The sequence below is a fragment of the Zootoca vivipara genome, chromosome 5 (genome assembly GCF_965207765.1).
Source record: "Zootoca vivipara chromosome 5, rZooViv2.hap1.1, whole genome shotgun sequence".
NCBI lineage: Eukaryota > Metazoa > Chordata > Lepidosauria > Squamata > Lacertidae > Zootoca > Zootoca vivipara.
Window position 1 is genome coordinate 46,118,747 of NC_142588.1, and position 72,089 is coordinate 46,190,835.

General features: G+C 42.8%; 2 protein-coding genes across 3 annotated transcripts in view; both read left to right on the top strand.

The window, feature by feature from the left end:
* Window positions 1-6,049: 6,049 nt before the first annotated feature.
* HSPA12A (heat shock protein family A (Hsp70) member 12A) lies at window positions 6,050-59,699 on the top strand. 2 transcript variants are annotated; one of them, XM_035138289.3, is made up of 12 exons: window positions 6,050-6,451; window positions 15,589-15,674; window positions 17,637-17,764; window positions 24,526-24,712; window positions 27,292-27,396; window positions 32,499-32,612; window positions 50,032-50,203; window positions 51,743-51,829; window positions 51,952-52,056; window positions 53,680-53,938; window positions 55,384-55,487; window positions 55,796-59,699. In XM_035138289.3, exons 1-12 carry the CDS (start codon window positions 6,424-6,426, stop codon window positions 56,428-56,430), a joined length of 2,010 nt encoding a protein of 669 aa, XP_034994180.1. In that variant the 5' UTR covers window positions 6,050-6,423; the 3' UTR covers window positions 56,431-59,699. The 2 variants fall into 2 exon arrangements, with proteins under 2 accessions (XP_034994180.1, XP_034994181.1); XM_035138290.3 differs by having other exon boundaries at window positions 6,060-6,451; window positions 17,640-17,764; window positions 55,796-59,295.
* A 6,087-nt stretch (window positions 59,700-65,786) lies between these two features.
* SPMIP5 (sperm microtubule inner protein 5) overlaps window positions 65,787-72,089 on the top strand; it is an 8,973-nt gene continuing 2,670 nt past the window's right edge. Inside the window, exons 1-3 of the mRNA XM_035138542.3 lie at window positions 65,787-65,844; window positions 68,330-68,551; window positions 71,637-71,823. Coding sequence (XP_034994433.1) covers window positions 65,787-65,844; window positions 68,330-68,551; window positions 71,637-71,823 — 467 coding nt within the window. The remainder of the gene's footprint in view (window positions 65,845-68,329; window positions 68,552-71,636; window positions 71,824-72,089) is intronic.

Consider the following 72,089-nt stretch of genomic DNA (forward strand, 5'->3'; position numbering starts at 1 on the left):
AATGGCCAATCCCAACTTCATCTGTAGTAAGCATATAGTGAAAAGTTGAGGGAAATCCACTCTTCTGCTCTTGCTTAAGCAATGCGCTTAATCCACATTAAATGAACCCGAGGATGCATGCAGAAAGTACTTGTTACCTCGTATGCTACAGTGTGCCTATCCCTATACAGTAGCTGAATTTCACCTCATTACATTTATACCCCTTCTCTGCTCCATGAGCTTCTTGTCTGAGTGGTGATTTGAGCCTTATTGGCTGTGAGCACTGGAAGACCTGCTCCCTGCCTTGCAGGCCTTTTCCGCCTTGACTGAGGCTGGGGCTGCTGAGCAGAATTTTGGGCTGGCGTATTGTTCAGGGTCTCTTGTTTAGGGGGGTGTTGCTGCTGCTGCTGCTGTTTTTATTTTTTTGTATCTTTATTATTTATCTTATGATTTATGTGGAAATTGTTCAATTTGGTTGCGGACTTTTTGATGTTTTGTTTATTGTTTACGACTACTTTTGTTATGTTTGTAGTTATGTAATGTTTTCATATGTTGTAAGCCATCTTGAGCATGGTTTTAACTTTGGAAAGGCAGCATACAAATAAAATGATTGATTGAAAATGAGTTTCCCCAGTTCAACAACCTTGCACTGACCTACTCCTGGATCATTAGGTAGAGGGAATATTTTTCAGCAATGCAAATTACAGATCCATATACCCCAATCTGGTTCAGGACCAGAGTAAGAGCAAGGCTTAAAGCCCCACTACCACCCACACTATGGTCACAGTGCAGATCAGGCTTCCAGAAACTGCCATTTGTATTGCCAAAGAAGGCTCCATTAAAGGCTTTCAGAGCAGCTTACAAGAATCATTACTAAGGCTCATAATCATTTTATTTCACCTCTCCTTAAGCCCTACTGAGTCCCACTGATAGCTCCTCCTTGTGCATGTCTGGTGCCATGTAGTCTACATAAGAAGCCAGACTTGGAAAATTAGTATGTTGCTCATATAGTCTGGTGTGACCTGCAACAAAATGTTGCAGTCTGCATTGTTCCAATTCAGGGTTCCAGCCATCCATGCTCTTTTCCAGAATGTTCCATTCAGTTTCATTCCCCCCTTTTCAATTTTCTGTACCCCCTTCCCAATGCTCAGCCAGCACTTTGTAGACATTAAGTATGCTTGATTCTTCTTAAGACATTTTTTTGGGGGGGAAGAGTTCCCCCCCAGAGTCCCCTCTTCCCTAAAGTTTTTATGTACTTTTACCAGCCTTAGGATTTCCTCAAGACTGTGAGATCTCCCTTTTGTGTGTTGTTGGTGCCATTTTGACTACATAAGGATCCACACCCTGAAAATGAGTTCACTTTTGTCATACAAGATGATGATGACATCCACACAAATCAGAAGACTTGAAATATAACCCCCATCATTTCAACAAATCACAAACTGATAATAAGAAACTCTTTGATATCAAGTACCCCTTGTTGAAACAGAAACAAATCGAGATGATGTCTACTATTGATAATTTCTGCTACATGCAAGCACACATGTCTGTATACAGTGGAACCTCGGTTTATTAACACCTCGGTTTATGAATTTTCGGTTTATGAACGCCGCGGACCCATCTGGAACAGATTAATTCACTTTCCATTACTTTTAATGGGAAAGTTCGCTTCAGTTTATGAATGCTTCAGTTTATGAACAGACTTCCGGAACCAATTACACCCATGTTTCAGTTTATGAACGCTTCAGTTTAAGTACTTCGCGGACCCATCTGGAACGGATAAATCCACTTTCCATTACTTTCAATGGAAAAGTTCGCTTCAGTTTATGAACGGTTACTCCGCGGACCGTTTGGAACGGATTAATCCACTTTCCATTACTTTCAATGGGAAAGTTCGCTTCAGTTTATGAACGCTTCAGTTTATGAACAGACTTCTGGAACCAATTGTGTTCATAAACCGAGGTATCACTGTAAAGCCTTTTTAAAAAGCCATTCTTATTTATTTATTTTTAAAAATTAAACTTGTTTGTCAGGCCTCCCTGGTGAGATACACCTTGCTTGTTCCTTTCTGCCCTTGCACACACAATAATTTTAACAAGGGCTTTTGATGCTTTACTTCTATTTAGAAGTGCCTATATATTTGGAGAAGACATATCTCTTTACTTCATTTAAAATTGGACCCTGGTGGCCAGTGTACATTAGCCCAGTGTTTCTCAACCAGTGTGCCTCCAGATGTTTTGGGACTACAACTCCCATCATTCCTGACCACTGGTCTTGCTAGCTAGGGATGATGGGAGTTGTAGTCCCAAAACATCTGGAGGCACACTGGTTGAGAAACACTGCATTAGCCCACACTCCAACATGTGGGGGCTGATTTAAACGGCTGTGTGTGGCAGCTGTCTCCCCCTAATGTATTGTTTCTGTGCCTGTCTTGACAAGCAGTTTGGTTGCTTTTCTCCACTGAGCTGCATGATGAGCCAATGCACACCAGCAGTCAGCACATGGGGGTGGGAATGTCATGGGGAGCAATTTAATGCAGCCTGCATGCTGTGGTCACGTCATCATCCCTTGCATCCTTTTAATTTGCACACTGCCCTGAGTACTGCTGTGGGAGGGTGGCATTAAATACTAGAAATCTCTGTGTAGTTTAAGGATGCTGAACTGAGGTGGTTTAGTTACTTTGTGCCCTGTTCTGACCGCAAGCTATGGGGCCTGATGGACACCTGAGGGAGGCTTACCAGCCAGATAGCATCAGGCTAGAATTGCAGGACCTTGGATAGCTCCAGGCAGAGCACCTGTTCAGATGTTTAGAGCTGAACTACCGTAAGCTCTTCTGGGCTTCTCATGGAACTGACTACCTCTCCTAGGCTCAACTCCATCCCCAAGGAGTGGATGACCTCAAAGTGGTAGGCCTCTGGCTTGGAGTCTATAATTCACACACTACTCCATTCATTCCTACATAGAGCTTTGGCTCTCAGATACTGCTACCAGCGATCCCAGGTCAGGGGTCTATGACTTGGGAGGCTCATCACTAGCAGACTTGGTCTCAGTGTCCTGGCCTATGGCTGGTGTCTCTGCACCTTCCAGAGCAGCAAAGCTCCTCTTCCTCTCTGCCCCTTGAGTCCTGGCTGTCTCTTAAGGTGAGGTTCATGCCTCTACAAATATCATAACTACCTGACAGGTTGAAAACCCACATGATGGGACAGGTGAAGCTGATAGATTTCTGGGGCTCAGAGATCTATCTTGTTGTTTCTGGACACACCAGAACAAAACAGGTAGTACTCCAAGAAAGATTGCTTACAGGGACTGTGCTCAAAACACAGAGGTAGATACAATATATACAATACTACTATATATCTACAAAGTCTGCATAATGTCTTGTCTGAGAGCTTCTCTCAGTCCCTGAAAGGCTATGTCATTAAGCACTGATGCCAGAGGAGAAAATTTCTGGAGCCAACGACTTGTTTGTATTTTCTCCAAAATTTTCAACATAACTTCCTGAATTTTATTTGATCGCCCTTTCCCCATATTTGCTAACTCAACCAAATCCAATCACTGTTAGCTGTTGCTAAGTTGCTAAGTAAGTTGCTAAGCTTCCAAGAAAAATGTTTTATTTCTGCACCCACATGCAACACACATGCAACCATACTCCTCTTGCCTTACTCACAACACCTACAATCAGGCTTGTAACTTAGGAAACCTGACTTGAAACAGATTAATGCTGTCATGTGCTTGACATTCAGAAAGATGGCTCTATCGAACAAATTCCATTTCAATGTGGCTATTTGGGTTGCTTCAATTGGGGGGGGGAGGGGGAAGGATGCCTGTCTCTGTGTTGTACTTCCTATTACATTTATTGTTGGTGTTCTAAAATATCTAATTTTAAAGCCAACAACGTAATATGTATCCAGGGGTCTGTTAATTTTTTATTTTTGCTGTTAGGAAACTCTAACATGAAATGAAAGTTGTCTGGTTTCCTGTTTCCTATGAGTTTGCCATCAGATTCTAAATATATAACTGTGGCAGGCTAAAGGCCAGATGTTATTCCCTGCTGTGTGGTATCGAAGGGGAGGAGAAGGCAACCCAGAGCTCCACAGCCTGCTGTCCTTATCTCCCTGGGAATTTCTCTCATAATGATGAATTGCAGGGGCTCCATTGCCAGAGCAGCTGATGCCTAATTTAAATGCTGAGGCTGAAACCCTTTATGACCACTGACGTTCAACGCATAAATATTTCCAAAGCTTTTTTTTAAAAAAAACAATCTGTGAAGACATTTCACAATTCTGCCTCCTGTCCTATAAATTTGTCTCTTCAGCCTTTTGTGCTATGGTTGTTCCCAGGGCTTAACTTGACCCAAGGCCATGTTTTCAGCAGCAGGGTTCACTGAAGGAGAGGGGGAGATAAGATGTTTTCTGGACTCAAACTCCCATCAGCCTCTGCCAGCATAACCAATTGTGAGGAGCGATGGGAGCTGTAGTCTGGAGGACACAACACTGGCTTCAATGGATTATACTCCCCAAGGTGCTCTGCAACTTTCAGTTTACACCTAGGGATGCTGTGATAATCACCAGTTTTTTGGAAATATAAAACCTAGCAGGTTAACTCAGAGAGAATCTCTTTCTGAGCATTTGTAGATACCCCTTGCCAACAATTGGCCCCCTTTTAAAAAGCTGGTTTTTGTGGATTGTGTGTGTGTGTGTGTGTGTGTGTGTGTGTGTGTGGTGTTGTTGTTGTTGTTGTTGTTGTTGTTGTTTTTAAGGACAGAGCTTTCAGTTTTTCAACAATTTGGTGTGCTCCAGGCAAGCCCTGTGAGCTTCTGTCCCACTGGTTGTCCCCTGATGCTGATTATGAAAAGGACAAGCAGATAAAACAAATGTATCTTTCTTTTGTTATGTAAAGATCATATGCTAGGTCTCTACTAAAGCATTTTATGGCGCTCTGAGAGATTTTTCATTGTCTAAAAAATAAAATAAAATGCCAGTTTGGCACAGTTGGGACTCATTTTCCCGAATGCTGTTTTCAGCAAACTTACAGATTTTTCCCCCCCTGAGATGTAACCTCCAATCCATGAAACCATCTTTTCTGAATACAAACATTTATGACAAATAAACAGCTTTGCTCACCAAGCATGTACTGGATCCTAATATCTCCCCCCCCCCCTCAGTGATTCCTTGTCTACTGTATTTGATAGAGTATACCTTTGTATTTCATAGAGTATACCTTTGTGAAAAGCAGTATTTTTTATATAAAAATAACAACATGATCACAGGACATTGTAAGATGCAAGAACCCTGTCATTTGCTCCTTAACTGTGGGAAGTTCTCCTTCTAAGAGTTGTGTCAAGCTGTTAGCACATCCATCGCTGTTCCACTATGTGCTATGTAAAGTCTTCGTGACATAACTCATAACCAGCAACACTACACCCAAAACCAAGACGGTCACCACTCTGTATCCATTTAAGTTTTATTCTTAATTCTCTCAACCCTGCACACTCCTTCACTGCGTATAGCTGCATAGGAGTGCACATCCAGCCAGTTTCCATTTAATGAATGACAGCAAGCAGATTTTCCGCTGCCTCTCCATCCACATGACAAGCCTATATCTCATCCCTGGTGGGTCAACTGGGACATCTTGCCATGGACACTGCGTCCCCTCTTATGTTAGTTTTCCGCAGTGGCTCCAAGACACTTTCTGATGCACCTTCCATGATCGTGAGGAAACCCACAGACTAGAACCAGTTCACGTCTGGCTTGAGCATGGAGATACATACCAGCGTGTCTGAAAGATGCCTTAAGTGGTCAGATGCATTGGGTATAAGGATCCTAATTGTAGCTGCGATTTAAATAAATAAAAGCCCAAGGCTTTTCCAACACCTTTGGAATTAAGAAGTGTTACTTATTTTTTATTCTTTTAAGACAGCAACAGCATTCTGGTTTGGGCTCGTCCAAGCCTATTCCTTGGAGATCTCCTTTGTCACTTGCTGCCACGACTCCCTCCCGCGCCGGTGCGTGAAGTGGGGTGGCGAAGGGGAGGGGGGGACATGCCGCTCACTTCCAAGGGGAGGGGCTCTGCAGAAATCCGAGCAGCCAGAGCCTTGCAGCAGGGAAGAAAAGGCTCGTGAACACACACACACACGCAGAGAAAGAGACATAGACACAGGGGTCAAACGCTAAGCCCGTCCCTTTGGCTGTCTACACAGCCAGCCGTGGGTGGGGAAGGAGGAGGAGGAGGAGGAGGAAGGAGAAGACGCGAGCAGAAAGAAGCCTTGGCGTCGCCGCTCGCCTGCAGAACTGGGAAGGGAGCGACAGCAGCACAGCCGCCTCGCCCGCGCTCCCAATGGCTCCGGCTGCCGAGTGAAGCGAGCGACGAGCTCGGTCTCTGGCGGCTGAACGCGCCTGGTGAAGCTGAAGGACGGAGTCGAGGGCGCAGTGAACGCCTCCAGCCATGGCGGGGACGGAAGGCGTCACGGCAGGTAATGGGGGCTTGCGGGGAGGGTAGGCAGGCGGGGGCAGCGCGCCTTGCGTGGAGGGGGGCTTGCCTTCGGGAAAAGCGCACCTCTCCAATATGCGCGTCTTAGGCAACGCGCGCGGGGGGGAGGGGAGCCCCAGCTGGGAAGGCGCTGCGGGTCTGGGCTCGTGCGGTGTGAGGGAGCGGGGCCGGCAGGCAGGAGGGGGGCTGAGGGCCGCGATCGACCCCCGGCTACATCGTGGGAGCCGGATACCGGCGTCGCGGTTTTTCTCCGCCCCAGCAGGAAACAAACTATAGCGCTGGATCTTGGGTGGTTCTTGCAGGAGACCGTCTGAAATGAAGCCGAGTCTCTGGGTAATGGATGCGCAGTCCCTCCCAGAGGCAGGTATGGCTTGGACGCCGCTGTGTCAGCAGCCTGAGCTGCATATCTGGAGGGTATGTGCAGAAAACGCAATGCACCCACATACATGCATGCATGAGTTTATGCACACGTGGGATGTGGCAACGTTTTGTGTACGAGCCATATGCCGGCAGGAGGGAGCATACTACAGGGGTCGACGTGTAAAAGTTGCTTTAGGATTTGCTTGTGCGCAAAAGGCATCCTTAAGGCAGGGCTTCCCCTCATTCGTGAATGGACCTTGCACAGTAATCAGCACATCTACCTATGAATTTGCAGCGCGGCGGACGTAAGGCAAAGGAGGGTCGCAAGCAGCCTTTTATATTTGCGCGGCTGCTGCGCGTACGTCTGGAGACGCCTCGATGTGCAAGTCCAGTTAACAGCCCATGACTTGACTCCACTGTCCTGAGCCTCCGGGACCGTCTAGCCAGTAGGAAGTGGGCGGGGGCAAGATCCTTGAGGAGGTGATCTTGGGGGGGGGTGCCCTGAGACTAATACAGTCATGATTTAATGGAGAGGTGCTTTTTCTCCCTACTCCCACGCTTAGTTCCCCCACCCAGCCCCACCTCTCTTCCTTGCAAGTTGCGCTCCCAGAGAGCAGGAGTTACAGTACTTGCAAAGTGCCTCCGCCTCGTTTCTGCAAAAGCCGGCCTGCCGTCACGTGGGGATTCGGGAGGGAACCGACTGCGCCGGATCGGGAGGTGAAGCGACCGGCTATAGGATCCAGGTGAAAAAACAATGCGGAGGAATCCGAGGCGGGCACCTCCCCCGCCTCCGCGGCGTCTCTCTCTCTCACTCCGGCTAGGCTGCGGGGAGGGGGGTGCTCCCCATCTCTCCGCATGTGCTCTGCGGCTGGGCGGGGCACTGGGCCAGAGATCGCCCAGGCTGGCAGTGCAGCGAAAATTTCCCAGAAGCTGCGATGGCCAGCTAGGAGAGGCGAAGCCTTCCCTTTCCTTGCTCCTCTGCCTCTTGCGGATCTTTCCCAGAAAAAAAAAAGCGGGAGGGGCTTCTAATTCTCAGGATTCAGGAAGGATATATGAGGGAGCAGACAGAAGCGACTGAGATCATGGCGAACAGGGATTGGAAGCGGATGGGTGGGAAACCTCATTCTTCCAGCGGTTCCTTTTGCAGGCTTCCTTTCCTCTTTGGGAATCGGACACGAGAGTCGCACCACCCAAATTGCTGACAGCCTCGCTTAGCTGCAGTGGCGGATTCTTTCTCCTTCATTCCAGGGCCCTGCTGCCTTCCCCCTATTCCTCATGGGTTTACTGATAAGAGAGCATGCCATTCAGCACAGTGACTCTGCACTTTGCGCAGCCTCTGTGGGGTTACAAAGAGCTCGTCCGCAAGGGGGCACCCATAGGATGGGTCCATTGGGTGCTCCTCCTTGCATTTCCCCAGTGCAGGTGGGCAGAAGCTGTGACCCACCTGATGTAGATAACTCACTTGGTGGAGCATGAGACTCTTAATCTCAGGGTCATGTTGGGCAAAAGATTCCTGCATTGCAGGGGGTTGAACTAGATGACCACTGGGGTCCCTTCCAACTCTACGATTCTATGATTGCAGCGCCCTTCCCAGCCTGCATAGCCAACGCCCTGCATCTGGAGGGCCACAGGTTTCCCTGATGTAAACCTACCCCAAGTAGAGTATCCATAGCTGCCAAGTTTTCCCTTTTCTCACGAGGAAGCCTATTCAGCATAATGGAATTTCCCTTAAAAAAGGGAGAACTTGGCAGCTATGGAGTATACACCCCCACTTAGTATTATTTCAGTTCCATTTTTTCCCAACACTGGTCCAAATGGCAATTCAGCTGGTATAATTTCTGGGTGAAAATGTCACTGCCCCCACTTTGCAACTTGCATATGGTTGGTGGTATGCATTCCTTTCTCATGGGTTATCCATATTGCGCCCCCTTTCCCTTGCTCTATCTGCCTCCCTGGCCCCTCATGTCCCAGCCCCATCACTGAGGGAGGCTCTGTTAATGGTCCCCCATGGCTCAGATGTGCAGCTTGTAACTGCTTGGAAGCAGGGCATTCAGTGTAGTGGTCCCCAGTTTGTGGAGCTCCCTTAAAATTGAGATTAGACAGACCTCTTTGTTGTCAAATTTCAGGTGCATGACTAAGGCTTTCTTGTTCCAGCAGGCATTTTACAATACATGCTTGTTGTTTTAATTGTCCCATTTCCCATGGGCTGTACACCACTGAGAAGTGCAAATAATTAAGTAGTATATGCATGTATATTATTTAATAGATCAAGGAGAAGGGGCTAAAATGGGGGTGGGCATAATAAGCAATTGGACAACCCTAGGCCTGACCCTGTTTTCCCAAGAGTCTGTGGTGAAGAATTGTGGCCTGCTTGAGGGTTTCTCAGAAGAAACCAGTGCTTCTTGATTTCTGATGTATCTGATGGGCTGGCTGGACTAATAAAACACAAGCAGGTAATAGTGACGCTTTAACCCGTGTAATTTGCTTCGTGGTTGTGAGTTTCATAGAAAATGGGAAATCCTTTGTCTTTGAGTCCTTAAATTTGTACCCGTTTACATTGTGGTGACAGTGCAAGGAGAGACTTAAATATCTGAGAGCCGCTTCGTCTGTATGCAGCCTGCAAGGAAGTGGTGCATAATCAAGTTATTTAAATGCAGGGCACCTGAAGCAGGGAGGAAAGGACATCATTTACGGAAAGTGGAATTGTGGAAAGTAGAGTGGGGGAGACACAATCTTTAAGATAGTTGGTTTTTATTTGCTGATAGTGAAAAGTGCTGGAATCTAATAAGATCTGTTTACTTCCCACAAATGAGTGCTGCTCTTTTAAATGTGTTTTCCAAATATCAATTTGGAAATTGCTCTTTTTTGGCGAACATGTTCAACGTATTAGAGATACAGGCACTGGGGAAATGAGAAAGGTAGAAAAGCTGGTTTACTCAGCTGTCGTATGATGGATGTCACATATTTCCCCCCACATGATTATTGAATCTGGTATAAACTGATGCTAAAAGAACACCAAGTAGGAAGGCTTCTATGGTATTCAAGAATGTGATTCAGTAGAGTACCCATTTGTCATATGTGCAATGCTGACATCTGGTTTATTCACTGATATAGTGAACAACAGTGTTGTTTTTAAAAAATGTAAATAATGATGTTGCATTCTGAAACTGATACATGGCAGAACTAATGGTGATGAAATTTGATTGTCGTAAAAACTTTGCTACGAAGACAAAACTGCCTAAATCAAACTCAAGCAGTAAAAGATTGCAGCAGGCATCTGCTATTAATTATTTTTATGGTTCCAGGTCCTACAGCACTGCGGTCTTTTGAGCATAAGGCTCAGACAGACAGCAGAGTTGATCCCCTGAAGCTTTAGATACCACCAACCCAAAGAAGTGCAATGCATTTGGTTTGAATGGTGTCTGTTTAGCAGATCTTTTAGATGAAACATAGCACTTAGAAATACAGACGTCCAGACTGTTTAAAAAAAAAAAGACAAACAAAAGAAACCTAGGGAAAACACTAGAAAGTGTTGTGCAATGCTTATTGGGTGGTCTTCTGTGGGAGTGAGATTCAAGGACATCAGCTACAGTGGGTCTCTGAAGTCGCAGCACAGAAAAGGAGTTTGCCTTGTACAAATGAAAAAAGCAATTAGTAGCTTGAAGAAACTTTGAATTATTTTTCGTAATGGCAGAGTTGGGGAACTTGTTGCCCAGCAGCTGTTGTTGGATTAAGGTCCCCGTCTTCCCTGATCGTTGTGTCTACTGGCAGGGGCTGATGAGAGTTGGAGTCTAACAACATTCGGAGGGCCACAGTTTCCCCTTTCCTTCTTCCAAGTGCAGGAGCCCTGCTGGGTGATGGGAGAAGACGCTCTCCTGCTAGTAAGCTGTCAGTTCCACTGATATTAACTGTGGTGTCAAAGACTGAAGGGCAGGATCTTATCCACAGATAAAGCTCCCTTCCTATTATTTCCCCAGAGTCTAAATAGAAGCTTGAATTACTGCTTGTGGGCCACTCTTGGGGAACTTCTTTCCACTGGGAACTAGGATAGAAGGCCCTGGTGAGATCCTATCAGAACTCGCAAAAGGCCGGCAGGACTAAGAGCAACCTTTGGCCTTCCTGACATTGCTGAACTACAACTCCCATCAGCCCCAGCAAGTATGGCCAATGGGCAGGGGTGATGGGAACTGGAGTTCAGCAACAGATTAAGGGTTGGAAGTGGCATGATGTATTGGTATTATGAAATAGTAGTGGATGGGTTGGTAGGATGCTGCTGTCATCTGACACCTGGTGGCATTGCTGCTGCTTACTGCCAGGAAGAGGGGATAGGTTGGTGTGGTCCAAATGCACCTGTGGATCCAATCTAGAGCTCCTGCCAGTGAATTAACACTGTGCTCACCTTGCCGCCGCCCCCCCCCCCCCGCCCCCATGGTAAATAGCAGCTGTGAACGATGATGTTGATGGCCCAGCACAATGTCCACCACTGGAAGTAAGTGAGGCACAGCTGGAAGAGATGCTGTTCTAGCATTTGCCCTGGATATGTCAGTAAAACATCCCTGAGCTAGAAAGTAGCATAGAGTTCCTCTATCCTAAGGCTGCATCCTAAGTGTTCCAGTACTCAAGCACAGACCTTGCATTTGCGCATCCAGTCTCATAATGCATATCTGTATGTTCCAAATATGAAATTGGCACTGTAGGAAAGTGAATCATTGTTTATTACATTTAATTAAATGTTTTTACAAAGAAAGGTTTTAAAGGAACCAAAACCTTTTCATTTAAGACCCAGTAGAACTACAGTGCTTTATTAACAAAGCTTTATTCCTTATTTGGTCTGTGTGCATCTAATCAATCCTATTCAAACTTCTCCAGGAATTAAGTACCACATAATTTGGTGGGACTTAACTTCCAGGAGCATGCTAGATAATTATCCATAATTGGTAATAACAATTGATAATAACTGGTGCAATGGGCGGACAGGAAATATGGGGCCACCACTGCTTAGGAGATTCTAAAGGGAGAAATGCCCATGTTCTTGCTGTGAGAGTGTTGCAAGAGAGGCAGAGGCAGCTGTGGCAGCATTGTGCAGGCACATGGCTCTGGAATGGGTTGATGGCATCAATGCACCCCATGCCTGCAATGGGTGCTTTTAGTGCAGGGGTGAGGAACTGGATCTGACTGGTGGGTTGGATCCAGACCCCTCCCAAGCCAGCAGACCACTTTGACAGGTGGTTGAGGTCACCCACTTCTCAATTACTGAAGAGGAAAGACTCCCTGGACTAGGAACTTGATCCACCCACAGTACCTCCATCTTTTCAGAACATTATATGGCACTTGTAAAAGTGCAGGTTCTGCAGATTGAAGCAGTCAGGTAATCCAATTCAGAGAGTAGAGATGCCCATTCTTTATGAAAGGAATCCCCCAAATCACTATGAAGACAGTCCAAAAAAGACTGATTCAAGTTGCATTGGTATGGAAAGCACATTTCACCCCAGGGGCATCTAAATCTAGGGCAGCAGTTACAGCAATTAATTAGGAAGCATTGTAACATTTTTTGCAGGCTGAGCCTTTGCATGCTTACTCAGAAGGAACTCTCCATCTGTTCTGTGGGGCTTATTCCCAGGGAAGTATGCATAGAATTGCATCTGTGTAAAGCCACCATCTCTTCTCTGAAGTTGTAATCCTGTATACACTTACTGGGAGAAAGCCTGATTGAACTCAGTGGGACATATTTCTGAGTAGACATATATATACAGTGGTACCTCAGGTTACAAACACTTTGGGTTACAGACTCTGCTAACCCGGAAGTTGTACCTCGGGTTAAAAACTTTACCTCAGGATGAGAACAGAAATCGCCCATTAGCTAAAGTGGTACCTCAGGTTAAGAACAGTTTCAGGTTAAGAACAGACCTCCAGAACGAATTAAGTTCGTAACCAGAGGTACCACTGTATAGGATTGTGCTGTAAAGTGTCTTTATTGACCTCTGTTTTCAAGTGTGACTATTATTCCAAAGATTTCATCAAATTGGAGTGTGTGGTTTTGAGCTATTTCTCTGGGTAAGATCTGTTCATGCGGTTTTCCCGACAAAGATGGTCTGCTCATAACATTTACTATTCCCAACAGTATGTAGAAGCATTTCCTCCTCTCATTTTGGAATGACACAAGCAAATAGTTCTGCCCTTGTTCATGATGCAGCAGTTCTGATGATACAGGTAGTACTATAAAAATTAGGAGGAAAGAGGGATTAAAGACCGAGAACAAACCCAATGCAAGTTGCTTTAGCCGCAATTTGTGACTTTTAAATCCCTAAAATAAAAAAGCACTGCTGGTGCCAGTGGCTGCAGAAGATCTCCAGCATCTGAGCTTGCATCTGTAAGAAAGGAGGATGGATCATTCATGTCCTGGAGAGCAACATCAGTCTTCACTTCTTGCAGGATGATGGAATAGCCACAAAGAGTGGGTAGTTATTATAGCAGGGATGGGGTGCCAGTGGTCTTTCAGATGTTGCTGGATTACAGCTCCCATCATCCCAGAGCAGTGGCCCATGGTGGCTGGGGCTAATGTGAGTTGGAGTTCAACAACACCAATATTCCCTGTTCTTGTCTTAGAAGATGGTGAAATATCTGAGGAGGCTTTCTACATGACATTCAGCCATGGGCTGAAGTGGTCCTTTCTGCTTTGTGTTCACATTGCTGTGCACCATCATCTTTGCACATAAGGAACAGGAGACTTAACCATGTGAACCTGTACAAGGTTATTCTAACACCCACATTTATTCAGCGGGACTTGCTTTTTTTCAACTGTGCATTGGATCTCCACCCTGGATGACAACAATCCTGAGACTGCTTCTGGGAAGCAAGTTTCAAATCTCTGCAAATGAAGAATGCCATAAAAATAAGTTGAAGAAATATGGTTTTGTTAAGATCAGCCTGGCTGCATTTATGCACTGGAATAATGACCTATAGATTTCACTGTCCAGGCTACTGAGGACTTGATGAGGCAAAAGCAGGGAAAGGGGAAATGCTGTCCTGACAGCTTGTTTCTTGGATGCAAAAGCCTCTTATGGCAGTGCAAGCTTTAAGCAGTACCCCCCACTGTTTTGATTACAGGATTTGTGCTCCACTGTGGTGTCCATGGAAACCCCAGAGAAAAAAGGTGCAATATTAGCTAAATTAAGCTACACTGCAATACATTTTACTCTGATAAGCCCAAATCAACCTCTTCCTCCTTGAGAGGTGTTAAAAATAAAGTAGTAACAGGCACATGGCAAACATCATGTTTTTCACACAGGTTTCAATATTTGTGAAATTGTCATAGTCGGAGCATCAATGCAACAAAGTCCATGAACAGAGTCATGTGCAATTGCATGTTCCTTTGTAATGTGTGTGATATGTGCCAAAAGAAACACAGTACAGGCTTGCCACGTTGTTGCCTATCTGGGCGTTTTTTCTTTCTTTTAGAAATAGCAACTGTGTCACTTCTCACAATCCAGATCAGGACCGTGTCATGCAGGAAGAGAGATCCTTTCCTCTCAAGCCATTCTCCCCTGCCCCATTCCCTCCCAGAATTACTGTTTCCCTGGAGATGCCATTGCAGGGAATAACATCTTTTCAGGGCAATTACCGGTAGCAGCATGGCCAGCAGGTAAATGGACGCTCCCTATGCACTGCTATTTCACCCTGATTCTGATCTGTGCTGCCCCAGCTTGTATTTCTAAAAGTAAAAGAAACCTAGGATCTATAACCATATGGCAAACATATCCATCTAATCCAGTCCTACATTCCATGTTTAGATCCAAATATTGGGAGGAGAGAAGTCTTGTAAGAAACCAATGCAGTTCTGTTCAAAGAGGTAATAATGCACGTCAAAGCAGAGTTAATTACCGTCGTCATGTCCAGATCAAGTTTTTCGCCTTTAGGGTTCTTTGGTACCATGTTAAGCATGGACATGTCAGTTTCCCTGTTACCTGTCAAGATGGGATCCCAAGCTTCAAAATGGTTCCTCAGATCTCTTCCTTGCAAGTTGGGATCCCCGAGTAATATCCAAGATACTTCATTTAAAGTCAGGACTCCCCCCCCCCCCCGAGGTGAAACAATGTTGATTTTTGCCATTTGTCAAGGTTTGGGGAGAGAAAAAATTAAATTGCCATCTTGGTTGCATGACATCACCACTCTCCAACCAGTGCCGTTCTTAAATTACCTACAAAAATATTATTATATCCTGAAGATGGTTCTTCACAGTTATAAAAGATTAGTCAGATAACTGGGTGATCCAACTCCAATTTCTCCACTTAACTCCCTCTGAGCTGGAAAAGAGGGGTGAGGCATGCAAGTCCTTTCCAAAATAGACAAGTGTCAGGTCAAGGTAAAACCTGAGTCCTGGACTCTAACCACTACACCACACTGGTGCAGCATGCAACATTTGCACTAAGAAGGTTCCAGAAAGAGCTTCCATCTCTGCTGCCATTTGTATTACGCTCTATGAATCATGGGGCATATGCTTAGCTGCCTTTGAAGACCAGTCAAAATGAATTAGTTTCAGTTCATTTGTTATTAGAAGAATGTAATTTAATTGTCAAATTTAAATAATTATGTCATTAATTACAGAGACAAGTAACATAGCACTGATGTCTTTCTTTCTGTGACTGTTTTTGTCACATTTGACAAAGTTGGTGTCATTAACTAACATGCGTCTTTTTTTTCTTGTTTATCTGCTCTGAAGAACATTCAGCTGACTAAAAGGCTCCTCCTATTTTCTTTCAGATGTCGTTTCAACAGCTGCCTTTGCATCTCCAGCTAGAAGTCTGGGAGACCCAGGGATAACACCTCTGTCTCCATCCCACATTGCGGTGAGAAATGTAGCCTGTAGGCTATATTACTGGTATTATTTTCTCCTCATGCATGGCTAAGAGTTTATTTCATTTCTTTTTAAAAAAAAAAATCTATAAACCACACTTTCATATAAAAAAGTCATAAGGTGGGTTACAGACTAAAATAATAGTATTACAGTAACTGGGTTACCTTGGGCCAGTCAGTCTCTCAGTCTAGCCTCCCTTGCAGGGTTGTTGTAAAGAAAAAATTCAGAGGGAAAGAATAGTGTAAACCAGGCATCCCCAAACTTCAGCCCTCCAGATGTTTTGGACTACAATCCCCATCTTCCCCGACCACTGGTCCTGTTAGCTAGGGATCATGGGAGTTGTAGGCCAAAACATCTGGAGGGCCGCAGTTTGGGGATGCCTGGTGTAAACGTACGAAATGTATAAATAAACAAAGGTTGAGTTTGCTGCAGGCAGAGGAGAACTTTTGGGATAGATCCTCTTTGCTACTGTCCTGAAGCTGAGGATGAAAATAGTTTGTGTCAGTAGCACTGACCTTCAGTCTATCAAGGCCTGGAATAGCAGACCAATGTGGTGATGTACTAGACTGAGTGATTGTGTTGCATGACAAGGTCAAGAATGTTCTGAGCTTGCAAAATTTCAAAGTCAGGCTTAATCTCCCACAGAGAGTCCTATTTTGACATTTTGTGTGCCTTAGTTAACAATCATTTACAGTTTTTATTGTGATGGTGAGAAGTATGCTTCATGCTTCGTATATAACATCACAATTATTTCAGTGCCCTTTTTTCTTTATGAAAGTTCATTTCTCAAATGAAATTTCATTCCAGCTAGAGACTCCATAAGAACAGATGTTGCTTCAGCAGCAGCCCACCCCAGACTAAGCCTTTAGCAGAAGTCTTATCTGAGAGACTAAATTCATCTTGCCTGGGAGGAGCCTTTTTTATTTAAATGGGCCCAGCCTGCTTTAGTAGTTGGTGGCTCTGACAGAACATGGGCACCTCTAGGGCATCTGAGGTGGAGACAGAGAAAGGCAACACAGTCTCTGTAGGCCAGAGAAGTACAGGCGCACCTGGGACTGATCCGGAGGGCGATTCCTTCTCCCATTCAGAATCCAGATCACGTTCCCTAAAGACTGATCCCAAGGTCCTTCTCTCTTAATAATGTCTACAGGCTCTTAGGGGGAGGTAAAGAAGATAAACATTTCCCCCCACTCATCCCAGGTTCTGATCCCAGTGAGTTACCATATTTGACATGCTACCATTTAGGCTTAGGTGACATATATGTTAAAAGTAAAGGTAAAGGTAAAGGGACCCCCTGACCATTAGGTCCAGTCGTGACCGACTCTGGGGTTGGCCGAGGGAGCCGGCGTATAGCTTCCAGGTCATGTGGCCAGCATGACAAAGCCGCTTCTGGCAAACCAGAGCGGCACATGGAAACACCGTTTACCTTCCCGCTGTAGCGGTTCCCATTTATCCACTTGCATTTTGACGTGCTTTCAAACTGCTAGGTTGGCAGGAGCTGGGACCAAGCAACGGGAGCTCACCCCGTCACAGGGATTCGAACCGCCGACCTTCTGATCAGCAAGCCCTAGGCTCAGTGGTTTAACCACAGCGCCACCTGGGTACATTGATTTAATAATTGCATGCCATTGGCAAGCTGGAGCTTGCTGTTGTGTTTTTCTCATTCTTTTCTGAAATCAGTGACTGACCCATTTAGCTTGCAGAACGTACAAAGAATTTTGAGTGCAGCCATCATTCTTCTGAGGCAGCATCACAGTCACAAAAATTAAGTATTGGCTTAGTGATGTGCTAAATTCCCGTTCCAGCTAGCATCTGGGGCCTGCTGGTATTTGGGGATTGCCAATTTCGGTCACTCCAGAGGAGATTATTGGTGTCGTGTTTGGCATTTAAATATAGCTAGTAACGCTTGCAGCCCTTTCACATAACAGCAAATATATTTCTGTTCTTTTGACAGAAGGACTCTGATGCAAATGATGCAGAGGAGCAGTCCTATCCTGTTGTTGTGGCTATAGATTTTGGCACGACATCCAGCGGCTACGCCTACAGCTTCACCAAGGAACCAGAATGCATTCATGTAATGAGGTAACTGTCACCAGTGCAGCCTTATGTGGATAGTGAGCGCAGGGCCTGTGAGTATCCAACAAGGGTGGGGAGCTCTTTTCTGTGCAAGGGCTGCGTTCCTCCCAGGGACCTCTTGCCAGTGTGGGGCAGGGCCAGAATGAATCGTATGCAGCGCAAGAGAGGCTACTCTTACCCTTTATGCAGCAGGCAACATTCTAGCCAAAAGCAGAGGATTCTACACTGGCACACACCTCTCCATCCTCCATTCATATAAGCAAGAGGAGTTACCATAGTTTAAGGACACATTCTAGCCAGAAAAACACATTTGCCCAGGGCATAGGTGTGTGATTTAGAAGCGTGCATGGCCTATGGACCAGATAGAGAATCTCGCAGGGCAGCATTTGACCCTAGGGTCTCAGGTGCCCCCCCCCCCTGAGCAGTGCTTTAGTCACTACCAAACATTAGCTTAAGAAAACTCTGTGGGAAGGTTACCAAATGGTTGGCAGTGGAACTACTGGGAGGTTGGGGTGGAGAATGAATTTTATTCTCTTGCACCACCATAGTGGCTTGCCTTCCAAATGCTGTACAGCGAACTAATAGTTGCATGCTCAGGAAGATAGTAAAATCTGTCCAATCCAGTCAGCAGATCCAGTGACTTCTCTTTCAGCTTTGTAACAATAACATTTGGAGGAGACAATCTCATGAGCGTGTTAAACCGTCACATCTCTATCAAATGTGAAGCTTCACATTTGAACTGTAACATACAAGCTGCGTGACTACTGGTAGTGCAGAGGTTTTTTTAAAGACAATATTTACATTATTAGAATCATTTGCAAAATAATATTTATGTACAGGAAATGAAATTTCTATCTGCAGTGCTCTTGAGAGTGTTTATGTTAAAATAGAAATCTCAAAGTTATAGCCCTGCTCTTTTCAATTTAAAAATGGGCTGCTTTTCCTCGTGGTGTATATCGATCCTTTTCCTGATATTTCCTTTCCAGATCTTTTTAAAAAATTAAAAAATGTTTCCTTGTCTTTAGTTGTTAATACAGCAACAGCATATATCAATGAAGTGAGTCAGGCAGACAGACAATCAAGTGTGAAGCTTATTGTGCACTGACAGTAGGCAAATGAGAAATCGCGAAGCCAACCAAAATCATGGAATCATAAAGCTGGAGGGAATTTCAAGGGTCAGTAATCTATTCCACTGCACTAGCCCAATTTGTTAGACCTAAATAATTCCTGACAGATGCACATTCAGTCTCCCGTTCCAAAAAAAGAAGGGGGGGATACACCTTCAGGGAAGATTTTATGACTTTCCCAGACAACTTGTTTCATTGCCCAGACATTCTGCCATAGCACCAATTGGCAATGCAAGGGTGAAGATTGGACAGCAGTGTCACACTCTGTTTTCACCAGGGTAAAAAAGTTTTCTCCTGTCCTCTGGATTCACCAGCTGCTGCTGGTCCTGCAGGGAGGGGTGGGGGTGGGGTAGGAGTGTGCTGCAGAGGGAATGACTTTTGAAAAGTAAATTGCAGGCATGGGACCTTGAGTCCAAATTAAGGCCCTGGCATGGGGAATTTTAACCCTTTGCCTCCACCCCCACTGCGACCACATTCTGGATTGGCGGGTCCACACCTGATATTTGTGTGAGGGAAAGCTTCCCTTTAAGCAAGCTACGCACACAGTCCTCTCATCTAGTTGAGCCTGCCCTTGCAAAGAACCAAAAGAGAAAGCGGAATCCTTCTTCTGTCGCTTAACATTTCCTTATTACCAGCAGAATAGTTTGCAGAGAACAGAAGAAGTCCCTATCCAGAGTTCTCCTAGTCTACATTAAGGATGAGGAGGTGATGCTCAGGGTTGGTAAATGTGCAGTGGGGAAGAGGTGAGGGAGAATCAGGAAAGTAGAGAGGTGCAGAGATGGTGAGGGATGGCTGTAGCTCAGTAGTAGAGCACATGCTTTGCATGGAAAAGATTGCAGGTTCAATCCCTGGTTTCTCTAGGTAGGGCTGGAAATGCTGACTGTAATTGCAGAGAGTCACTGCCCAGCAGTGTAGACCAGGGGTTGTCAAATCTGGTCCCTACCACCCACTAGTGGGCATTTCAGGATTCTAGGTGGGCGGTAGGGGGTTCTGTGGCACAAGCGGAATCCTTCCATCAAGCGCTGGTGGGCGGTAAGGAAATTTTACCATCAAGAAAGATGCATTAGTGGATTGTAGGTATAAAAAGGTTGACTACCCTTGGTGTAGACAGCCCTAAACTAGATAGACCAAATGGTCTGTCTTGGCATAAGGTCCCAGAAAGGTTTTACTGAAGAAGTGGGTATGTGGCAAGCTAGCTGGATAAAGAGAGGAGCAATTCTGCAGTCGGGAAGCACCACGGCCTAAAACATGCTCTTTAGGTTCTCCTTTCTTGCTATAATTAAGTCCAAAAGTTCTGCTAGCAAACGTAAACAGGCCATCGCTATGCTGCTCATTTTCACCAGTGGAATCCTTTCTGGCAGAATTTTCTTCGCTTTTAACCTTCGCACATCATCATATAATGAGATCTGTATGGATGGCTCACTGCAGCTTTTGGTGAGCTCACGTATCTGTATTCACCGGGGATCACAGACATTTAAAGCCCTATTTCCCAGTAGGGTTGTCTTTGTCTACATAAACATCACTGTGAGTTACAGGCTAGGTCTGCCAGAACATGGCTTTGAAGGAAATATTCCTGTAATAGCAAAACAGTAGCATTAGATACATTAAATAAAAATTAAACATGGCACTAAAGGCACAAGACTCCTTCAGTTGATAATCCTAGCCCAGGGCTTCAGTTCCATGCCAACAATAATATTCTGTAAGAAATGGGCATATCAAGAATATTTACACACAATTTGTTCTTTTCCTTACCATACTGTGGTGTAAAGGACTGAAGTCTAAACCCTGGTCTACCCCAGATCCTCCTCAGCCCCTTCTCTCTTCTTTTTAAGATGTCATGAGGCATTGCATATTTTCACCCTCATCTTTGTATCCTTATGGACTAGAAACCTGCTATACTCTATAAAGAAGGAAAAAAAGATTATCTGGCAGCTGAATTGTATGTCTGTGTACTGGTTTGTATAGTGTCCAGTGCAATCACTGAATGCACACAGCTTTGCTGTAGCATCACATTTTGGGCATCCAGTGTGTACTACAAATTAAAGGAATTTTGTTTTCCAAAGACTAAATCTTTGCAAATCTTAGCCATGATACCAGTGAGATTACTGATGCTGATGGAACTAAAGTTCAAAGATGTTCATCCCAGAAAAGGGGTCTAATGCAGTTTCTATTTAGGAAGGAATAGATGGCTGTCACAGTTATTCAACTCGTAAGTGCACTTTCTATTAACATAACACTCCATGAATGAGTCAAAATTACAGTCATTAAGGACTCTCAATCAAAACAGTATATTTCTTCTTGCGTTGAATGTGCAGCTGGTGCGTAGGATTTAACAAGCAGCAGTTTTGGCTCAGTCTCTGAACAATCCAGTTTAGAATAGATGCCCTCTTACCTGGTTCTTCCCTTCTCTCTCCCCGCCCCCATGAATATCAGAGGCTCATTAAAATCTAATTAAATCAGCCATCTTAAGGTAATGTCATTTGCCTTTTGAGCAATAGGATTTTTGTACATTCTGGTGACTACAAACAAGCTCAGTCAATGTACTTGTATCCCTTAAAAAAAAAAGAATGAAACATGGAATTGTCTCTAACATGGAATCAGCAGTTTATAGAAATGTCTTTAACAATAATTTTATAGCAGGGGTGGCCAACTCCTAAGAGACTGCGATCTACTCACAGACTTAAAAACGGGCAGTGATCTACCCCCTTTTGGGGTTCAGGTCAAAGTTGTTGAGCTTTTTTAAGGGAGAATGAAAGCCCTGTTTTTAGGGGAGGAGCCAGTGATCTGCCAGTGATCTACCACAGGCATCCAGTGATCTACCGGTAGATCATGATCTACCTGTTGGATGGGCCTGCTTTATAGCATCAAAAAGAAGAAGAATGTAAAAGTTTTGAAAATCAGGAATTTTTGAAAATCAGGTGTTGCAAAATGAATTTCTCACGTGAGTGGGATCTGCAACAGTTAAATTTTATGTATTTATATTATTTTTGTTAGCTGCCTTCACTATTTTTCCGAAAGATGGAATACAGATTGTACAAATGTCTAAATCACTGCAAGGCAGGTTCTTACATACATATAGCAAACAAGGAAGAAGTGAATAGGTTTTAGTAAACAAAACCCAACAGAAATAAATAAACAAAAATGAATTAAATAAAAATAGAGATGTCTTGGGCCACATTCTGTACTCATAGCATTCCATTTGTATAAGCAATGTGCCCAGATGCTGTAGCTTATGACTCCCAGTTAGAGCCATTTTGAGATGCTCCAAAATACAACCAGTAGATCTGGTCTGAGATCTGTAGCCCCAAATAACAGGAAGAGAAATCAGGAAAGTTTTATCATCACAGAGCTTGCCTTCATAGAGATAGTTCTCAAGAATTGGATGTAATCATTCAGCAAAGCTGATCTTTGCAGGCATGGAGACTTCATTCCTTTGCAAGACTGAACACACATTTGTAAAAGGGGAATTCAGAGGCTGGGGACTGTATATACCTGGGGAACATATGTGTCAAATCAAATTTTATTAAACGGTCACAACCCAAATCGACTCATACAACTATTCAACAAAGGATAACACAGAAATAAACAGAGAACAATTTCAATACAATTTAGGCCATAACAACACTTTAAAGTTCAAGGACATAAATAAAATGAAATATTCGCATTCGCCAGCGTATTGACATTGGAAAGCTCATGTTTCCTGCGTCTAATAGCAGATACACAGAATTTGGCAACATTGATCGTAATTTTAGGGACCTTGTCTTCTACCAAGGCTCTCAGACATTGGGATTCTGGTTCATTTTTAAGCTTTTGTAATGCTGGGGTGGTAAAGGTCAGGCGTAGATCCTTGTAGAAACTGCAGTGCAACAATACATGCAAATTTGTTTCCACTTCCGATGAGCCACATGGGCAAACGCGTGACTCATACGGTTTACCCTCATACCTGTCTAGCAGCAGGGCAGAGGACAACACATTAAATCTGGCCAAGGTAAATGAATGTCTATACTTGGGTATTTGCAGTTTTGCCAGGTAATTTGCAGGTGAGAACCCTCTCCCAAAATCTCTTATTGTGGCATGTTTGTACCTGGGGAACTTCTTGTGGTGCTGAGAGCGATGAAGCTCTGTTGTATTAGAGTGTTTTTCCTAACTAAACCAAATTTAAAGGCTGTGGTATCTAGCTCTCTGGTGCTATTGGTGGCATTAATGAAGAGTGAAAAGTGACAGCAACAGCAGCTGGAAGAAAATCTGTGCTGGATGTTGCAGAAGTGGCTCTATGCACACTGCAGAGATTTTCTTCAGGCCCTTTAACATCCACCATCTAAAGCTCATTCACTTTCTCTCTGAAGCTCATTAACAGTGTCACTACTTGGTGTATTCATATGCTTCCAGCCAGATTCATGAGTGCTGAGGAAAAGTCAGGCTGCTGCAACCTGCTTCCTCCCCTACAAGCTTTTCCAGCAAACCTGAATAAAAAAGCCTTGTCCATTATGCCAAAGGTCTTCTGGTCCAGCATCCCTTTTCTTCCAGAAAAACCAGATGACGCTCCATTAATAAGGGGCGGGAAAAGGAGATGGGAAGCTCAAAGAGTGCACAAAAATAAAGATTTCAATGTCCCAGTACATTTTAAAATGCATTGCTTCTTCCATGGCACCACAAATAATAATAATTGTACAAAAATACAAATTATATAATACAATACTATCAAAACAAAGTATCACTAGTTATATTGTCTGTTGTATAATTGTTTTGATTTGAATATATTGCATCAAATACTCATTTGATGATGATTCTACAAATTAGAAATAAGCAACAATTTAACAGTTCTATAACGTTTATTTGTACTGAGTATAACATTCATTGTTCTCATTTGTTGTGTTTTGTTTGCTTCACGTTGCAGCTTTTCAGGTTACGAACGCGGCAAACCTGGAAGTTTACTTCTGGTTTTCGTCGCACACACTGAAGTGATTTGCGTGCTTCGAGCATGTGCAGAAGCGCTCTATCGCACTTCGGCACATGCAGTAGCAACACTCTACTTATAGACTTTTCGGGGTGCAAACAGCACCCCGAAACGGATCACATTCGTAAGTAGAGGTACCACTATATGTTGGGCCAGTAAAATATAGTTTTTTGTGCACCCTTGAGATTTCCTCTCCCACCCCTCCCCATTTTCTCTTCTCCAGGCTTGTTTGCATGGAATGCTAACCATGGTTTATGAACCATGGTTTAGTTAACCATACTAAACCATGGTTTAGTTGATCATCTGAGCAGCTTAACCATGGTTAAACCACACATGTTCATGAAGGTTTGTTAGTTTATAAACCTTGGCTATCATTAAATATTGCATGCAAACCTGAATCATATCCTTAACTATGGTTATGGAGCTGTCACCACCCTAAAGCTATGCTGTGAGTGATCATAAAGCTGTTTTACTCTTTTGATGAGCCTGTTTTATTGTTTTTATGTGGTTTTTGTATACAACTTAGGGAGGTATCACTTAGGGATTTTTATAAAAACTATTAAGTGATTTAGAAATGCTTTCAAATAAATGCATACACTCCAAACAGCTGTTGTATTCTCTGGACTGCATGTTAAAATATGTTAAAATTTCATTGATTTTAAGTGGTGTCTTTTGTATTTTAGGCGATGGGAAGGAGGAGATCCTGGTGTGTCAAATCAGAAAACACCAACCACTATCCTCTTAACTCCAGAAAGAAAATTCCACAGTTTTGGTTATGCAGCCAGGGATTTCTATCATGACCTTGATCCTAATGAATCAAAACACTGGTTGTATTTTGAGAAATTTAAGATGAAGCTTCACACAACTGGTGTAAGTAGCAGATGAATTCTATACTTTTCTCGGGTTAGGGGAGATGTTTGATTCAGTTCACATTTAAAGGCGAACCTACATAATTTGCACCTTCCAAAACAATATGCAAATGGAAGAGTGGCTGTTCTTCAGAGTTTTCGTAAACATGGCTTATTGGAAGAATGTCACAATAAAATGCTGAGGAATTTTCATGAGGACTACTTTTCTGGGGGGGGGATGCAAACTGATATGGAAGTGTGGAGAACTGAAGTTAAGAGCAGAAAATTGAGAGAAACTGAAACTGACAGATTTGCTCATTTCTGTTTCTGCATAAATATTTCTTTTTCCTGGTTCTAGGCAGATGTTATCATAATGCACACAGCTTTCTAGCTAAGCTTTATTTAATATGTGAAACTGGTAACTTAATACTTTTCTGCAGTATTTTTCTTTTCCCTCTCTCTGAAAGGTTATTTAGCCTTTTAAAATTAATACCATTCATGTCACCACCAGTTAAATTCTGTTTCACTTCATAAGCCACCAACACATCATGTCATGCCTGGAGGTAGAATTTCCTTCAATACAGGCAGGTTGCAGGAATTCCGACTGAAATATTTAGGGCTGGTTCAGACTTTCTGTGGCAGATGTGTCTCCCAGTGAACATCATCAAGTATGAAGGAGACATAATGTCTTGGCAGAAATATAGGGGCAGGTAGGGGCCATGAATGGCAGTCAGCTAGGTTTTACTCAGAGTAGACCCATTGAAATTAATGGACCTAACTTCGTCATGTTCATTAATTTCAGTGGGTCTACTGTGACTAAAATTTAATTGAATTCCACCCCATATCCTCGTCTACCACCACATTTAGGCACATCTTATATCTTGCAGCATTCACTATGTCAAACACTGGCATATGCAGAGCTAGTGTATCTGCTGTATGAATAATGATGTTGCATTTAGTGTGCATTTATATAGGACACTTCAATCACGTTGATCCTGTGAGAATGTTAAGGATAGTGGGAAGGTTATATTGAATAAGTATTATCCTTTCCTCACTAGCTTCAGTTTCTCTCAATTTCACTAGCTTGGTTCACCGAGTTCCAGACACCTATTCCCTATTCTTTGGGTAGAAAGTGACAACTGTTTGGAACAGAATAATGCAGAGATGGCTGAAAAAATGGTAAAAGTAGACAAGGGGGAAATGTTGCAGGCAGACTTCACAGTAAGCTTTGAACAAACGAGTCTTGGCTTTCAAACCAAACGAAGAAACATTGGGAGATTTTGGCAACTTCCTTTCCTGACAGTCATATTATTAGCTCTGAAGTTCTAATGTATAGCAGAGTCTCTTTGACGTGTTAATTCTACCCTCATCCAAAAGAAGTCACACTGTGCTTCAAACAGATCCAGGCAGAGGAAAGCGTTTTGATAAGGAAAGTAACCAGAGTGGATCCCTATGGCTTTGCTGACTCTTTTCTTTCCAATCCACTTTCCTGTGTTTTATAACTAAGGAAAGCCAAAAGATCTCTAGGTTCTGGTTTCATAATATTGTGCATTCTGATCCTAAGCCTTTGGCATAGTTGTTGGTTCTTGTGCTCACATTTTGGCCAGTTGCATGTCATCTCAGGCACTTAAAAGAGCCCCTCACCCTACATGTGCCCACTCGACCTCTTTGATCGGTGGAATTGGCACTATCACAGGTGCCTCATAATACCTGTTCCGCCTTTGTAAGAACTTGAACGTTTAGCATGGCAGCGCCTTAACTTTGAACTCCCTGCCTATTGAGATCAAGTAGGTGCCTTCACTGAGCTCATTTCGGTGCCTGCTAAAAACATCCCTGTTTACACATGCCTACCTAGGTGCTTAGAAAGTTGAAGTAATTCTACGCTGTTTTAGTATATTCATGTTTTAAAATAGGGTTGTATTTCCCCCCCCTTAAGTTTACTTGTTTATCTTTTGTAAAGTGCTTTGGGGTTTTTTGGGTTGTTTTTTTATAATCAACCGGTGTATACATTTTAGGAATTAAAATAATATTTAATAGCTGCTGGGCACACAGAAAGCAGCATAGGGGGTTAAATTTGGCCTACCATATATTCTGGCGTATAAGACGACCCCCAACTTTTTCAGTCAAAATATAGAGTTTGGGATACACTCGCAGTATAAGAAATATGACCTGGCGTATAAGACGACCCCCGACTTTTGAGAAGATTTTCCAGGGTTAAAAAGTAGTCTTATACGCAGGAATATACAGTACTTTGAAACACAACCAACAAGCAAAAAGCTTGATCCTTTATGAAAATGAAAAATGTCACCCCCAACCTGGTGGCCTCCAGATGTTTTTTGATGAGAACGCCCACGATCCCTGGCCATTGACCATTGGGGCTGAATAGGGTTGTAGTTGAAAAAATCTGGAGGGCACCAGGTTGGGATTGGCTGAATGGTGAACTTCACTGTCAAAAGGAAAAGGTGTAATGCTTGGAGTCACAATTTTACCTAAGTGATGGAGCTCAGCAATAGCAAATTCCATTCTCTCCACCTCAGAGGAATGGATCTTGACACTTACCACTTCCTTTTAAACATGTTCTAAACATTTTCTTCCCCCTAGAATCTCAATCTGGAAACAGACCTGACAGCTGCAAATGGCAAGAAAGTCAAGGCACTTGAACTATTTTCTTACGCTCTGCAGTACTTCAAGGAACAAGCATTAAAGGTAAAGGAACACTTTCTGTCCCCAGCTCTTTGTATTTATAACTGCGACAAATGCTGGCCCAACAAATTTAACCTTGCCATACTTCAGCCTGCAGCAGTTCTTGATGTAAACAAAGTGGAGCAGCTGCAGGAGATGCAGAAACGGTGATGGTGATGAGGTGTCCTAGATACTTACATACAACCTTCTTCCTCACCAGCAAAACATTTCTGCAGAACTCCATAATTCATATGCTGTTGGTTGTACTCTAGCTCTGTAGGAATTAATGAAAGCCATTTCCGATATAATTCTAAAGTAACCAGAATATTTTGGCTACCCCTCAAAGGTCCTCCTACCTGCTCCACTCTGGCTTTATCTTAGGAGCTCCTTCTAATAGTCATGGTTACTCAATGTTCAGAGCCAGTATACCATTGCATACCAGCTGCCAGAGGTAAAATGTTGGTCTTGCTTGCAAGCTTTCTCGAGGTATTTGACTGACTACTGCTGGGAAAACTTGAGTCCAGGGCAGAGATTAGCTCAGTGCTCAAACCAGGGGTGGTGGTGTCCCAAATTAAATCCCAACTTTTGTTGCTATGCTGTGGTATACTTTGTGCTCTATTGTTCCTCTCTTCCTGCCCCCCAGACTTCCCAGCCTTTGCAGAAATGAGCAGACAAACAAATTCAGGCAGCCTCACAATGCAATACATTTGTTCTTCCAAATGTACATATAATTAAGCTATGGAACTCCCTGCCACAAGAAGTGGCAATAGGGCTGATAAAGATAGCCTTAATAGTTCTGTATTTAAATACCTCTGTGTTTTAGATTATTTGGGGGATAAAACAGGGTAAGGCCATCACCTTCATGTCCTGTTTGTGAGCTTGCTGAAGGTGTATGAATGGCTCAAATTCCCCTCGTCCCTTCCTAGATTCTCTTCAATTAGTTCTTTCCCCTGCTGACCCACCCACCACCTATTTTCCTTGTTCACCAGGCAGGTCTGGCCTTGCCATCGGGCAGCACAGGCTGGCTAACTCAGGTGGCAGATGGTTCAGGGGGAGGGTGAAGTGAGGTGTTGTCTGTGCCCTGTGGCATCTGCCTCCTAAGTTAGCCTGTTGTCCTCAGCTGGTGGGTGCTGTCCCCTCCACAGTGCTGAAGTTAGGTTCTGCCGCCAGCTTGGCTGCCTTCTGTTTGTGTCTTGTCTTTCACAATAGGCAGCACAGAGTCTTCGGCTGGCCCATGTCTGCCCTGCATATAATTTCTCAGCCCACAAAGCCCAAACACCATTTCCCCCGTTAGTTAGATAAATGGGTGCCTTTTCCTGCATAGGTAGTGAAATGCTTGCTCTCTCTACTCTTCTTCCAGATGGGAGAGCTAAGGTGTGCAGTTTTAAACGGGCCAGCCACGGTTCCAACTCTTTGTCACAGAGCAGGCGCTCATGTAGTGTTCAAGGCTAGTCTGCAGCAGAGCCAGCTCTACATTATAGAATCGTAGAGTTGGAAGGGATCCTGAGGGTCATCTAGTCCAACCCCCTGCAATGCAGGAATCCCTTGCCCATTTTGGGGCTCAAACCCACAACCCTGATATTAAGAGCCTCATGTTTGTCAAGCTTAAATAAGCAGATTGTTAGAAAATTAATCTACTCTGCTTTTGTGTGTGCTTTGAGTAGGCTTATTTATTCTCTTGCCCCTTTCCCCCACCCACAACTACAGCAAGAAAGATAGAAAAAAATATGCTACCCAATGGCAGGAATACCAAACTCGGGATGTGATTTGCTTGTAGAACATCCCTAAAAATGTGAAGGTAAAGGGACCCCGTGACCGACTCTGGGGTTGCGCGCTCATCTCGCATTATTGGCCGAGGGAGCCGGCGTATAGCATCCAGGTCATGTGGCCAGCATGACAAAGCCGCTTCTGGCAAACCAGAGCAGCACATGGAAACACCGTTTACCTTCCCGTTGTAGCGGTTCCTATTTATCTACTTGCATTTTGACATGCTTTCGAACTGCTAGGTTGGCAGGAGCTGGGACCAAGCAACGGGAGCTCACCCCGTCACAGGGATTCGAACCGCCGACCTTCTGATCAGCAAGCCCTAGGCTCAGTGGTTTAACCACAGCGCCACCTGGGTCCCTTAGAACATCCCTAGTACCTTCTTTTCAAATAAAATAATTTTCTTGTTTACACCAAAACAGCCAGCACACCATACAATTACAAATATATATACAAATAGGGACATGGGTGGCGCTGTGGTCTAAACCATAGAGCCTAGGGCTTGCTGATCAGAAGGTCGGCGGTTCGAATCCCTGTGACGGGGTGCTCCCGTTGCTCGGTCCCTGCTCCTGCCAACCTAGCCGTTCGAAAGCACGTCAAAGTGAATAAACACAACAAACACAACATAAAATCTTGAACGAAAAACATACAAACAAAGAATAAGTGTAAACAAAAATTTAAATCCAAATCATATATACATAAAGATAACACAAAATTAAATCATATGTATAATAAACAAGGACATCCTGAAAATTAACAAAAATCTGAAAAGCTACACCCCACCACCACCACCCCCTCCACCGCTTGTGACTTCCAACCTCTCCTATATACTGATTTATGTTTCCTTGGTAAATTGCATACTTTATTATAATTTTCTTTTCTCTTTTTCTTTTTTGCTTTTTGTGCCCTTCATACCTCTGCTACAAGATTCGCTTTCTCTACCTGTTTCTTTAGATATTGTTTAAATAATTTCCAATCCTTTCCTGCTTTCTCTTCACTTAACCCTTTCAGTACCCCAACTTTTATTGCTAAGTTTTGATATATTGTTAATTTAATTAGCCAATCTTCTTTACTTGGAACTTTATCACTTTTCCAATTTCTTGCAATCAGGAGTCTGCCAGATACTGTCGCATGCATCAATATACATCTATCTCTTGCTTTTATTTCTTCATATAGCATTCCCGAAAGGAATATTTCTGGATCTTTTCTAAACGAATACTTAACTATGTTTTTAAATTCTTTACATATTTCATCCCAAATTTTTAAATTTTTTTTACAATGCCACCATACATTTAAGTAAGTGCCAACTTCCTCTTTACACCTCCAACAAATATTATTACTTCCTTTGTACATTTTCGCCAATCTTGCCAGTGTTAGATACCACCTATATTGCATCTTATATACATTTTCTTTTAAATCATAATTTGAAATATACTTTAAACTTTAAGTTGTGTTTGTTGTGTTTATTTCTTTTCCTTTTATTACTGTGTATGTTTTAAAATAAATAAATAAAGTCTTTTAAAAATCAAAAAAGAAAAAGAAAGAAAGCACGTCAAAGTGCAAGTAGATAAATAGTTACTGCTCCGGTGGGAAGGTAAACAGCGTTTCCGTGCACTGCTCTGGTTCGCCAGAAGCGGCTTAGTCATGCTGGCCACATGACCCAGAAGCTGTACGCCGGCTCCCTTGGCCAATAAAGCGAGATGAGCGCCGCAACCCCAGAGTCATCCACAACTGGACCTAACGGTCAGGGGTCCCTTTACCTTCATACAAATGGCGACAATTATCCCAAATAGCACATAACCCAAATGAAAGTCATGATGCAAGGATTCCTACAAAGGATTGACATAGCAACATACCACATTCATTTTGACAGCATTATGATTCATCGGAATGGTTGCCAGCACAAAGTGAGCCCACCCTTGTTGGTTATTGGCTTGTGTTTCAGCAGAAACTGTTTTATAACAAGATAGCTCTATTGGCAAGTACTATCAGGATGAGGAAGAAACATGAGGGAGCTTGTATAAAACCAAGAACAAAATAGTATGTAACTGAGGAGGTTCACCACTGCAACAGTTCCACAACTGCAGGGTCTTCCTAAGCATCATTGATACATGCAGGGTCTTTATAAATGCCATAGTCATACCAAACTTCAATATATATGACAACACATTTTATTATATAGCCGCAAACCCAATGAAAACAAATAACCAAAACCATACAATTTCTAACATACATAGAATTAAAATATATGGCACTTGCTTAAATGAAGGGCAGAAACAAACCAAGATACAGTTAAATTGATGAAAACTCTTTACAGCCAGCAATCTGGCAGCAGATTGAAGAATCCATTAACTGTTTCTGTTATTATTGGGACCATGGGGAGAGGGGAGAACTTTTCTCCCTGTACCCTTTCCTCACTTTAAAACACCATTTGGTGCCGCCTTTTTGCTCTAGAAACACTTTCAAACATGCTGGACCTAAGGCCATTTTTATTAGATTGGTTTGAAATGTGGCACATTCATAGACCTCCTCAAGTTGATCATGGGTACCAAGTACTAAGTTACAAAAGCTAAGCAGATGCCATTTTTAATAAGCTATAGAGCAGGGGTCAGCAAAAAAGTTCAGCAGGGAGCCAGTCCACTGTCCCTCAGACCTTGGGGGGCGGATGGCGGACTGTATTTTGAAAAAAATAATGAATTCCTATGCCCCACAAATAACCCAGAGATGCATTTTAAAAACACACACACATTCTACTCATGCAAAAACACCAGGCAGGCTCCACAAATAACGCAGAGGTGCATTTTAAGTAAAAGGACACATTCTACTCTTGTAAAAACACACTGGTTCCCGGACCACCCACAGGCCGGATTTAGAAGGCGATTGGGCCGGATCCAGCCCCTGGGCCTTAGTTTGCCTACCCATGCTATAGAGCTTATAGCGGCAGAGCCTTTCCCCATATCATGTCTAAACTAAGGGAACATTCCCATGCCTCTTCAACACAGCAAATATGATTAATGCTTAGGAGCATCAATTTAGAGCAACCTACCACTTTTACTACAAAGGCATAAGGTACGCTCTTGTATTTGCCTGGTTTTGTTTGTGTAAGATGAAGAACTTGCCCTTCATCATGGTATGTTTTCCTATGGACCTCCTTGAAGGTGTAACTGAAACCCAGGTTTCAACATTCTATGCATTCTTGGCATGTCAGCCAGTTATTTAAACAGCCTGACATAGACATAGCAACAGAAACCATGAAAAGTGTCAAATTATTTTCACAGGAGCCACTGGGAAACAACATCACTTCTAGAAACAGCTGGTGTCAATTTTGCCTCTCACCACAAGTTTGCTTTCTTTTATTCCAGGAGCTGAGTGATCAGGACTCCGGGTTTGAAAACTCAGAAGTGCGCTGGGTCATCACGGTGCCAGCTATCTGGAAGCAGCCGGCAAAGCAGTTTATGAGGCAAGCTGCGTACAAGGTAAGTATTGAAGGTGACCATCAGCCAAAATAGCAGGCAGAGGGAAGCTTTTACAGCCTCCGAACTGTGCATCCTCAGTCAATTCTCTTGTTAAGTTTTTCTTTAAAAAAAAATCACAAAAAGTAGGTTTATTGTTGAGGAGTTGTTTCATTTGGAATCCAAAATGCAGAAGGAAATAAGATGTTTCTAAGCAGCTCCCTACTCTGATGGGCACAAACTTTCTTAAGTTGCAGACTTTCTTAAGTTGCAGCCACACCCACAGACTTAGAAGCAGAAAAAAGCAGTTGTTCTTCAGAATAAAACCAGACAGGAACTTTTACAGCAGTCTGGACCCAGGAAAAAAAAAAGGCCATCTGATTTTCATGACCATCAAAGTGCTGCCTTTTAAAGAGTATCCTGCCTCCCCCATTGGAACATGAACCAGTCACTGAAATATATAATTGCAAGAGGTAGGGCCTGTGAAAAGCCAATTGGGAGCTGGCTTAGAAAAATGACATCATGCATCATTGGCAGGACAACCCCTGCCTGCAAGCAAGGCAGATTAGCATTTAAATTGAGATTTAATGGTTCATGCAGACACATAATGCACAAAACACTTCCAGGAAGGACCTGATTAGGGTGAAAGGTGTGTGACAGGCAGGAGAACACAAAGGGAATTAAACAATCACGCATTCTAGTTAGGACTGGTTGGTTTGCATTCTTTTCTGACTCCCCAAATTGGAGTGTTTTCCCTTTTAAAATGAAAGTTAGTTAAAGCAAGCAGGCCGATGGAGAGGGAATAATACTTGGTCCTGTGCAGCTTCCAATCATGTTGGTAGAGGGAGTGTTTGAACGGTAGGAGCATCCAGCATTATTAAATCCCCATAGTAAGTCTCAGATCCTTCATGATGCTTTTGATCAAGAAATCAAAATAGAAGTGATGTAGCTCTGTGGCAAAACATTTGCAAGCATTAGGTCTCAGGTTTAATCCATGATACCTCCAGGTAGGTCTGGGAATGTTCCCTGACAGAAACCCCAGAGAGCTGCTTATTGTCTATGTAGGCAATAGTTAGATGGGCCAATGGTTTGACTTGGGTGAAAGGCCTGTGTCTAGTGAGCAGAAAATGTGTCTAAATTTCTACTCTGCCTAGAATTTCTAGCTGCCCAGAGTGGCTGGGGAAACCTAGCCAGATGGGCAGGGTATAAATAATAAATTATTATTATTATTATTAAATAAATTATTATTACTCAGAAATGCCAAATTCTCAAACCAGAAAGAATAATTTTGTAGTCAAACCAAATTAGTCATGATTGCCTACCTTGACTTTCCTCTTTATTCCAGTGGGGAGGGAGGGTTGTGCAAAATTTGGAATTATTGATGGAGATTGAGATAATGGACATTATTTGGTGGGGGGCATTGAAGGTAACACAGGGGCTGGAAGAAACTATGGTGGAGGGAACTGTGTAATTTGCAAAATTCCCGCTCACTGACAGTTGGGAATGCAACTCCACAGGGATTATATTTTGGTTTCTGAAACCAGAATACAGAAGAGAATGGGAAGATGTATCTGCATGCACAAGCACCTGTTTCATGGTCATACTTCACATGGTCTCATGACCCACCTGAGTCTTTTTCAGGGCCTTAGCTCAGTAGTGTGCTGCTACTTCGCATGTGGAAGGTCTCTGGTCCAATCCCTGGCATCCCCATATAGGAATGGAAGAGATGCTTGCATGAAACCTTGGACATCTGCTGCCAGCCAGCACTGAAAACTGAGGTGCCTGGAATAATATTTGACTCGGCATAAGGCAGCTTCCTATGTTGCTAAGATGGCAATAAATGGCAAAAGGTGTGATGTAGAAATGAGGGGAAAGGAAGGTGGTGCTCACTCTGTAGCTTAAAGAAGCACATGCCAACCCTCTCACCTTTTGATCACTTCCTTCTTCAATGCTTAATAATTCCAAAGACAAGAAATTGATGATCCTTTGTTGGGTCCAAGCCTGCTTCAGCTAAGTGATTTTATTCAGACATAAATGTGCCCCTTATCCTTTATTTTAGACCTGTTTGTCTTTGCCATATGTGCATACTATTTTCCCACTAGGATTTCTCGTATTTGATTGTGTGCAGCTAGGAAGAATTACACAATCCACTGGTAGTAGGGTGGTCAGGTGTAAAAGAGGGCAGGATCCATGCATCCTTTGTGAAGGCAAAATTCCCTCCTCAGCAGAAGTATTGAAGAGGAAATTCCCTATTATATGGAGCGGAATCCGTGTTCTCTTTTTGCACTTGGCCACCCTAAGCGGCAGTACAACTATGCAATGCATGTTTTCTAAATGTTTGGGTATTTTGAGTAACCCCTTAAAATGCTGTTTAGACCCCCACAATCACTTTGAATATCTTGTACTTGTCTCTAATGTTGAGCAACATTTTTCTCAACAGTCTATAGTGTGGGATTGCTAATGCTAGTGCCAGAAGCAAATCACTTAAAGGTTCTCATGGAAGGACACGGTTGTAGGTAAAGCTGAAACATTAGAGACTCGTGTATTATCTTTGTCTGTTGTCGCTTGCCTGTTGTTTGTGTGCATGTGTACCTGTGGAATGGTATCTAATAGCCGAAGGAGAAAAGTAGACTAATGTTCTAGCAGCATTTCCCATCTGTGGCGCAATGGAATGTTGTTGACTAATGTCTGCATCTGTGGTAATTTTTTTTTGTCTGTGATTGTGTGTTTACCAAACAGATCAATAAATAGCAATGAAAGAGAGCTTAGGAAGAAATCGTAGGGAGGTGACTCCACAAAAGCCGTAGCAGTTCATATCTACAGTTCTGTTGTGTATTGTTGTAAGCTACTTTCTGTACCTTTTGGGGATGAAAAGTGGAATAGAAATGGATGGGAGGGAGGAACTAAGATAAGAAATTCTGATACTGGGGAGATAGCACTAAAAGAAGGAAGGAGATGCTGTGGACTAGCAGTCGACAGTACAGTGATTTATGATCCCAAAGGACAGATATAGGTTGTGGGTAAATGCCAGGATCTGTCCAGGTCTTCTTAGGCCCCTATGCCTGGGCAGGACGTCTGGAACACCTTCAGCATACACCCGGGAATCATGGACTCATAACTGGGCTTTATGAGCACCAAATCAGCAGTGAACAGCAGAAGCATTTGTAGAGGTTTCAAAACATTCCTCATTTATTTCTATTAACTACTGCATATTTACAGATCTGGCTTTGTGAGTGTTACAGCCTCTCACTTAGCCATCTTGTCTACAGAAGATATTAAACTGCACACAGCACACGCAGAGAGCAGAGTCAGGAATGAAAAACAACAAAGTAACAATTCCTAACTGTTCCCTCCCAACAGCAGATATCACCAGATTTTCAGAATGGGAGGGGTGAAAATGCTCACAACCTCCCCCTTTTCATTCTGACCATTATGAAAATCTAGCACAAAAGCAATTTCTTTACATATATACCAAGTTGTTCCTTATTAACAGCTTTAGTCAAAGCATCAGCAGGTATTTCTTTCCCTGGCATATATGAGACTTTTACAACTCCTTTCTGAATGCATTCTCTGGCACGGTGCAATTTGATTAGCAAATGTTTTGTTCTTTGCTTGCACCCTTCTGAATGGATTAGTTCTATGCAGGCTTTGTTGTCCTGATAAACTTGAACTGGACAACAAATTTTTACTCTCATATCCTCACATAGTTGCAACAACCACTCTACATTCATGAGGGAAAAATTTAAAGCGTTGAGTTCTGCTTCACATGAACTCATGCTTATTGTTGCCTGTTTCTTACAAGACCAATCAAATAGGCACTGATTGTACAAATAACACACACCTGAGGTGCTCTTGCCATCAGTTGTATCACTACCAAAACTGGCATCGGCATAGATCTCAAGACCTCCAGATTTTTGGCTAGTAAGCTTCAACCTGTAATGCATAGTGCCTTTTAAATACCTAACTATGCGTTTCAGTGCCTTCCAGTCTTGCACTGTAGGTTGATTTACATATCTGCTGAGCAAATTTACGCTAACAGCAATGTCTGGTCTTGTGCACCTTGCTATAAAACTAAGTTTACCCAAAACACTTCTGAACAATGTAGTGTCAGGAAAAACATTAGCATTAGTATCATGTTGGTACCCTGTGACCATGGGGGTGTCTACAGAATTGGCATCTGTCAGATTTAATTTTTCAATCACATCATTGATCTTACGTGATTGATGCAGCAAAACATCACCTTGCTTATTTCTCTCTACTTCCAGTGAGAGATAATTGCTGACTTCCCCTAGGTCTTTCATATCAAAATGCTTTTGCAGTTTTGCAAGAGTGGTTTTGTAAATATTTGCATCCTTCCAGAAAAACAAAATATCATCCACAAAACAAATGCAGTACAATTTGTGCTGGTTAGATTCTTTAACAAAAACACAAGAATCAGCCTTTCCTTGCTTGAAACCTAAGGAAAACAGCACTTCTGTCAGTTTAGTGTGCCAGCATCGAGCGCTTTGTTTTAGACCATACAAGGATTTTTTTAATTTACACACCATTCCTTTTTTTATCTGCACTCCATCTGGCGGTGACATGTAAATACTCTCATTGAGAACTCCGTACAAAAACGCAGTATTTACGTCGTGATGAGATATGGTCATGCCCTCTTCTGCAGCAATTTTCATCAACAGCCTAACTGTCTCAAATTTGACTGTCGGTGAATATGTCTCATGATAGTCCTGATCAGGAACTTGAGAAAAACCACGTGCAACTAATCTGGCTTTATATCTGACCACTTTACCAGTCTGATCAGTCTTGGTTTTGTAAATCCACCTGCTGTCTACAAGTTTCATGCCTGGTTCTACTGGAACCAATTCCCACGTGTCATTTTGCTTTAGGGAATTCAATTCAGCTTTCATGGCGTTAAGCCAAGGTTCGGCATCTTTTTCAGGTAAATTTTGAACCTCTTTGTAGTTAGTTGGTTCAAAAACTGAGTTTGTGTTGCTAGTGGCAGCCATATCTGAAATAGCAGCTTTAGCAAATTCTTTAGAAAATCGTTTAGGTGCTTGTCCCTTGGTAGTTCTCTCAGATCTACGCAATACTCTGGGATCCTCTGGGTCTGGTTCCTCCTCCTTGGGAGAATGGTGACCTGTATCTGGCAAAGATTCTACCTCTAGATCAGTGTCAGACCCATCTGATTTCTTAAAAGAGGTCTTTTCATTCTGATCATCTGTATCAGTGTCAGAATCTGTGCTACCATCAGCATCAATTACAGGTTTTGCCTCTTTGTTAATTGGTTTAACCACCTCATCATCTGAAATGGGATGACATTGAAAAATGCCAACTTTGTCCCATTTTGGATTACAATCCATGCTTCTGGTCAGCCTAATTGTGTTTGTGTCTGTCATCAGCACACGATAGGAACCTTTTTCATAACCTAGAAAAATGCCATGTTGACCAGATTTGCTCAATTTGTCACCTTGCAGAGTATGCACCCAAACTTCAGAACCGAAAATTTTTAAATGTTTTACAAACGGTTTCCTTTTGAACAGCATTTCGTATGGGGTGCAATCAATGGCTGATTGATATCTGCGGTTGTAAATATAGGTGAAACACGATAGAGCTTCAGCCCAAAAGGGGTTGGGTAGGCCTGAATCATGCAACAGAGTTTTAATTCCTTGTTGCAAGGTCTGGTTTACTCTTTCACATAAACCATTCTGCCATGGAGATCTGGGCGTGGCAGTCATGTGCTCTATGCCCTGTTCTGCAGTAAAGTTTTCAAACTGTTCTGAACAAAATTCTCCACCCCTGTCAGTGAAAAGACAACGTACATGCTCATCGTGAACATTCCTGAGCCATGCACAAAATTTTTGAAACTTAGAGAAGGCTTCAGACTTCTTTTGTAACATATAGACCCAAACATATCTAGAATAGGCATCTATCAGAACCAAAAAATAACATGAGTTTCCTCTAGAGAGCGCTAGAGGTCCAACCAAGTCTGCATGCACAATCTCATAAGGTTTCTTAACCTCCCTCCCAGATTTTGTACCTTTGGGAGCTTGCTTAATTTTGTTCTCTGCACATGAGACACATTTCATATGATAAGGACACTTTTGAACTTTCATGCCCTCAACCATATTTTGCATTTTACCTACTGCCTGGAAATGCAAATGACCAAACAAACGATGATAATCATGAATACAATGGTTATGCAATTTCTCATTCTTATCTACTGATATATTACAGCACGCCTTTTCAGTTTCTTTAGTTGCTCCAGCAGCTGTACCTGTAACAAAAGGCAATACATATAAACCATCAACACACTTAGCATAAAGAATGAGTTTGTTGTCTCGAAGAATTTCACACCGAGAGTTTGCAAACACCACTTTAAATCCTTGAGCGTCTAGCTGAGAAACACTCAAGAGATTATCCTGCAAATGAGGAGCATACATAACATTTTTAACTGTTGCATTAAGGCTCTGCAAAGAAACCGTTCCCTGAGCCAAACTTTTAATAGTCGTTCCATCCGCTTGATGAATTGCTCCTCCCTGTTTCTCAAGATGAAGAAAGAGATTTTTATCATTGGCCACGTGCCTTGTGGCTCCTGAGTCGACAACAAAAACAGAACGTGTGAGTTGATTAGAACTGCGTGAAATCAAAGCCTTTGATGCAGCTGGCCCTTGGGGTTTTCGGCCTCCTCCCCCTTTGCCTTTGAAGTTGCCCTTCTTCTTTGAAGAGTTTTTACACTGATTTTTAAAATGGCCGACCTCTCCGCAAGAAAAACAGCGGCGCATTTTAAGAGCTTTTGCAACACTTTCACTTTCCCCTGTTGAAGGCTTGTAGGCATTTCCAACAGCCTTGTCCCTGCTTTCTCTAGCAGTCTGTCTGCGATCCCACTCATTCAAGAGCACGCTAGACACATAATCTTCTGTTAGACGGTCATTGGGCAAAGACGACAATTGAGCAGCTACAGCATCATAAGATTCATCCAAACTGTTTATGATAAGCATTGCAAAAACAGCTTCTGAAATATTTAAGTCTCGCTGGACAAGATCCTGTCTGAGACGTTTTAATTGGGCTAGATGGCTGGGCAAATCACCATCTTTCTGCAATTCCAGCCTACACAGCTTTTTAAAGAAAAGCACACTGGATCCTGCATTTTGTCTTAGATGCATATCTCGAAGTTTATTCCAAACAGCCCGTGCAGTCTGCTGGTTCTCCAAGTTGACCAACAACTGGTCCTGGACACTCAGAATAATTGTCCCCCTGGCTCTCATGTCTGCCTCATGCCACGCTGGCCATCCATCATCATCCTCATTAGGGGGGTCATCTTCTATAATATGGTAAAGCTTTTCCCTTTGTAAAAGTGCTTTCATTTTGACCTGCCATGTAGGATAGGTCTCTGGTGTAAGGAGAGGAAAAGATAGAGACATCTGGCCAGAATGTGCAGAAGCCATGCCTGTGTTTAGTTAACAGCAAGACACTTCCCTTCATGCACCCCAAATACTCTTGACTCTCTCAGCAACTTCTCTCCCCACTCAGCACAATTAACAGGCAAACTGGAAAAGCGTCTCTGCTGTCTTCCTGGCAGCCAGCAACATACCTTTCTGTAAATCAAACAGCAGCTTGAAAAACAGCTTCAGCTCACAGCTCAACTCCGATGTGCAGCATCAGATGGAAATGGATCAGAAACATCCAATTATCCAACCATCAATAGCCATCTGCAACCACCAGTCTGCTACCAGCAACCATCCGCCTGCTACCATATGTGGGTAAATGCCAGGATCTGTCCAGGTCTTCTTAGGCCCCTATGCCTGGGCAGGACGTCTGGAACACCTTCAGCATACACCCGGGAATCATGGACTCATAACTGGGCTTTATGAGCACCAAATCAGCAGTGAACAGCAGAAGCATTTGTAGAGGTTTCAAAACATTCCTCATTTATTTCTATTAACTACTGCATATTTACAGATCTGGCTTTGTGAGTGTTACAGCCTCTCACTTAGCCATCTTGTCTACAGAAGATATTAAACTGCACACAGCACACGCAGAGAGCAGAGTCAGGAATGAAAAACAACAAAGTAACAATTCCTAACTGTTCCCTCCCAACAGCAGATATCACCAGATTTTCAGAATGGGAGGGGTGAAAATGCTCACATAGGTCACACTGAGCACACTGAAACGTATTTTAAAACTACTACTCCAGACTAATAGTATTCTACATTCAAATAAGCAGATTTAAGAAAAACAAGTCATCTTATGTCTGAAAAATATATTTGGCAGAAGGTGCAGCTGGAAGAGAAGGAAGTATATTTTGCGTGACTTCCATAGCAATGTATTAGTTATAGTGAGCCACAATGGCACTTGTCAGTTTGTGGAAGTTGTCCATACACATACCCCACACTAAATAAAAAAGGCATCCCTGTTTATCTACTAGTAATAAAATGGTTTTTTTGCTACCCAGGATATGTTTGCTTCTAGGCACATAGTCTACAATATGACAAAGTCCTATAAAGGTGGGCTACACAAGCAATTACACCCCCCATGTACTTAAAGATAATGGCATCTTCCACAGATACTTTCCAAAGCAGTAATGCTGTGTAGCATGATGTTGTCTTTCATACTTGTGGCTGCTAGCATACTAAGATATATCTTAGTGCATCTTTAAGAAAGGATGGGCAAGAAGAAGATTATTCACATGAAAAGGCTAATGAAAGGGATCATAATGGACACACACACAAATTACATCTGCATATATTTGCTTGAGAAATTTTGGCAAGTTTGCATTCTTTCATTAGGAGCTAGCCAGAATATTCTTGTGTCCTGTTGTGATTGCTTGCTTCATCTTTTCTCCCTGAAGAAGGGATATGGAAAGCTGTGGTTCACCAGATATTGTTGGCCTATAACTCCCAGGAAGCATGGCCAACAGTAAGGGATGATGGGAGTTTGATGGGATATTGTTGACCTCTAACTACCATCATCCCTGACCATTGGCCATGCTTCCTGGGGCTGATGGGAGCTGGAGTCCAGCAACAGCTGGAGGAGCACAGGTTCCCCTTCCCTTCCCTACATTCAAAACACTTCAGGAAACATTGTAAAAAAAAAATTCAGCACCCCTAAGAATTGGTTGGCTTTTTGTTTATTTTGATCTTTTGCTCTGAAACTTTTTAAAAAGGCTTCAGACTTCCTGTCAAATATCCACTATAAAATGATGGATGGTCTTTGAATTCTCTGGTGTTGCCTCTTCCTTGAACTGAGCTTCAGGTGCTGAATCTTGATTTTAGAAAATGGGATTGAATGCTCCTGGTCAGAAGGGTTTTCCTTCAGCTTGACAATTTTTTATTTTTTTATTTTCGGAAGGGGGACATTCTTTCAGCTCCCATTTCACTACAAATACTTCAACCACAGCATGTGCACTGCCTGGAATTTCTGTCACATGCCAGTGGAAATCACAATATTGCAGAAGGGGCTGTAATGTTTTTTGAAGGGAGGAAGTTCAACCCTGTTAATCCAGAAACAGCTAAAGGAGATAAGAAATCTGATGAAAATTATCCTATCCAGTAATTTCTGCAAGTCTCCTTTTGAGGAAATGCTCCTGACTGGTATTGAGGGGTTACACGTTTATCTGTTTTCCTGCCTTAACTGTATTATCTAGCTTTTACCCTTCAGTCTATGTGGGGCAATGAAGAAAGCTTGAAGAATGTTGTTTACTACACACTGAAGTTATAATGAGTAGGAACCCCTCAGAACAAAACAAACACAGATGATCCGAACAAAAAGGTCTATGTATAGGTCATTAGCAGTCAAAGAGCAAATTGGATTTCAGTTTTTTAATCTACCCATCAGTCTTGCTTGTGCAAGACTACAATCCCTTCAAACCAATCCTGTTTTCCCATTTCCCTCAGATTAGAAACCCAATCCTGAAAAGTAGTGCACTGTCCCTTGTTTTCAACATGTCCAGTGTACCTGATCGTATAGTTTGGACTAAACGGCAACATTTTTCCTTTGCCTCGTAACAGTTTCCTCTCTTACATAACAAATAAGAAGTTTTATATGCATGAGCAGAATGGCATCCTCAACTTGAGTCGAAGGAAGACCAACTTTTGGTTTTCGTTATTGCTGAAAGCAGACAGATAGCTCATCACTCTGACCAATTAGAAAGTATCTTATTTCTTTTTAAATTTGTGTGTGTGTGTGTGTGTGTGTGTGTGTGTGTGTGTGTAATTTGAATGTTATTTAGAATGGGATATATTTAGTGACATACAGTGGTACCTGGCAAGACGAAATTAATTCGATCCACGAGCCTTTTCGTGTTGCGATAATTTCGTCTTGTGAAGTGCGGTTTCCCATAGGAATGCATTGAAATTGAATCAATGTGTTCCTATGGGAGCGGGGAAAGTGCAAAAAAAAGGTGCCAAGTCGCCCGCCATGGCCACTCCAGAAGTTTTTAAGGCTCTGGGGAGGGGGAAGCAGGAGGAGGCCCAGGGGTCTCCTCCCGCCGCAGCCTCTGCTCCTTCAGGCGCCACCGCTGTTCCTGCCAAGGGCTGCCTGGCGAGCCCCGCTGCTGCTCCTGCCGGATCCCGCCAGCCCGCTGGGGAGGAGCCGCCATGGCTGCCGAGGAGGGCAAGGCCGGAGCCGCGGAGGCTGGAGGCCGCCATGAGCGGTGCGCCACCGCAGGAGGCAGAAGCGGCGGCCATGGACCTCACCGGTGGAGTCCTAAAGGTAAGTGGCGGCGGCGGCGGCTTCCCTTCCCTTCCCCTCGCGAGGCTGCTTCGTCTTGCGAAGCACGGCCATTTGGCTTCATCCAAAAAATCGCAAAACGCTTTCATTTTGTGATTTTTTCGGTGCATGAGGCATTCGTCTTGTGGGGTACCACTGTACTAGCCACATACAGCATTGAACACCAATGCTATCTGCACTAGATCTTTAAAGCAGGACAATGCCACTTTAAACAGCTGTGGCTTCCCCCACACAATCCCAGGGAGTGTTGTTCCTTAAAGATGTTGAGAGTTGTTAGAAGATCCCTATTCCCTTCAAAAGAACTGCAGTTTCCAGAGTTCCCTGGATCAGGGTCCCAAACTAAGGCCCGGGGGCCGGATGCGGCCCAATCGCCTTCTAAATCCGGCCCGCAGACATTCTAGGAATCAGCATGTTTTTACATGAGTAGAATGTGTCCTTTTATTTAAAATGCACCTCTGGGTTATTTGTGAGGCATAGGAATTCGTTCATATTTTTTTTTCCAAAATATAGTCTGGCCCCCCCACAAGGTCCGAGGGACAGTGGACCAGCCCCCTGCTGAAAAAGTTTGCTGACCCCTGCCATGGATAGATTGTTAAACAGCTCTGGGATTCATAACTCTTTGAGGGGAATAGGAGTCTCCTAACAACTCTCAGCACCCTGAACAAACTACAGACCCCAACTCCCATAAGACCCAGCCAGTATGGCCAGTGGCTAGGGATGATGGGAGCTGTGGTTGATCAACATCTGGAGGGCTACAGGTTCTGCACCCCTGCCCTTGTGCCACTGATCCAGGAATCCCCCCCCCCCAAATTTCATGGCAAGATATGGTGGAATTCTGAAGCTGGAACTATGTTTGCACTTCCTTTAGCTTGTATACATAATCATTTTTGTGACTGGTCTTTGCAGAGGCAGCTCTCCTTTTTTGTAGGAATTGGAATGTTTCAATGCAGGATTCCTAGGGGTTTTTCCACCAAATATCTGATTTAGTGTTTTCTATTAGTAGAAGCTAAAGAAGTATTTTGGAGAGTAGCTAATGTATTTGATATTTGCAACAGACATATTATAGTTGTTATCAGTTCATTGCTAATTCCTACATCTGGTGTAGAAAGGCAAAAAGATATTAGGGAACAAAGGCAAGTGATGATTTAAAGCTGCAATCCCTCACTCCTGCCTTCATTTTCTGCCTGCAGAATATCAAAAGCAGTGCAAATTAGACACATTAGCAGTATTAGGGGAAATGGAGAAATCCACTTAATTGTCACTTGTTGGTAGAGACAGATTGTTGTCAAAGAATGGATTGGTGTTATTACTGCAAGTTCCTGTGGATGTGATTCTTCTGGTTGATACTTACAAATTACCTTTTCTGCATAAGCACTAATGTTTGTTATGAAGCTATAATATGCTATAAGATTGCAGCATTTTTGAAGCCATAATTAATTAAGGAAGCTTAATTGATCATGGTGTTAAAATGCATAGAGCAAGAAGCACGTGCTAACAAATTTCAATTTACATTTGCTAATTGCTGTGGTTAGGTTTGCACAAATATACGTTCCAGGCTAATGGAATACACCCCCAGTCCTTCATTTGTACATGTAGCGCAGCAAACTGCTAATGGCTTAGGTACTCAAGCAGCGAAGGACCCGCTGTTGCTCCTTGTAAATGACCAGAAACATTTTAGAGCAGTCGTGCAAAAATATGACCTCTGAAACTGAAAGGCTTATGCAGACTAAATGAGCTATCAACTGTTAGCGCTATCTATAAAAGCTGTTTGACTGAGCCTCAGCGCTTCATGGAAGAAAATAAAATGCATCACTGATTTACGCCCTTAGTGCTATGACTTCATCCATTGGACCAATGCATCTTGTCTGCATTTCTGCAGCAGCTGTGGTTTGCGAGAAGTAAAAGCCACACTGCTGCAGTGCAACAGAGTTCTTGCTGGGTAGAGCAATGGCTCTCTCCAGCTTTGGAAGGAAAAAAAAACCCCTCACAGGATCAGAATCTACTGATCTGGCCGTTAAGAGGTTTTTCTTAAAGGATTTGTACTGTATACCTAAGGTCAAAACAAAATAGGACAAAATGCTGTAAACAGTGGTTTCTGCAGCATCCTGGTGCAAGGAAAAGCACAGGCTGCCTCATTTTTGGGCTGGGATGCTTGGTATCTCAGCTCGTCACATGCACAACCACCCCACCCCCAGAATCATCATAAATCCCATAGATGCAGTGGCAAAGCAATCTCTAGGCTTCTGTATTAGTGTAATAAGTGGTCGGCATCCCACATTGTTCACATGTGTTCACACAGTTAACATGATTTGTTGATACTCCAGGTCAATTTTCATGCCCGTTTTTCCCATGTACTGATTTCCTCAAAGCCATTTCCTGTGGAAGCTCCCAGCCTGATCTGATTTCACCACATTCTTCAACAACTTTCAAAACCAAAGCTTTAAAGCAGTTTTCTTTTTTTGAGAAGAGTCTCCTAAGATACACCGCAGTTGGGATTGGGGCAGGTATATGTTTTGATCATCGCTAGCAACATGGCATGGGGAGGAAGAGTTGTACATCTTAATGTAGGGTTTTTTCTGTAGGTTTTGTCCCTTCACTCTGGTCCAGATATATGGGCTTCAGTCTTTTCCTACTGGGCCCCACTTGGAGCTCCTGAAAGTGGGTCCCCTTGCTGCAGTTTAGGGTTCCAGGTCTGAGCTCAGGACAAGCTGAAGACCACCAGTTTAAATGGACCCAGGAGACTAAATTCAGGCATACTTCCCTCTTACACACATGAGCAGAAATAAATGTCAGAGAAAAACTGGTTCAACTGCCTTCACTGGTTGAATTTATTTTCAGCTTAGCCTTGATGAGCTGTCAGATCAATATTCATGTTGACATGAAAATAATTGGTAGCAGAAGGGCTAAATGCCACTGCTGCCATATATTACGCATAATTCAGTGAGCATTATTTGATTTTCCGTTGAAATAGTTCATTTCAAAAGTATGATTGCTGCAAAATACCACAAATCCTGAAGACTTTGCTTCTTTATATCTCTGATCCTACAAAATTTAACCTAAAAAATATTATTCAACTCAGTGATTATTACAAAAGCACTCAAATAACTACAGAATTTTCAACAACAAGGCACCACCTCTCTTACTCTCCTGGATGCAATTTCCGTGAATCTCACCTGATACAGAAGACAAGAGTGAGGACTGCATTTGCTTTTTGGCTTTCCAAAAAATAAAAATTCTCCCTCTGAGGCATCTGGAAAGGCAGGAGCTAGAGATGAAACAAGTTTAGAAGGGGGTGTCACAGGCATGTTTGGTTTGTTCTGAGTGCATGTGCCACAGAAGCTTCAGTCAAGTGGTTAAGCTCAGCACATGCAGCAGTTGCTTAGCAGAGTTCACTTTTACTGTGCACCAAAAGCACACACCTACGGCATAAACACACTCTGTAAAGTTGTTACCAGTAGGAATCTCTGATCCCAGAGAGGGTTATTTGCTTCAACTTCCTTACTGTTTCAAAGTCTCTAGCAAGTCTGGAGTTCAGCTGCTTCCAAAGTTCTTCACAACACTCAACACTATAACTTGAGCTGAGCTAATTTGACCATCTTTTCTTTGGTGGTTTATTGCTTCCTGGACAGGAATGGGGAAGCTGTGGCCCGTCACTTGTTGTTGGACTCCTCCCATCAGTCTCAGCCAGCATTTCTAGTGGTCAAGGATGATGGGAGTTGTAGTCCAGCAACATCTGCAGGGCTGCAGGTTTCCTGTCCCTGCTTTAGGGGTTAGCACTCAAATGCTGAGAGTTCCCATGTTGAATATGCTGACTTGTCTCTTTGCTGTTGCGATAGATTCTCTCCACACACACCCTTAATACTGTGGCATGTTACAGTATACTGTAGCATACATTTGTTGTTTAGTCGTTTAGTCGTGTCCGACTCTTCGTGACCCCATGGACCATAGCACGCCAGGCACTCCTGTCTTGCACTGCCTCCCGCAGTTTGGTCAAACTCATGTTCGTAGCTTCGAGAACACTGTCCAACCATCTTGTCCTCTGTCGTCCCCTTCTCCTAGTGCCCTCAATCTTTCCCAACATCAGGGTCTTTTCCAAGGATTCTTCTCTTCTCATGAGGTGGCCAAAGTATTGGAGCCTCAGCTTCACGATCTGTCCTTCCAGGGAGCACTCAGGGCTGATTTCCTTCAGAATGGATAGGTTTGATCTTCTTGCAGTCCATGGGACTCTCAAGAGTCTCCTCCAGCACCATAATTCAAAAGCATCAATTCTTCGGCGATCAGCCTTCTTTATGGTCCAGCTCTCACTTCCATACATCACTACTGGGAAAACCATAGCTTTAACTATACGGACCTTTGTCGGCAAGGTGATGTCTCTGCTTTTTAAGATGCTGTCTAGGTTTGTCATTGCTTTGTAGCATACATACAGTACATAATACAACCTTCAAGCTGTTCTCCACAAACACTGTGGAGTGCTTACATGCACTCCATCGTGATGCTTCTTTTTGTTTCTCTGTGCTTGTGACATATTATGACGAAGCTATTAGGTAGAGCCTCTTGGTAAGTATTGCAAATGACAGCCATGACATGACAATGCAATGCCCCCCCCCAGCCTTGTATGGGACGGTAGGAAGCAAGTGTAACTATGGCAAAACAAGCAAGTTTATACAGCCATACACATCCTTCAATTTACACCATTTTATGCCTCTTCTGCTGAAAGAGAAATAAGGAATCTTTACCGCTGCTCCGTTTCAAAATGTTTGCAAATACAGTGGTACCTCGGGTTACAAACGCTTCAGGTTACAGACTCTGCTAACGCAGAAATAGTGCCTCAGGTTAAGAACTTTGCTTCAGGATGAGAACAGAAATCTTGCTCTGGCGCCACGGCGGCAGCAGCAGGAGGCCCCATTAGCTAAAGTGGTATTTCACGTTAAGAACGGACCTCCGGAACAAATTAAGATCTTAACCAGAGGTACCACTGTAGCATTTTATAAGATCAATCCCAGCACAAATACTATCTATGTGCCGGGAAATAATGTGTATGGTTATGTACACTGTGCAGTGCTTATAGAGCAACCTTACTGGTAGATCAGAGGAGAACTAATACCCAAAGCACTCCTGGAGACATGGCCAGAGAGTGTCATGGTATTTTCCTATCTAGGGGATTCCTTTTTAGGTTTTATGATTACTCTCCATGGCTTCCAATAGAAATGCATACATCAGCTCCAGGGTTTGTGTATGTTTCTTACTGTTTTGGGGTGGGGATGGGGTCCAAGCCTTCTCCCAGCCCACCTTGGCCTCTACCAATGGTGGTATGTCAAGGGCTGCTGAGGGTTTCAATGGTGGGAGGGGCCTTACGAGGTCAGACCATGGGTATCCATGGGAGGAGTAAGGAGCAGTTGGGTCTCCAGCTCCCAGTGAACCATGATCTCCATATCTCCAGCTTTCTTTTCTTTTAAAGTTAAGTATAAATTATCTGTAGAACCTGAGTTATGAAGCAACAATGTAGAGGCATGATTATTCTCATTTTTCCATGGAAAAAAATAGCCTGCTACTCCCCTCTCTAGGGTTAACTACTTCCACCTGAATGGAACAAGGCAAGCAATGAGTAAAAGCATTGCAAAGAAGATAAACCAAATCAGGAAAGCTGTGTGCATTGGTGTCATACAGCATTACCTGATGCCATTCTATGAATATTTTGCGCTCTCTTGAAAAAAGAGTAGCAATAGAAGTTGCAGTATTTCAAATACCAGCAGTCTTCCTTCAGTTCCGTCCTGTATATCTGCACAGAATAAAAAAATTCCTTCAGTAGCACCTTAAAGACCAACTAAGTTTTTATTTTGGTATGAGCTTTTGTGTGCATGCACACTTCTTCAGATAATCTGCACAGAAGTGAGCCTCATTGACTTCAGTAAGGCTTACTCCTAAGTAAGTGGGTATATGATTGCAACCCTAGATACATAGAATCTTCAGCATTCAAGGATTAGGTCTGTGAATTCAGTGTGCATAACTCTGGCAGGAAAGTGTCTAGCATTCACAGGTGCATGGTTATGTTTTTGAAAGTATTACTGGCTGCCACAAAATCTAGAAAAGATATTCAGGAATATAGCAGTTATTTTAGGATGCAATCCTATACCTGCTTATTTGGGAATAAGACCTAATAAACTATATAATAAGACACATATATAGGATTGTTATGTTAGCAGCCCAGATATTTCCATTGCACTAGGCAACATGCAGAACAGAATAGGTTTACTTTACATGATTTGGCATTTTATATTATTTACACATTGGGAAGAGTGTGAGAGCAATATAACTCTGTTTTAATGCTGATGAGGCAGAGAAGCCAAAGCTAATTTTGTTTCTTTTTGGGAAACTTTTTCATGAAATTGAACTAGATGCTTGAAAAGGAGATGAATTTACTCTTTAAACATACCTTTTGTTTATCTTGCTATATCATATGCAGCTATGTCATCCTATTCAGTAGGGAAAATGCATGCATCTCTCCTAGTTATGAATCCTTGAAATGAACTAGATGTTCTTCCCCCCCAACCATGATATTTAGCATATGAAAATAAGAGAAGTGAAAAGAAAGAAGCATAGATGAATGAATGAAAATCTCAGGATTCACAAAGCTACTTCACTGTGAAGGCAGATGAAAATCAAAGTTCAGCTAATCATTTCCTCTCCCCTCCTTGTTTGATTCCTTTATTCACAGGCAGGAATGGCATCCCCAGAAAACCCTGAGCAGCTCATAATTGCCCTGGAACCAGAGGCTGCATCTATCTACTGCAGGAAGCTCCGCCTTCATCAGATGATAGATTTAAGCAGCAAAGGACCTGCCAATGGTTATAACCCAAGTGAGACCATTGCCACTGGCTTTACACCAGGTAGGGCTGATTTAATTGGGCTACGATTAGTGTTCAACCTAATTTCCTACTCACCCTTTCTTGCCAAAATCTTTCATAGCAAGATGTCTTCCAAATTTCCCGGCCAACTCTTGATTTTCACACTGGGAGAACCTGGATGGCTAATTGCCAGCCCCAGCAATAGAAACTACCCTGTCATGCTCATTAAAGTGTGACTTGTCAGCTGTTCCACAGTTTTAAGTTTTTCGGAACTGTGTTATCAAATATGAGCATGTGCCAAAGGTGGAATAAAAAATATGAGAACGTTTTCCAGATGGACAGGGGAATTCTATACCCGTGCTGGTTTTATGAATGGACGAGAATGGAATGGAAACATGCTTAGGTTCATTGATCTGTGCCAGGTTGGGTGGGGAGGAACAGCCAACCCAACACCTGTATTGCTGTATGGCTGCCAGGTCAGGGCTGCTTGGACATACCAGCAGGAGCACCACACTGGCTCTACCTATGTGCCTGCAAAGCCTCCCCCTTGCCATCATCTCACCCTAGCCCTGTTTAGGGTAAGCTGTAGTGACACCAGTCTTGAGTGGGTGGCTCTGCTCCACCACACAGGCCACTGCTGCCTAAAAGGGGTTCAAAGTGCGGCATAACATCTCTGTTGACGAGTGTGAGCATAAAATTAGAATACTATTTCTTCCCAGATTTCCTGTCACTGGGGAACAAATGTTTTGAACATCCATTGAGACATTCTCATGGGAAAGTTCCATCAAAACAATCAGGAATTGTGCAAGACTGCAATTCTGGGGACAGCTGTACATTAATCAAGGGACTAGAGTAGATGACCTTCCAATTCTGTGGTTAAATGCTACTCCTAGCATGATATTAAAAGAGTAACTTCCAACCTGTTGCTTTCCTTGATCTAAAGTAAACTATGATGCCGTGTTCATTCATAGTACAAAGAGTGCTTGCAGTTAAAACAGTTGTTCTTTCTTATTTAGTGATAGTAACGAACAATGTGTATATCTTGAGTCCCCAATTCACAGATGGTTTGTTTAACGTATGCAACTCTCTTATGGGCCACCAAAATAGTTTGCGTTTATGCTACCATGATTCTTGAGTGTCTTAAAACCAGCAAGCAATTGGTAACACACCTGATCACCCATATATATATACATATATATATATATCACCCATATATATATCACAAGTACTATCCCTTAATACAGATTTAATTTAGTCAGACTTCAAATTCTATGTTGATGCGCCCTCTGTTGGCAGAATTGTGATTAAGAACCAACAAAGATCCCAACAGAGATTACAATTTGTTCAGTTAAAAGCCTTTAACTGGTGCCACTGTCCTGTTTAGAACCAATTTGTTGTAAGAATTAATGGAATGTCTGTGAATTGGGGTCACGGCTTTTATCCCCAAAACATTAGGACAAGTGCTTAGCAATATGATGACTAGCCAGCTTTCAGTGTTCTTCCGTTTTGCAGTCTGCAGGGTACACATCCAACTTGTTCATGTTTTCTTACCATAAGTGTTTTGTCTCTGTCATCCTCCAGCTAAAGAACACATTCGGCGTAACCGTCAAAGCCGCACCTTTATGGTTGAAAATGTCATAGGAGAGATCTGGTCCGAGTTGGAAGAAGGTAGTGTCCTTTCCTGAGTCACCTTGGCCCTTGCTGCCTTTTGTCAGCAGCAGCGTCTGTGCAAAAATGTAGTTATATCACTGACTCTAATACATGGCTTGTGATTCCTTTTGTATTAACAGGCGACCGTTACATAGTTGTTGATAGTGGAGGAGGGACAGTTGATGTTACAGTCCACCAGATAAGGTTACCTGAAGGACACTTAAAGGAACTCTACAAGGCAACAGGTGAAGCTGCATTCTTCACTCCTACTCATTGTAGAACATCTGCATTTAACCAGTAGAGGGCAGCATGGCAGGGCAGTGCTGCTCACTTGTGCTTTGGTGGGTCATATAGCTGCTGCTTACCAAACACACCAAAAGGAGTGCCAGATTGGCTCTGCTGGTGTGTTTGCACCGTGTTGAACTCACCACTGCCTCACCTCTCTACCTCCTGAGAAGCAACCAACCAGAGGTCAGGTGAGTGGTGGTTCTGTAACATGCTGCCCACCACTGAATTTCATTGTTATTAAATGAAGTGATGACAATGTTCACAGACATATGCGTGCTTTGTACCAAGAACGAGCAGATTGTGTTGTTGTTGTTGTTGTTGTTGTTGTTGTTGTTGTTGTTGTTGTTACCATCACCGCCACCCACCCTTTACCAGCAGATTCTGAATCAGGTTACAGTAATCTAAAAATCAATATTAAAAATAGTTAAAACAAATCACAGTCACAGGAATAGGGTGGGTCCTGAAAACACACATCTCAGGTGTCCAAAGCTAGCTGACAACTGCATAGGGAAGGTGCCTGAGGGGAGGGATGTTCATAACTTAGGGGCTGCCGCAAAGAATGCCCTTTCCCAGACCATACACACCAAAGTCTGAGGTTGGAAGAAAGACCACTGCTGATCTTAATACCAGAGAAGTCTTGTATGGAAGGAGCCAGTCTTTCAGGTGTTAAGTAAATTGACATTGGTTTCTTTTTATTTAACATGCTTCCCCCATCAGTTTTTCAGGCAAGGCAAAGAGCATTGGCAACCAAAGAGAGGAGAGAAGGGAGAGCTTTGAAGTTTTAGGAGGAGTTGGAGCCAGAAGATAAGAAATGGGAACTTCAGGAAAGGGAGAGGAGATTATAAAAAGCACATTAAAATTGTGTACAGTCATACCTTGTGTTACATTCGCTGCGGGATACGTCTTTTCATGTTGCGAATGGGCCAAACCCAGAAGTCCTGGAACAGTTTACTTCCGGGTTTGGCGCGTCCGTAACCTGCACGCATGTGCAGAAGTGCTAAATCGCGCTTTGTGCATGCTCAGAAGCGCCACATTGTGTCACGTGCGTGCGCAGATGCAGCGCTTCAGGATGCAGCCTTTTCATGTTGCAAACAGGCCTCCGGAACGGATCCTGTTCGCAACCAGAGGTACCACTATACCTGGACCAGACTAGTTGCCTAGTTGTGTCTTTAAGTGCGGAATCCATAGGAAGCTTCTCCATTTCGGAAGTACATGGATTCCAAGCAAACACATAGGGTGTTTGAAATGATTGAACATGGCTGAGTTAGGTCTATTAATTTCAGTAGGTCTCCTCTGAGCAACAATTAGTTGAATTCCACCCATGTAGCTGACTTCTGCTTATGACATGCTTCTCCTGAGGATGCTTACTCAATAATCACCTCCCTGAATTCAGAACTTAATCCCTACTAAGTGTGTTTAAGATTGCAGCTCCAAGTTTGTCTCAGCTGCACACAGCATGCTTTCCTATGGCTTGATTTTCAAGTGCATATCGCAATGCCCATGCAATATTTAAAATCTTTTGGTTGCATCCTTCCTTAAGCGATATGTTTGAGTAACAATTCTAATTGTCTCTGATGCAGGTGGGCCACATGGTTCCTTAGGGGTAGACTATGAATTTGAAAGGCTCCTGTGTAAAATATTTGGAGAAGATTTTATTGAACAATTTAAGATCAAGCGGCCTGCTGCCTGGGTTGATCTGATGATAGCGTTTGAATCACGCAAAAGGGCAGCAGCACCAGATCGGACTAATCCACTCAACATCACCCTGCCTTTCTCATTCATTGACTACTACAAGAAATTTCGAGGACACAGTGTGGAACACGCCTTAAGGAAAAGCAAGTAAGTACTTTTAAGTTAACAGAATCCAAAGAGATTCTTGTGTTCATTGCCACACACACAAAAAAGGAATACAGTGGGACCTCGACTTACTAATTTAATCCGTTCCGAATGCACACTCGTAGGTCGAAAACTTTGTAAGTCAAGTTTCCCATAGGAATGCGTTGGAAACGAAAAAATTCGTAAGTCGAGGAAACCGCATCTAAAAACTCCTAAGTCGAGGAAACCGCACCTAGCCACGAACGGGTTTTCCGTTCGGATGTCGGAAAAATTGTAAGTGCACAGCCACTTTTTCCGCTCGTAACTCAAAAAAGTCGAGGTCCCACTGTAATCAATCCAAGTAAGACTGAAGAAAATTAATTCCTGGCTATATGTGAAGGAGACAGCATTCTATTGTATGAAATATACAAACTGCTTCATGGCCTGAGGCATCAAAGATAAAAATGTAGAGAGTGATTTGCAAATTGTATTATTGAGCTAGATCTGATCCTATAGTTTGCATTGCTTGCATTGTATGAATTCTGACTGTATGGCTGTAGCCCTGGGATGTCTTGCTTGCTTAGAATGCTTTTCAGTGCCTCTGTGTCTCTGCACCAAAGTGTGTCAAAGGGCAAAGCAAAAAGGAACAGGACGCCCAGCTCAAGGCTGGATGATGGCTGGCTTTGTCTGACGCGCAGTCTGATGCGCAGAACAGGCAAGATAAGCCAAGGCTGCTTGAGGCAGGCACCGGGGCAGCATTAGTCAGCATGTGTTTACGCACATGGCGTAATGTGTGTTTATGAGAACCACCGGACACAGGAAGATGCGCACACCCCCTTGCGTGCGTGACCCCTTGCGTGCGCACTCTTACAGAGGAGGGGGAAAGAGCCCAAAAGAAGGGTATAAGAAAGCTTTGCAATTTGTGTTGCTTGACTCATGTTGTGGAGGACCACCTTGAGTCTCTCTATATAGAGAGATTAAAACTCTTTCTCTGAAACTCAACCCGGTGTCGTTTTGACTATCTTTGTCCTTGCCTGGGTGCAACTTAAAAGGACCCTTATCAGCAAATAAGGCTGCAAAAATTCAAAAACAAACAAACGAATTCTACAATATCTCAGGGGTCAACTTTCTTAAAACAAAAACATCTTTGGTTGGCACCTGAACATCATGGTAGAAAGAAAAAACTGACAGAAGGCAAACCAAAGCAGCCTTTTCTTCAGCATGGGTGGTCTCCCACTTACTCTCCCATTGTGTGAAGGTGTTCCATTTATCGTGGCCTTAGCTAATGTAAATAAAAAATCTCATTGGTTACATTGGTGACATGTAAAAATCTCATTGGTGACATTGGAATCCTTTCATTTCCAGCTTTTTGAAACAACACATTGAGTTAGTAACATTATTTTGGCTAAGTGAGCAGCATTTCTTTAACTTTTTTATCATTAACTTTTCTTATCATGTCCTGTTTACAGTGTAGATTTTGTGAAGTGGTCATCACAAGGAATGCTGAGGATGAGTCCCGATGCAATGAATGCTCTCTTCAAGCCTACCATTGATGAAATCATACAACATCTCAGTAAGTATCAAGGGTGTGTTTGAATGTCTAAGGACTTTTAAAAGACCCATGAACAGACCTAACTTAGTCAATGGGGGTTAGTCTGAGGAGAACTAACATTGGTGGGAAAGAATGCCAAGTGAGTAGAACTTAGTTGGATACAACATTCTAGATCTGAAGAGCACCTTCTTCGATTCCTTCACAATGTTATTCTGTGGATTCCTCTCACTCCATTTAGTGAGTTTTCCTGTCATTTGTCATTCTGTTCTCTTATTACCTGCAAAGGTATTACTGTTATTCTGACCATGTGGATTTTCCTCTCCACCAAGGTGATTTGTTTGAAAAGCCAGAAGTAACTAATGTGAAGTTCCTCTTCCTGGTGGGCGGATTTGCTGAAGCTCCACTACTACAGCAAGCTGTCCAGAATGCTTTCGGCTCCAAATGCCGAATCATTATTCCTCAGGATGTGGGGCTCACTATCCTCAAAGGAGCAGTCTTATTTGGTCTGGATCCTGCTGTCATTAAAGTGCGCCGCTCTCCCCTGACCTACGGTGTAGGAGTCCTGAATCGTTATGTGGAGGGCAAGCATCCTGCAGAAAAGCTGCTAGTTAAAGATGGCACCCGCTGGTGCACGGATGTCTTTGACAAATTTATTTCTGCTGACCAGTCGGTGGCTCTTGGGGAGACTGTGTCGCGCAGCTATACACCTGCCAAGCCTTCGCAGCTGGTCATCGTGATCAACATCTACAGCTCGGAACATGACCACGTCAGTTTCATTACTGAGCCAGGGGTGAAGAAGTGTGGCACTCTGCGCCTGGATCTCACAGGAACTGATACGTCCGCGCCAAGCAGAAGGGAGATCAAAACACTAATGCAATTTGGGGACACTGAGATCAAAGCCATGGCAATTGACGTTGCCACTTCTAAAAGTGTCAAAGCTGGTATTGATTTCCTAAACTACTAATGCTCCTCCCCTGCCCACCACCTGATAGTTCAATACTCCGTTCTCTCATTTTTCATGTGTCACCAAAATGGACTTGCATTTCAGCCAGATGGAAAAAGGAGAGAACCATTAGAAGGGAAACGTCAGGCATTTTTGTTGTTGTTGTTGTTCTCAAAATTATCTGTTCAGGAATCTGAAATTTACATGGTTATCAGGTGCTAAACATGAAACAGAATAATCCAAAATGGCTAAATGCATTGTGAGAATTAGTCATTGAAATATCACTGCCCTCTTTGATTGGGAAAACAAATAGTTTTACTGGAAGTATTCCACATGTGCTGTATTTGGGGTCCAGAATGTCAAAGCTCATATTCATGGTCCTACATTGAAGACCCCAATACAGCAAATGGCAAAGCTGTCTCACTGATACCAACAAGTCTGCTTTGGACAGCAGGAGGTCATCAGTGCAGCCCTAAATTAAAGTCCTCTCAAGTGCTGCTGTAAATTGTCAGTGGAGATTTATAGGTCTTTAGCAGTTTTAAAACCAGACCTCTCTTATTTATATGCTTTAATCCGAGTGCTAGAGGTGAAGTATCTTCTAGCCTTTCTTTGTAAAATACGAAAAAACAGCACTTACCGCCCAGGCAAAGTACGTTTACTTGTTGGGGATATATGATGACTGCTTCGGGTGGCTTTTGCTTCTGTTTTAGCAAACTCCAAAGCCACAAAGTAGATTTGTTAAGGCTGCAGTCCATTTAAAGGAATCCATTAAATTTGCAAAACATTCAAATACATTTCAAATTAGGAGATATGATACACAATATCATCTTAGGACACGCACACCCTTTTGAGGTGAAGGGAAAAGGGATGATGTTTGCCACCTGCAGTTTGTAGAAGTAGTTTGTATAAATACACATCGTATTAAAAACAATGTGTTGGAACAAGACTTTGTGATACCTAGAGCAGACCCACTGGAATAATGGCACAGGCTAGTTGATCAAGTGCTAGTTGATTCCAGTGGATCTACCTGAAGTGTTAATCTAACCTGATTAATCCAGGAATAGGGGAACCTGTAGCCTTCCAATTCCCACAAGTCCCAGTCAGATCACCAATGGTCAGAGATGATGAGAGTTACACTCCTACGACATCTGAACGGCTCTCCCTGGGTTAGCCATTAACATTGCAGCCCAAGTATTTGAGTATTTCTTCTTTTTTGTTCATTGGAAAGAGACGTTTTTCAAAAGTCTCCCTTCTCAACAGTTTTTGCAAGTTTAAGAGCTCCCACTTCACATTTTCCTTTTGGAAATGTGGTAGGTGGGGGATTTTTAATTTTTAAAGAAATGCTTCCAGCTAGCTGTTGGGCAGACCTCATGCAAAAGAAACGAAGGGGTATGGTGGCAGTTGCTGCCCAGAAAGCACCTCTATTCTCATGTTGGAGAAAGCAAGGAACCATTTTCATTACCTCTCACATACACATTAAGAAACAGGAAATAAATACTGTGTTGGTCCTAGAAAGTGAGATCCAGTAAATGAAAAGGGATACCTTTATACTGGGCCAGCATTTCACCTGTTCATGAAAGAACGATATAAAATGCTTATTGTTATTTAGAATGATTCAGCAGGAAAAAGAAAGCAGGTTGTTACATCCACAATCAAACCTCGGTTTGTGACCGCCTCTGTTTGTGATCGCTTCAGTTTCCGACCACTGTGGACCCAGATGTGTTTACATCCGGGTTCCGCGGCGCTCGGATGCGCAGAAGTGTGCATCAGGGAGCAACTGATTCGGGGAGCGACCAGCTCCGTGGAACGGATTGCGGTCGCAAACCGAGGTACCACTGTATAGAGAGTAGTTAGAGTTACCTGTCATTCATTTGCGTCCAAAATACTTGCTTTCCCATTCTCTTCCATTGATGTAACTGTATACCCAGCCCTGCATACATAAGCCATGAAGTGGGCAATTTCCAGCTTTCCTCCTCACCAGCTTCTGTGATACAGTACATCCAGAAGAAGCTTAAAATCTAGGGGGGGGGGGGGAATTGCCAGGAGATATGTAGGCAGGTTAGGAAGTTCAGCTGTGTTGCATTTGGCCTGCAGAGGGAGCATGAACACTGTTTCTCCAAGAAATGAGAGACTCCCCTACCCTTTCTCCCACACAACTTAAGAAAGGAGGAACATGGCACATATCTTGAACACTGCCAGCTTCAAAACTCTTGAAAGCTTCAGGCAACAAACTAGATCCCTTCCCGGTGTGAATTAGAGCAGCTGAACATAAGAAACACCAACACAGAAGTTGCTTTAAACTGTGGTGTGGTGTGGCTGCATCCACATAACAATTTCTTGGATTTGCACATGGCCTGCAGTTCTGCATTACTACATACCAAATGTGATTAGAGGTGGCTTGGGGAAAATAAGTTTCTCTGTGCTGCAGGTCCTTCAAGACTGGCAATTTGCAGCATGGAGGCAGCTTCCATGCCATGCAGTCTAAAGCCACAATGCAGGGCTTTTGATATGTAGTCACTTCCAGATATACTGGATTTGCAGCCAAGACACCCTCAACACCGATGGGGAAGGTCAGCCATGTTTCCCCGCCCACATTTTGAAAACACATTGTGATCCACTGAACCCCAATCATGCTTCCAAGGCACCAGAATGTTACCGTAATTGTGTAGTTATACCCTTTTCCAGTTAGCTATGCATGAGTGAAAAGCCATAGACCCTTTTTACTTTTAAAAACGCAAGATTGTTGATCAGGCACTTAAGTCATATTTTAGGGGCCATTGTGCAAATGCTTAAAAATTCAGTGAAGAATTTAAAAGGGGCCCCATTTGCATTATATTCATTATATAATTCCCTGATGAAATGTGAATAAAGTTTTGCTGAATTAGCTATCACAGGGATGGATTGGATAATTCTAGTCACAGTATCTAGCTTGCTGTTCCTTAAATAATTATTCTACTGAATAATTAGAAAGTGTGCATGCTGGCTTTCCTTTGTTTTCATCCTGTCTGCTGTGTTTTAAAGGCAAACGATTTGTTTTTCTATATGTGTAAGTGTGTGTGGCCTTCCATGGTTTACAAACAAGCAACTCCTTTGGGTGAGCTATGAACAATATTATGTGATGTATATACAATATTTAAATATTGTACAGATGCTTTCTTTCCAAAGTGCTATTTTCTTGTACAGAGTGCTCTTTACCTCTGTTGATTTGCATTCAGTGGTTAATTTTAAATAACATAGTTTCACAGTCTGCTTCAGTAATTATAGGCTTTTAAAGATGGTGAGATATGAAATGCATAATGCTGATCTTGTAATAACAGGAGGGGAGTATGAAGAGTGTCAGACAATCCCACACTCTTCTTGCTATGCAAAGAATAGCATACAGACACACCTTTGGGTTTTGAATTCTTTTTAACAGCCCCAGTTCCATTTGAAGCAATGCATAGGAATGACAATGGTTAAAGTCCTTTTGTACATCAGGTCTTCTTCTCCTACCTGAAAACTAGATGGTCATTTGGGGCATTTATTACCCCCAAATGTTCTCCAGTATCAAACCGTATGCTTTATTTCAATGGTACAGTATCTCTTTATTATTAGATTCAGGCTAAACACAGACCATTGGCCACATATGGAAAGTTCAGCTTGCTGCCTGCCAGGTACTCTAAAAAAATAGAGGGATTCTCAAGTACCAGAATGGCCACAAAACATGGCTAGTTCATTGCATTTGACTTGGTGATTTGCCAGCCGTGCAGGTCCCTACTAGACTAGAACAGAATGCATATGTCATCATAAGCTAGAACACTGGGGGTGGCAAGCTAGAATGGCAAAAGATTGCTTGATATTAATTGTGTTGGACTCCTTTCGGTGTGCTACATCTTCTGATAGGCAATTGGTGCCTGGAAGATACAATGCAAGATCATCTTACATGACTGCTTCCTTGCTTTGTGACATGGCTCTTCCCAGAATCCCAGTTGTCTTGGAAAAGCATTGTTTCAAGTTGTTGCATCTTCATCATACATGCAGTCAAAGGAGCAAGGGCCAGGGCACCTGCCAGGGCCAAGAATCCCACTACCAGTTTTCCTGGCCCTGCTGCATTGCTTCCTTTTGCAGCTTGTCCCTGTTCACCTGCCTTCTCTGAGTGAGCAATAAGCAAAAAAGCAGTAACCCTACACCTTGTTGTCTCCGGCTGGGAGGTGCTGCACTGGATTGCATTTAGCTAAAGCTGCCCTCCTTCACATTATTCCATGTCTGTATTAGGAAGAGATTTCATTCCACAGGGACTCCTGCAAAATCCTTACCAAACACTATTAAGTCCCCACTGCTGGAAACTGCCAGGGTGGCAAGGAGGATCCAAAAAGGACATAGATTATTTCCTGTAACTCAGTCATTTCTGATCCTTTTACAGCAGCAGAATGCTATCTTTATATTCTTGCTCATTTTCTCCTTTCCATAACCAGGATATTGCTTCTTTTCTCCCAGTCACAAAACATGAATAGATGGTCAGTCCTCAGATTACGGTACATCATATATTCAAGTTGACAAATCAGCTCTTAAAATGTTAAACTCCCTTTTCATCACACAGACAGATTTTAAGCGTGGAATTCTGCAGTTTTCTAGCATACGTTCAAGAAAATGTTCTCACTAAATTGTCTTTAGCCATTGCATCTACCGGTATATATTTTTAAATATGGGATGTTTCCCTAATACATTGTTATTAGAAGCATGATTCCACTTGCTGTATGGAAGGACACTACAAAGTGTACTATAAAACCTCTTACACTTTCTCTTCTGTGAACAAAAGTATGTATAAAAATTATGTGTATTAGCATATCTGCATTAATAGCACATTTGAATGTCTTATCAAAATAGCTGTCATTCCAGGTTAAAGTGCTATAAACCTGCAATCCTGAGATTTCGGTCTATAAATTATCCACAAAATTATCATACCAAACTTTTAAATTTTCCATCCTATTCCCTAAACTTCTACAGGGATATTATTTCACTTGGATAGTAAGATAATTATATTAATCTAGGTGAGCTAAATTTTGCATAGCAATACAACGGTTTACAAGAAAGAACTTCTGTCCGATGGAGGTATGTGAGTGATCTGATTAATTCCCCTGATGTAATTTGCTCAGTGTGCTTGCAGCCAATGAAAGGAGATAACTCATGGATGGCAGCAGCTGCTTAGAAATACATCATGCAGCAAACCAATCACTTAAGCCTGTATTCTTGCAAATATGTTGGCTGAAGTACTGTTTGGGCTACTGAACTGGCTGTTATGTGTACTGAATATTTAAATATAATCAGACTTCAGTAACTAGTTTTTAAAACTCTGCTATAGCACTGTTGCTATTATTGTGAGATTTATAATTTTTAAAAAAGCTTATTTACCCCGCCCCATCTTCATCAGCTCCCAAAGGGGGTATAATTTTGCTGGGCATGCTCTTTGCCACTTAGAATCCATCCCTATTTTCCCAAATAATAGCAAATTAGGTTTGGTGTTTAAGGGAACCTTTTAGAAATAGAATGTGATGCTATAACTACAGGCTTTTGTATGAGCCCTATGCTAAATTTAAAGGAAGTGGCACATGAATGTTCACTTGTAAGTACCGTAGAAACTGGTAAAGTGATAGATGTTTGCCAGATGAGAGTAAGAAACACAATTTTCCATGTGTTTTCTGCTGCAGGGTTGGTTGGTTATTGTTTACAGATCTTGATCAATAGAAATTTAAGGGAAAGGTTCTGCTCTGTGCCATATTACAGAGACCCAAACTTTTACCCTGACAGCAAAACTTGCTTTGCTTTCTGTGGAAGTTTCTGTCTGAACCCAACCATGGAAAACCAAAGCAACTTACCATAAACCTGGAAATTTAAAATTATGGCAGAGTTTGTAAAATACTGTGAGCCAGATGTGGATTAAGTTGAATTTAGTTCCCATTGAAATAAGCGACATGATTTAAGTCATGACAAATGTTTCATATTGATTTCAAAAGGAACTAAATTCAACTAAGTGCAATACTATACATGTTTACTCAGAAGTAGACCCTGTTGAGTTGCCAGGTAAGTAGGTATAGGATTGTAGTCTTAAACTGGATCCATCCCAGTGCTGTTAAAGAAACCTTCAGCCAATGCTCTAAGCACTTTGCAGTAATCCAAATAAACAAGTGTTGGAATATATTATTAAAAGATGTAATTTTATTGCAGTGATGTAACTGCAGTAGCAAAACTGCATTATTTACACTCTTTAAAATCCACAGCACATTGTGTAAAGGTTGTTGGGCATAATGCTACAATATTCATCTCTGCTTTGATAACTCATCAAATATATTGTAAAAAAATAGAAATAAACATCCGATCATTGCAATCTCATTCAATTTCTTCCCTGTGCAAGACTACAAACCTCACTTAAAGTCCTGGAGCAGATAACAGCTTTTCACTGTTGCATCTTCTGAGTACTGTGCTCTTCAAAAAGTGTGAAATAAAACACAGTAATCTGTGAGGGAAGATGTCTTCTGCTGATTATTTATGGCTCCTGTGTTAAAAGTTGTTTCTAACATGATGCACCATCCAGCAGAAAGGAAGGCCTCTTCTACAGATGATCCTAGTCCTGTTTGCCTGTGCGTCACAGCTACGCTCCGGAAGCCTCTCTGTTCCCTGCACGTGTTGTAAAGGTCATGTGGATGAGGTCACAATGCCATGGGAGGGACGGGGCACTGTAGCTTGAGCTCTCTTGTAAAGGGTGGCAAGGAAGCAGCCAGCTTGGGGGATGCTATTGCTCGCAGAGCTTGTCATGGTAAAAGGCCCAGTCCCGGCTTCCTGAGCGAGTTGTTCGTTTGGGGGAATCTCCTGTACAGGTCAGCCTTTCCAGGGCTGCCACATTTTCTCTCTTGTCAGTAGCTGACCATTGTTTGCTGCCTCTCTTGCTTCAACCTTTGTCTTTAGCCCTCATGTGTCTGCATTTGTTATTATCAATCTCAATATTCTTGCCCCCCCTCCTATCTCCTTTGTGCTCTGAGGACATGAAACATTGCAGCAGCAGAATCCAATGGCGCTAGTAAGGTAACGCAAGGCTGCTGGATCCTTTCCACAGGTTGTGTGCCTGTGGCAGCCAGGAACGTAAATAGCTTTTTAAAGGATTAGAAAATTTCATTGCTATCGCTACCAACAGCATGGGAACAGCCTATCAAATCCCCAAATGAAACCTTCATGTTCAGAGGCACTGTATCCCTGAGCACCAAATACTGGGGAGAAACCAGAAGGCAAGCTTGGGTCTAACTTGCAGCTTGTGAGCTTCCCAGAGGCTGGCTGCTGTTTGGAACAGAATAATAGGCCCTTGTTCTCATTTGGAGGGTTTTTGCTCCTCCATCAAATTTCCAGGCTTTCCTGACATAGCAATGCAGCAATCTCAATAAGCCCCATTGAACTCCATATTCTTACTAACTGGGCATGTGCAGGATAACTAGAGTTGCACTGGAAATGAAGTCTAAAGAGTCTGCTTGGATGACTTGCTGGACATAGTTTGTTCATATGCAGAGAGGCGATGGTTCTTTCCTAATGTTTTAACGCAGAGAAATAGATGACTGCTTACCGGAGGGCTGGCTCCCTTGCGGTCCTCTAGCTGCTGCTGAGTTATAGATTCCTTCAGCCCCAGGCAGCATAGCTGATGGGTAGGTCTGGGAACTGTACTTCTGCAACCTCTGACTTAAAGGTTCTGACAACCTGAAACACCAATATGTTTCTTTTTTTTGTGTGTGTGTGTGTTTAAAAATACACTTTATTAATAATAATTATTTACACATATAACATTAACATAAAGAAAAAGAAGTTAAGAAAATAGAAAAAGACAAAACTTAACAAAAACAATAACTTAAACAGAATAATATTATAATATATAATAATATTATAATATCTCTAAATCATAATTATAACATAACAAAAATAGAAAAACTGACATAAAAAAAAAACCTTAATCGTCAAACAGAACATAAAAGCTTATAATGGGATCAAATAAGAATAGACGAATCATTCTTTCCAAGGGTCATCCATACTTGGCCCCTTATTTTCCCAAATTTTAATCTAATTCATTTTGACCATTAATGTTAAAAGGCTAACCACTAACTACCCTCCCCCTGCCCTCTCCCCCTGATGACTTCCAGTCATTCCTATATGTTGATTATCTTTCTTTCTTCTGGTGCATACTCGATTTGATTTTTTTTTTCCCCTTCTCTCTGATTTCCTTGCCTTTCCTACCTCTGCCACAAGATTCGCTTATTCAACCTTATTTTTCATATAAAACTCGAAGGATTCCCAATTCTTGCCCGCTTTTTCTCTACCCAATCCTTTGGAAATCCCATTTTTAATAGCCAGATTCTTATATCCCACTACTTTCAATAGCCAATCTTTTATATTTGGAATTTTATCACTTTTCCAATTTTGTGCGATTAGGACTCTGGCGGCTATGGTGCTATACATTACCACACATCTGTTTTCAGCCTTAATTTCGTCACTTAACATACTCAAAAGAAATATTTCCGGATCTTTCTTGAATGATGTTTTGGTTATCTTTTTTAACTCCTTATATATTTCATCCCAAAAATTTCTTATTTTTTTACACCACCACCAGACATGTATAAATGTTCCAGTTTCTTCCTTGCATCTCCAGCAAGACTTATCATTTCCCTTGTATATCTTTGCCAGGCGCACCGGGGTTAGATACCACCTAAATTGCATTTTGTAGATATTTTCCTTTAAATCATAACTAGTTATCATTTTGATATCCCTTGTCCATAATTTTTCCCAATTTTCATACATTATTGGTTTACTCACATCTTGTGCCCATTTGACCATTACATCTTTTGTTAATTCATCTTTGGTTTCCCATTCCAGAATCAATTCATACAAATTTTTTATAAATTTATTTCCCCCTTCCAATATTATTTTACCAAATTTAGACATCTCTTTTTCGAAGCCAATTATCTTATCTTTTTTAAATCTTTCATTAATTTCAAAATATTGTAACCACACATTGCAATATTTTCTAATTTCATTATAATCTTTTAATTTTAAATTCCCATCTACCTTTTCTAATAATTCATTATATGTTGGCCAATTACTTTCCATATTTATTTTTTTAACTGATATTATTTCTTTAGGTGATATCCACCACGGTGTCCTCGGCTCCAATATCCCCCTGTATTTTATCCATGTTCTGTAAATTGATTTCCTAATAATATTATTCCACAAGGCATTGTGTACATTTAATTTTTCTCTTGACAATATGTTTCGATTGGGATAATTCTTGAACAACAGGCTTATTAATTTTGGAGTCTCGATTCAGTTGAAAGTCTTAACTTTCTTTCATCAGAGTTTGAAAAAGCATGGAACCATTTCAGCGACAAGTAGATGAGCGCAACCCTTTGATACCAGGATATACAGGTAAAAAAACTGGGAGTCTTGGCCTGCGCTTTGTTCCCATTTCTCAGCTGATAACTTGGCAGAGAGCAACATAACATGCTAAAAGGGGCAGCTATATAATCACGGCTTTTTCACACTGGCTCCCACTTTGTGTTGATGCACTTTGTACTCAGTACAGCAGTAATAAACAGGATTATGATTTTAGTAGCCTGTTAAAGCTATCTATTTGCTAATGTATGCTGTGAGGCAGGCATTGGCAACCTTCGGCCCTCCAGATGTTTTGGACTACAATTCCCATCATCCCTGACCACTGGTCCTGTTAGCTGGGATCATGGGAATTGTAGGCCAAAACATCTGGAGGGCCGAAGGTTGCCTATGCCTGCTGTGAGGATTGACCCAGCACCCTAGTCTTGCCTGGTGAATGAAGGAAAATACCTTTCAATCTCAGGCTCTCGCGCAAGGGGTGGGGAGCTTATGCTTCTCGCGTCTACAATTTGCTGGGCTACACATCCCATCATCCCTGACAACTGACTTACATCGCTAGCAGAGTGATAGGATGAGCCCCAAATGCAGAACAACAATATGATTGGTGAAGAGTAATACTGTACAGTACACAATACTATCTAAATAGGTCCCCTCATAAGGCTGCTAAGTCTAGAGTCTACAACTACCTAACTGCACCACAGATTTCATGCTTCCCCCTTACAGTACAGTGGTACTGAGACACCAAAACACAAGCACATACCTTGCTCTCTGTTTGAAGATCTGGATAGTTATTTTATACTGCCAAATTAGGCTCTTTTCTGCACTCAGTATTTTTTAGAGTCTGTTACCTGCAGGGGGTGGGGGTGGGTGGGGAGGGAGGGAGGGAGAAGTATGTTGCTGCAGAAATGCTTGAGTGATAATGAGAACTAGAATGTTGTTATGAATTCTCTGAATTCACAGGGTACAACTTTGAGGGTGGTGGTCAGGGGCGTCTTTCCCATTGGGCTGGGTGGCGCAATGCGCCATGGTGCCCGCCCAGCAGGGGCGCATCGAGGAGGCACACGGAGCCACCCGCGAGTCCGCCTTGCCTGCTTCGCTCCTTTCCCTGTGCTGGCGGTGGTGCCTGATGCGAGGGGGCAGCAGCAGCGGTGGAGCTGCCTCCGTCAAGGGGCAGCACCCCCACCCACTCAGCCCAGCCCAGCCGCCCAACGCTGCGCGATCCTCAGACCGCAGATCGCCGCGCCTCCAACATAGCTGCCTTGAAGGCGGGGAAGGGCGCCAGGGATGTACATAGCTGCCAAGTTTTCCCTTTTCTCGCGAGGAAGCCTATTCAGCATAAGGGAAAATCCCTTTAAAAAAAGGATAACTTGGCAGCTATGGGGATGTAGCTGGGACGGTGCCGGCCAGCAGGATGCACAGTGGCCACGCCGGAGACTCGGGCACCCAGCGCTCCTCCGGGAAGTAGCCGCCCGCCCGGCTGCCACTTCATGCCAGCAGTGCCTCCAGCTCCAGCTACTGCCCCCAAAGGTACACAAACGCCAGACCGGCGGGGGGGGGCTGCGTGCCTCGCTTCTTTCAGGAGGACCCACCTAGGCTGCGTGCTCCCACCAGCGGACCACGCGGCGGGCGGGTGGGTCAGGGCTGCTGGGCGGGCCCGAAGACATCCTCTGGCCACAGAGGCGCAGAGGGTGGGGGGGGGGTGCCTGAGGGATCCCTGCACCATGGCTCCACATAAGCTTAAGATGGACTGGTGGTGGTAGTACTTTGATTCCATAACTGTATTTTATTGAAAATTCTTATTATGAACTCTGCTGAGTTACCTTGACTGAGAATATACAATACCTTAAATAAATAAAAACAGAAAGCATAACTAAATAAAATAGGCAGCTACAGTGGGCACACCTGCAAAATATTGCTAATACATGCTCTATTCTAACATACAAATGACACTGGCTGTTTTGGCAAACTAAATGTTGAGACTCTCAGACATCTGCTAAATTTCTAGTTGGTTGGGTATAAAATCTCAGTGGTTGGAGTGTGACAGGAGGCTTTGAAATGCTAGGAGGGTGACGGAAAGCTGATGTTCACTTTCACGTGAAGAATTCCAACACTCATACCTACCCTCTGACTAGAAGCCAGGAAATCAACAGCACCCAGTTTTGCAGGCATCAGACACTAAATCAGTATGCCTGGCAGCTGCAAAACACTCAAATTTCATGTTGTGCAAATTAATCAAATGGCAACAAATGTCAGAGTGACAAGCTGGAGCTGAAAGCCCATGTATATGACCCGCCAGATCACCCTTTTGACACATTTACTATGAATGCAACAGAACGTTAAGTTGGCTCCCACCATAGACTATACATAGCCTGTATACACAAATAATGAGTAAACAGTGGGATTATCCTTGTGATAGTCCTGGGGCTGCAGACAGACACAAGAAATTCTGTTGAAGGAAAGCCTAGACTAGTCTACTGGTGGCTTCTTCCTGATGGCTGTGAACTTCTGTTGCCCTTTCCAGGCTACATCCCTTATAGATTCTACCGAATTGGAACTAGCTTCGGAAACGATTCTGTGTGGTGTGTGAATGCGTTTCGTGAGGCTACTCAGAGAAAATGTGACCAAATGGAAGAAATGAGGCTCACAGCGGCTACAGCACCCCAGCTGCCACCTATTTGCACGAATGAAGAAATAATAAACGCACTTGATGACTATAATAGCAAACACCATCCAAATGTGCTGGGTATAGTATGCCTCATTTCTAATCAATTTGGGCTTAGTCAAATCTGTTCCACTATGATACAGTTATTGGAGATGCAGCTCTTGACCCCAAGTTTCTGCAGAGTAGCAGAGTCCATGTTGTTTTCACATCCACACCATACCTTTAAAGCACATCATGACTTTCCTCCAAAGAATCCTCAAAACTGTAGTTGATCCATTACAGCTACAATTCCCAGTGCCCTTAACAAACTACAGTTACTAGGATTCTTTGAAGGGGAGCCATGGACTTTGAATGTGCTGTAAGCATATGGTGTGGAGAGGAGGTGAGTCACAGAGAAGCTACCACTCTGGAAAACTCATTGCACGTAGCACCCTTAGAGTCACCGTCATATTTAAGGCCAGACTCAAGGGGTCAGGGGGTGGTTGCTGCAAGCTTGGTGGCTGGTTTGCTAGACTGAGTTAAAGTGTATGGTTCCCATTCGAGAGGAAGCCTCCTTTTATCATGATGCTTGCCCTCTGAGGAGAGATACAGGGTTACAAAAGGAGCAGATGTCATGTTAGCAGTGAGCTAGCTTAGGGCATGCAACTGAAAGGAAGTTAAAAAGGAAGAAAAAGAAGCTTGGCTTGACATGGCATGTTATGTACACATTGCTGATCTACAGATGAAATGAAACCTTCCACCCACCCTGATAAGCATACTTATCCACCATGTTTGCCTGCTTCAACATTTTCACTAACAGGCTCTGTTCAAGGTGCTATACAAAGCCCTGTGCAGTTTGGGACCAGGATTCCTAAAATACCTTCTCCCCCTTCATATCCCCAGCTGGTCTGTGTTCTCTGCAGGAGAGCGCATCCTGCAGGTATTGTCTTGCCAGGAGGCCTTTGCCATACAAAGTTGGTCTGTTCCACACCTGCCTTTTGGAAGTCTCATTGGTTACATATGAGACAGCCGCCATCTCTTCCATCTTCTTGTTGTCTGTTGAAGACTTTCACCTTTAACAAGCCTTCTAAGTCAAGATATTTTTTTATCCTAGTCTGTATCTGTATTGGATTTGAAATTGTATTTATATATGTAACTTAACTTTAAAAAACACACACACACACACAAATACACACAGAGTCTTGTGAAATTGCTTCACAATGCTCCATAAGAAATGCTTCATGACTGAAATTAAGTAATTATTAACAACAGACCCAGGGCATCATCTTTAACCCTAACCTGAAACATGAGCACCACCTTTAATGCTTTAGCGATTCCATCTCTGTCTCTTAAAAGAAACCCGCAAACTGGTGGTTGTGCCACTGGTGTAACCTGACCTTAGATCAGGGCATGTTCCACTATACTGTTTTGTTCCTGTGCCTGACTAGCCCACATCCAGGTCTTGACACAAACTTTACTTCTTGACTCTGTTTCCTAATTCCCTCCAACGTGGTACAACAGAGATAAGTCTGAGCTTTCAGCTTTGATTGAGCAGTGGAGTAAAAGTTCTGTTTGATGTGAGTCATTGCACACACAAAAAGCTGTCTGTGAATGTTTTCTTTTTAACAGAATGTGGAAACTTTTAGGCAGTTTTTCATTTTCTTTTAAAGCAAAACACTGACCTTTGTTCCTCTGCTGTCGTGCACAGATGACAAATTCTAGTAGCAAAAGCATTTTTGCTTTGCCATAGGGGAAGCTCACTGCAGTGATCCACATGTGGCCTGAACGTTGCATGGGAAGACAGAGGAGATCTTAAGTCTGTTTTGATGAATTGTGGTGGTTAAGGGGGTAATGACGGTTCCCTCTTTGAGAAAAGTACCAGTCACTTTCCCCAGGTCTTTTGAGAGAGAGAAACTCTATCTCTGCAACTAGCAGCACTAAACCATGACAAAGGCCTCTAATAGCTTTGTTATTACAGATGAAGAGCAACAGAAATTGCTTTCTGTCTTGAGTTTTTTTATCTACAGCTACATGGACCTGCCCCATGACCTCTAAAGCTCAGCTGGAGAAATAGAAAGGAAACAACATGCATTCTGAGTTCATTCATCCAAAGGGGAGGCTACAGGCTTGTAGAAACCTAATATGCAAGTACCATAAGACTTGCAACAAAATACTGCAGTGTGATTTACTCCCATTCAGGATGTTCCATTCCATTCACCTTCTCACCTGCTTTTCTGTCCCCCCACATCCACCACAACAGTTGGTCAGCTGTCCATGGCCACTGAGCATGCTCAGTCTTCATTGGGCTGTTTGGGGTCCCCCCAAAAATTATGTTTGTACTTTTGCAAAATTTGGTCCTCCAAAGCCTCCTGATACCTTCCTGTTGTACATGGATTGTGGTATTTTGGCTGTGCTTGGATAATTTAGATTGCTATTAGTATACAGTATATGATTATCTAGCAAATTTGCCATAACACAAACCGTTAACACTTGAGCAATGATACCCATGGTTTTACTTACTACCTAGCACAGTGGAATTTGCTTTAGGCTCTAAACTTGCTGGAGTGCGGCCAGCACTTGTTGTCTCTAAATACTGTAAATGGAGAATTAAGAGGGCTTGCAATCTCTAGCTTTGAACCTTCCTTAGGACTTTTTCAGTGGTCTTCTCTCAGGATATTCGGATTCTTGATCCAACCCATGAGCTATATAGAGCTGTTATTTCTCTTTCTCACTGATGGGAATTGTATACAATTCTTTTCCACTTAGACCCTTTCTCCTGAAACTGGAATGTTTTAAAGAGCACCTGTCTTTCTTCCTGTAGTAAATTATTTGCATTGGTTGGCTGATGATGGAGTAATACACGGTTTCACAGATTTCAGGCTTGTCAGATCTACTTCATGTTTTCATAGAACCCCAAGATCTACCAACCAGATTCAGGCGGGAAAGACATGGTGCAAGTTAAAGAACACGGTGCTAATGCAATGGACCTCTCATTTGTGCTGTTCTCCTCACTCTCTGTAGGGTTATTTTTAGCCTCAGTAAACTTTCAATTCATGCCCCATTTCATCACTTTATATTTGGTCTTTGGTAAGCTCTACATAATTGCATACAGAGTTGTGTGAGCTTGTGTTTCTTTATTTATCTGTATTCCTTTGTGTTGTGTTCTGCCCATTTCATCACTTTGCAGGGCCTGTGGAAACAAAAAGGAGTCTACTTGAGCCACCTATTCCAGGCTGGACTGGCTTTGTGCCCAGGTCTAAGGTTACAGAGTTTGGTCACGGAGCTCGCTACCATGTGATGGCAGAAAATTGCTATCGAGATTTTCAGAACTCCTTGGACAGAGCCAAGCAGGATCCTGCTACCAAGGAATCCATGTATGTTGGCATAAAGATCTTTCACTAGGCTATGCTGCAGCCAAGAAATCATGTGGATATAATGTTACATAATGTTACTCATTCATCTATGCTCAACTATTGTGTTATTTTTATATCTTTTCCTCCTGTGATTTTATATTATTATTAAACACCTCGATCATTTTGCATGAGCACAGGGCCGTTTCAAGCGTGTCGCACACCCTGGCGCCGTGGTGCCGAGATCGCTCCGGCGCCCCCGCTCCGCCCCGTTTCTTGGTGTGGCTGGT

Coding starts and splice junctions, on each gene's coding strand:
- HSPA12A (XM_035138289.3), top strand. CDS start 6,424: ATGGCGGGGACGGAAGGCGTCACGGCAG. Junction 53,939..55,383: donor CACGCCTTAAGGAAAAGCAA/GTAAGTACTTTT, acceptor TCCTGTTTACAG/TGTAGATTTTGTGAAGTGGT. Junction 55,488..55,795: donor TGAAATCATACAACATCTCA/GTAAGTATCAAG, acceptor CTCTCCACCAAG/GTGATTTGTTTGAAAAGCCA.